This window comes from Ahaetulla prasina, chromosome 10 (genome assembly GCF_028640845.1).
Source record: "Ahaetulla prasina isolate Xishuangbanna chromosome 10, ASM2864084v1, whole genome shotgun sequence".
Lineage (NCBI taxonomy): Eukaryota > Metazoa > Chordata > Lepidosauria > Squamata > Colubridae > Ahaetulla > Ahaetulla prasina.
Window position 1 is genome coordinate 5,264,296 of NC_080548.1, and position 72,089 is coordinate 5,336,384.

Sequence of the window (72,089 nt, forward strand, 5' to 3'; positions counted from 1 at the left end):
GAAATTACAATCCAGAAAAAAAAATCTCTTTGGTGAAAAACTATGTAGCTAACTTCAAAAACTGCTACAAAAACCTATGCCAACAAATAAAGACTGAATGCACCAATTATCACATCAAGCAAGAAGAAAACCTTCTACGCAGAAAATCTACCCATGCCTTCTATAATTTTGTAAACAACAAAGACTCGAGATCCATCCCACCCTAAAAGGACCAAACAATAAAGACTGTATTGACAAAACCATTAAAACCAATTGTTAGGCCTGGAAACTATACTAGACTTTAAACCATACTAGACTAACATCTCTTTAACATGTTCTTTGGCTCAGTCTTTGTAAATAGCAGCAACACAAACCCAATATTTCCCAGCTGTACTATAGACAATTACGGTGATATACATATTGATTTTACAGAAGACAATGTTGAAAAGGTACTACGCAATCTAAAACCATCTCTATCAGTGTTGTGACTCGTCCTCCCTCCTCTCCTCAGCTGGGCCCTTCCTGTCTCCAACCGGGCCTCTTATCAGACTCTGAGTCTGATAATGAAGATGAATGGCCTGTCATGCCTCCAGCCCCCGGCCTTGGCCCCATGCCCAGAGACGATGCCAGGAGTGAACGAACAAGCCCGATAAACCTCACTCATACGGTGTGTGTTCCTTTGACTCAGCCGTCAGAGGAAGCCAGCCAGGCACTGGAATTACTGACAGCAGATTCAGCTGAAGACAATTCAGAGTGGGAGGACCCTCACTTCCGGAGATCTGAGAGGCCACGCCAGCAGAAGGAGGGGTGGGGCAGGCCTGGATAAATGCTGAGTCATGGAGTCACACCCCACAGCCTATATAAAGGACCTGCTTTTGGCATTCCAACCTTGAGTCAAGCAAAGTCTTAGCTAATTTGCTGATATCGGACTCTCTCACTGAAGTCACAACTTGGACTCCTGCCTGCCCTGATAAACCTTGAAGGAACTTGGCAAGCTGCAAAGGCTTCATTGCCAAGTCTGTTACGGACTTCCTTGACTCGTGCGTCGGAGTGGGAGTGGGACACGACAATCTATTGGACCTGATGGACTATATGCATACTTCTTAAAAAAAGCTTTCCACTGCAATTGCATAATTTTTGGAAAAATCTTTCAGTACTAGCACCTTGCCCTACCAATGATCACAAGCCAAGGTCATACCTATCTTTAAAAAGGGAGACCCTAGCTTAGTTGAAAAGTACAGACCAATCTCTTTATGTTGCATCACCTGCAAAGTCATAGAATCAGTCATTAGCCAATCTATTACCCTCCACCTAGAGACAAACAATCTACTTTCTATCAAACAATTTGGTTTCAGAAAAAAAAAATTGTAATCTACAACTAATACATTGCAAAAACTACACATGAACTACACATCTCAATCAAGGCAAAGCAATAGACGTGGTTTGCATAGACTTCTGCAAAGTTTTTGATTTGGTGATACATGACAAATTACTTCTAAAACTAAAATCCTATGGCATTTCTGGAGTCCTACATAGCTGCCTTCTTGTCAAACAGACAACAAGTGGTCAAAATAGGGAGCACTATCAAATCCTGTACATGTTAATAATGGTGTTCCCCAAGGCAGTATTTTAGGTCCAACACCCTTCATACTTTACATAAATGACCTTTGCGATCATATTAAAAGCAACTGTGTTCTCTTCGCTGATGATGTAAAATTATTCAACACCACCGACAATGCTGCTACCCTTCAAAAAGACCTTGACTATGTGTCAGATTGGTCTAACAAATGGCAACTTCAAATCTCAACCAACAAATGCTCTATCTTGCACATTGGCAAAAAAAAATCAAAACATAAAATACAAATTAGACGGACATGACCTTGTAGATGACCCTCACTCTGTCAAGGATCTTGGAGTACTCATTTCTAAAGATCTAAGTGCCAGAGCCCACTGTAACAACATTGCCAAAAAGGCACTAGGAGACGTTAACCTAATCTTGTGTAACTTTTTCTCTGGTAATATTGTACTACTAACTAGAGCCTACAAAACATTTGCTAGACCAATTCTTGAACACAGCTCATCTGTCTGGAACCCGCACTGCATATCGGACATAAATACAATCAAGAGAGTCCAGAGATATTTTACGAGAAGAGTCCCCTATTCTTCTACTAGCAATAAAATACCTTATGCCACCAGACTCCAAAGTTTGGGCTTAGACAACTTAGAACAATGCTGACTTCAATCTGACCTAAGCATAGTACATAAAATTATCTACCACAATGTCCTATCTGTCAGTGACTACTTCAGCTTCAACCACAACAATATAAGAGCAAATAATAGATAGAAACTCAAGGTAAACTACTCCAAACTTGATTGCAGAAAATATGACTTCAGTAACAGAGTGGTCAATGCCTGGAATGCACTACCTGACTCTGTAGTTTCTTCCCCAAACCCCCAAAACTTTAAGCTTAAACTGTCTAATGTTGACCTCACCCCATTCCTAAGGTGTTTGTAAGGGGCGTGCATAAGTGCACCTGCATGCCTACCATCCCTGTCCTAATATTTCTTTTTACTTATTTTTTTCAAGTATCCAAATTATGTTTATACTTTTACCTGTTATATATAATTGACAAAATAAATAAATAAAAATAAATAAATTTGTTTCAGGCTAGAATGTCTGACAGAGTGTTTTGACTCTTTCAGTGTGGCTTTTGGGAAGTTGGGAAGGAACTACGGCGACACAAGTGAGCAGAGCATATTCAACTGACATTTTTCTAGAACAAAGAACAAAATGAAAACCAATAATTTTGGATGGGAAGGCACTCAGCATCATCCTTTCTGAGTTTGCTTGACATTTCCTGCATCTTAGCTTCCACCCATTTCCTGCATCTTAGCTTCCACCCAGATATTCAATATTGGTGCCCTAAGAGGAAGTACAACGTAAGAAACAACAAAAATATGAGTTCTTTGTTATGCATGCTTCAAGAATATAATTCAGCATATTGGAGCTGTTGCTTGCAGATCTGCAATAACGATGGACCCCAATTTCCTCGTGATGGGATAGAAACACTTTAACATGTGAATTGTCTTTTATATCATCCCAAAATGGTTCTGCTGTCCTGAGATTTGGGACATTTGCTTCAAGTGATTTTCAAGAACCACATTTATTTCACCCTCTTATCACTTCACCAGAGGGAGGGGGAGAGAGGGAGAGAGGGAGGGAGAGAGAGAGAGAGAGAGAGAAAGAGGACTTAGTGCTTTTGGTATTAGAGAATTTATAACGGCAAAATGCTCGGGCTGTGGACAGGTCGTTAGGAAAAAACTACTGAAGGATGAGTTACATTTATCAAAGAATCTGCATACTTAGATTTTTATTGTTAAGGAAAATCATTTCAGGTCCTCACGGTTCACGTAAGAAAGTTTTCTACAGATGACGATTATATTTTCAAAAGTCTTAAATGGGAGCTCAACTACAAGGACATTGCCCAGGGAGGGTAAAAAAATTCAAGATGGTAGCTGCATTCATGCAATCAAGAGTCGTTGACAGTGAGATGGCCGGCATATAAATTTAATAATAAAATAAAATAATAAAATAAATAAAAATCAAAGCTCCTTTTTAAAATGTGTGGCATGTACAGACCACAAATGAAAATGGCAAGTTTTCAGTCAGGCAGCTAAAGCCACCTTCTTCAATTTTTGTATCTGTCTGTGTGCACTCCATCTCAGCTGTGATGGTTTCCTGTAATTGCACAAAATGTTATTTTGAAAAATAATAATTTACTAGTCCTCATGGTTTGGAAGAAAAGCTAAAAAATGTCGAAGTGGCTCATTGCAGTTAAACAAGAAAAACATTCATGGAGATTTTTCTTCTCGGCCAAATGAGAGCTCTCTAAGTCCACAGGCCAAGACAGACTCATCTTTAAGAATACCCATCAAGAACAAATCATTTTTGTCTTATTTACAGTGGTGACAGCCTCTCCCTAGATATGGCTTGTCGAACATCTCAGACAGATGGTCTTTCAGGCAGGTCTGTGAAGAAATGCCAGTTTGGCTTCAAGGCCTTCAGAGACTTGCCATCAACTGATTATTATAACAGAGTGACAGAAGCCCATGTCTGACCTGAATGGCAGAAGAGAGGAAAGGCCATAAATATGAAGTTAATGGGGCCTGGAAATCACAGCTTTTTCCTTGATGAATTTCCTGACAAAGAGGCTTAAATGCTCAATATTAGTTATGTCAACTCACAAATGTACAGTGGGGTGAAGGGTTTGACCCAACACTGATGAGTGCTGAAGTTGCTAGGGGTATCTATAGGGAGGGGAGAATAAAAAAAAAGTCAAAGTGGCAGGCTGTGATTTCATGATCAAAGGTCTGGAAGATGTGCTTTGGAGTGCCCCAGTTTGGTCACCTCCTTATTTCACGGATATTTTTTTAATGCAGCAACTTAGGGAAGATCAACACGATTCAGACATCATAAATTCATGGGAAAATGTTACAAGAGGCCACATGCAATACCTTATGCCACCAGACTTGAAATCCTGGTTTTAGAAAATTTAGAAGCACCCCCTACATCGCCAAATTCCGCCTGGTGAGCCAAGACATGGACTGGAACGACGCAGCACTGGCAGACGCGTTCCAGAGGGGCCTCTCGGAGGAACTCCAGGACGAGCTGGCCCAGGTGGAGGCACCATGAACCCTCGACAATCTGGTGCTTCTCTGCCTGCGTCTCGACACCCATCTCCAACGATGCCCGTCCCATCGCCCCACCACAGGACCCTCCAATGATGGCTGCATTCCCGCGTTCTATGCCAACCCTGTCCCGGGCTGCCCCATGCCTTGCGGGCATTGCAGAGGAGTCCATGGAGTTAGGAGTGGCCAGATCTCACCTGACAGCCCAGGAGCAGAGCTGACAGCACCAAGGGAGGTTGTGTTTGTACTGTGGGGAGCCTGGCCATTTCGCCGCCACGTGCCCCAGGAAGCGCGATGGGATGCGCACGCCCATCCCCGAATCCCGGCGTGACCAGTCGGGAAACAGGCCAGGCCCGGCCTTGGGGAAACCCTAGGTTGGGCACGTACCAAGCCCCCACCGGACGTGGCGGAAGTGGACCCTGGGCCCCCTCAGCACCTGATTTTGGACACCTGGGTGTGGTTGGGCAGCCGGGCGGAGGAGATTCCGACACACGCGGTGGTGGACTCGGAGGCCACGGCGAACTTTATGGACCGGGCCTTTGTGGACCACTTTGATGTCCCCTTGGTACCGGTGGACCTACAATGAGCATCGAAATGATCGACGGGAGGGAACTGGTGGCCAGTCCCATCAAATTTGCCACGCAGTCTTTGCGCCTCATCATTGGGGACCACGAGGAGGCGATCCAGTTTTATGTGGCGATGGACCTCCATTTCCCCTTGATCCTGGGTTTGGCCTGGCTGCAGGCTCACGACCCTCAGGTGGCCTGGTCGCGGAATGCCATCTCATTCCTGAGCCTGCAGTGCGTCGACCACATCCGTCACACTTGTGCCGGCCAGGACATCTTCACCCCGGCCATCTCTGTGCCTCCTGAGCTGACGGATTTCGCCGATGTGTTCAGCGAGAGGGAGGCGGACCAATTGCCCCCGCATCGGCCTTACGATTGCCCCTTGGACCTCCTGCCTAATGCCCCGCTGCCTGTGGGGCACCTGTACTCCATGTCGGAGCCTGAGTTGGCTGCCCTCAGGGACTTCCTGGACAAAAACCTGACCTGAGGGTTCATCCAGCCTTCGAAGTCCCCTCTATCGGCCCCGGTCCTCTTCATGAAGAAGAGGTTTGCGTTTGTGCTGCGATTACCGCCGGCTGAACGCCATCACAGTGCAGAATCGCTACCCCCTGCCGCTCATCCCGGAGCTGCTGGAGAGGTTACGGGAGGCCACGGTCTTCACCAAGCTCGATCTCCAGGGGGCCTACAACCTGGTGCGGATGCGTGAGTGGGACGAATGGAAGACAGTGTTCGGCATCCGGTACGGACACTACGAGTACACAGTCATGCTGTTCGGGCTGACCAATGCCCCCTCCATCTTCCAACACTTCATGAACGATGTGTTCTGGGACATGTTGGATCGGTTCATTGTGGTTTACCTGAACGACATCCTGATCTACTCCCAGTCCAGGGAAAGCCACCTTCAGCACATCCATCTGGTCCTGCAACACCTGCGGGAGCACCAACTCTATGCGAAGCTGGAGAAGTGCTTCTTCTTCTGGACTTCCATAGAGTTCCTTGGGCAAATCCTCTCGCCCAAGGGGATCGCCATGGACCCACGCAAAGTGGAGGCCTTGTGCAGCTGGGAAACCCCATGTCAGGTGAAGGATGTCCAGTGGCTGCTGGGCTTCGCCAATTACTTTCAGACCTTCATCCTGGGCTTCGCCACACTGACGGCTCCGCTCACCCAGCTCCTCCAGAAGAAAGTCCCATTCCAGTGGGGTCCCCCGCAGCAGGAGGCATTTGAGGCCCTCAAGAAGGTCTTTGTCACGGAACCCATCCTGAGGAACCCCAACCCGCAGCGGCCGTTCGTGGTGGAGATGGACGTGTCCAACATGGCCCTTGGAGCGGTGCTGCTGCAGGCCCCGGCGGATGGTGGCACTCTTTGTCCCTGCGCTTACTACTCCTGGAAACGCAATCCTTCTGAGCAGAACTACACCATCTGGGAAAAAGAGTTGCTGGCTATCAAGGCCACATTCGAGGCTTGGCGGCACCACCTGGAGGGGACCCGACATTAGGTGGAGGTCTGAACGGACCATCGGAACCTTGAGCACCTCACCACGGCTCGGAAGTTGAACCAGCGGCAGATCCGGTGGTCGCTATTTTTCACCCGGTTCAAGTTCCACATGACCTACATTCCCAACAGTCACAACCGGAGGGTGGACACCCTGTCCTGCAAGCCGGAATACCTTGGCCCCAAGGACCCTCTTCCTCCATGGAGGGCCCCAAGGACCCTTTTCCTCCACGGTGCTGCCAGCAGAAGCCCTGGCCGCAGCACGGGAGTCGGTGGACTTACGGGCCCAAGTGTGAGAAGCGCAGCGCCAAGATGTCTGGTCTCAGCAGCGGAGAGCGGAGGTGAGCCCACGTCTCCCTGGACCTTGGAGGACAACCTGCTCAAGTTCCGGGGTCGAGTGTACGTGCCCACGGGACCACTCCAAGCCCTCATCCTGGCCCAGTGCCACAACAACCCTGCAGCAGGACATTTCGGGTTCTTCAAAACCCTCAACTTGGTGACGCGGACCTTTTGGTCGCCCAGTGTGTGGCATGATGTGCATGCATACGTGATGTCCTGTGGGCCATGCTGGCAAGCCAAGGCCACCACGGGGGCCCCTTCCAGTCTCCTCCAGCCCCTGCCGACACCCGACAGACACTGGGGGACGATCTCCATGGACTTCCTGACAGACCTGCCGCCATCCTCGGGATTCATGACGGTGCTGGTGGTGGTGGACATGCTCACCAAGATGGCACACTTCATCCTGTGCCATGGGCTGCCCACAGCTGCCAAGACGGCCCGTCTCTTCTTGCAGCACGTCTTCTGCCTCCACGGTCTGCCGGACAGGGTGGTTTTGGACTATGGAGTTCAGTTCACGGCTCACTTTTGGAACAGCCTGATGGCCACGTTGGAGGTGCAGGTGTGCCTGTCATCATCGCACCATCCAGAGACCGATGGCAGGATGGAGAATGTCATCGGCATCCTGGAACAGTATCTCCGCTTTTTTGTCAACCAGCAGCAGGACAACTGAGCCGAGTACCTGTCCCTGGCGGAGTTCGCCTTTAATAACTCCCAGCACACCTCCACCCAGATGATCCCGTTCTTTGCCAAAATGGGGTACCATCCATGGCTTTTCTCTCTGGCTCTTCTGGACTCCCCTGTTCCCGAGACGCAGACCTTCCTGATGGAGCTGCACACGGTCCAGCAGTTGGTGCGTCGGCAGCTGAATCAGGCGAAGGAGGACTACAAACAGGTCACTGACCACTCCCGATGGGCAATGCCTCCGCTGGCGGTCAGAGACCGGGTGTGGATCTCCACAAAACACCTCCCGTCCGACCGTCCCATGAAGAAGCTGGACCATCCGTTTATCGGCCTGTTCCCCGTTGAGGCGGTCATCAACCCAGTAGCCTACTAGCTCACCCTGCCGCGATCCATGCGGATCCATCCCATCTTTCACCGGTCCCTTCTGGTCCCTGAGGCCCCGCCGTGTCCCCTCCGGTGCCCGTCGGCGCCCGTCACCGTCGCTGAGGATGGGTCGGTGGAATACGAGATGCACAGCATTCAAGACTCCCACTGGCTGAAGGGGCGCTTCCAGTACCTGATCATGTGAGAGGGGTACGGGACAGAGTTCATCTGGGTGGATGCCTCTGACATTCATGCCCCTGACCTGGTGTGGGCTTTCCATGAGTAGAACCTGGCCCGACCGCATCCTGACCCTCAGCCCCGGGGGAAGGGCCCTGTGGTGAGGGATAGTGTTGTGTCTGCGCCCCCCAAGCTGGGCCTCCTGCCAGAAAGTGACTTGGAAAGTGCGGGGGAAGGGTCTTCCCTGGCTCAGCTCCAGGAGCCAGAAGCAGGCCAGGTGGAAGAGATAACGAGGCCTCTGTCCCCTGATTCTTTCCCCACCCCCCCAGGCCACGCCTTCAGACCCAGCTGATAGCAATCAGGCTTGGTTGGATCCTAGGTTTCATAGAGACGTGAGGAGGGAACAACAGAAGCAGGGGTGGGGCAGGCCTAGGAAGTGCTGAGTCATGGAGCCACACTCCACAGGATATAAAGGCAGTGAGCACTGCTATGTCTCTTTGTAGCTGGCAAATCAACTGATTAAATAAGAGCTGAAGTGACTCACCAGCATCGAGGGAGATATCAAAGAACTTGGCAGATGTTCGCTCTTCTGCTGCCAGAGCTGATAGTGCCAGCTAATTAAGCCATCATTTGGACGGAGGTGAAGGAGAACAGAACAGCTTAATGTGAACCGCTCCAATCTTGATTGCAGAAAATATGACTTCAGTAACAGAATTGTTAATGCCTGGAATGCACTACCAGACTCTGTTGTCTCTTCTCAAAATCCCCAAAGCTTTAACCAAAAACTATCTACTATTGACCTCACCCCATTCCTAAGAGGTCTGTAAGGGGCGTGCATAAAAGCACCAGCATGCCTACCGTTCCTGTCCTAATGTTCCCTTTGATTGTATCCAATTTCATATAGTTATTATATACTTATGCTTATATTTATGCTTATATATCATATAGTTATTTCATGCTTATGCTTATATATATGGTTGTGATAAAGAAAGAAAGAAAGAAAGAAATGCAGGCAGAAGACAGAAGTTCCTAGCAAAGGATTGACATATAATCCCTAAAGCTAAACCAAAAGACACCAAAAGATAAGAGAAGAAGTGGTGGCAGCATTTAAGACTTTGGTTGAATACACGAAACAATTGGATGAAAAAGTGGAAGAGATGGATCAAGTTAATTCGAACTTAAAAAGCAAAATAAAGGAGCTTCAGACCAAGGCAGAAAATATAAAGCAGTTGGATGATAGAGTTGAAGAAATTAATCAAGTTAATTTGGACTTCCAGGGGCTTCCAGTGACGTCACCGCTCCTGTTGGGTGCTCGAACAGGGCGCTCCACATTAGAAGATCGTAAAAGTCAGTGAAACAGCATAAATCAGCTGTTCACTGGTCTTAGCATACCCCTTGGGCAAAAAGGGGTGTGCAGAGCTGCGGGGGAGTGGTAGATCTCCCCAGGGGGTTTGCTCTTAAGAGCGAATTCCTGGCTTTGAGGTCCCGCCGAGCCTTGCTGTACTCCGATTTCAAACACGTTCCTGTTTTGTCAGGAAAAGGGAGTAGGGGTCACTTCTGCTCAAAAGGACTTGTCAAATGGATTGATTTTCTAAGCAGACGGGGGATTTCACAAGCACTCGATCTTTGAAGTAGAAACAGCGCGCAAGTATCCTGACTTCCCATTTTGAAATTGGAAACACTTCTTTGTCTCTGCTTAATTGACTTGTTAAAATGGCGTCTGAAAACGAAAGTGTGAATTTTTCAGTACAACAAAGTAGCACTATTTGTGGATTGTTATAAACAGAGCTCTCCTATACTGAAAGGAGCAAAGGAAAGTTTTTAAGTTTAAATTCTTGACTCTATTGAAGATAGAAATGACTGCTAAGCCATCAAAGCCCTCTGGAAGAAGGGGATCTGAAGCAAATCTTGAGGATATACTTAAAGTACAATTAAAACTCTCTGAAGAGAGGCAAAAGGAGATGATGGAAAAATTTAATGGAGAAATGAGGGAACAGATGAAGGAGAATAATGAAAAAATAAGAGAAGATATTATGCTGGATTTTCAATGTTTGTCTAAAAAGGTTGAGAGATTGGAAGAAGAGGTGCAACAGATTTCTCACTCAAATAAGCACTTAGAAGATAAAATGGAAGGTATTCAGACAAAAGTGGATGAAAATAAAGATCAGGTTGTGATATTGCAGTACAAGCTTATGGAAGGAGCTCTTAGAATTTGCGGTTTGCAGGAACAGAGAGGAGAGGACCTAAGAAAAATCATATCAGACGCACTGGCTGAATTTATTGAAGTGGAACCCCAAGTGGTAGCTTATCAAATTGATAAAATATGTAGAGTTAATTCTTGGATCGCAAGACAGAAAACTACCTCGGGACATTGTGGTTTATTTTGTGAAAAGAACTATGAGAAATCAGATTTTGCAAGTTGCATATCAGAAAACTTTGAAAATTGGAGAACAGGAGTTGAAGGTCCTGAAAGAGATTCCTTCCAAGATATTAAGAGACAGGAAGGAGTTTGTCTTTTTTACACAAGAACTTAAAAAGCACCAGATTCAATTTAGATGGGAGGTGCCAGTTGGTCTGACAGTATTTTATCAAGGAAGGAGATGCAGAATTGACACTGTCTTAAAGGCAAAGGATTTTCTCTCTACAGTCTTGAAAGTGGAAATAGAAGTGATAGAAAAACTTCAAGAGATTCAAGATGGCGTGGTGAGCCAAGAGGCCTCATTGCTGCCAGCACCAGAGGAGCCACAAGAGCAAAGGGTGACAAGAGGAGCTCTTAAGCATAAGGAAGAGCAACAGCTTCAAAGTAAAAGTCAGGACCCCAGAATGGAAGCTGTGGGAGGAGCTAGACGGATGCCCTCGTGACGTCTCGCCTGGATTACTGCAATGCTCTCTACATGGGGCTCCCCTTGAGGGGCATCCGGAGGCTTCAGTTAGTCCAGAATGTGGCTGCACGGGTGATAGAGGGAGCCCCTCATGGCTCCCGTGTTACACCTATCCTGCGCAGACTGCACTGGCTACCTGTGGCCTTCCGGGTGCTCTTCAAGGTGCTGGTGACAATCTTTAAAGCGCTCCATGGCATAGGGCCGGGCTATTTACGGGACCGCCTACTGCTACCAAATACCTCCCACCGACCCGTGCGCTCTCACAGAGAGGGACTCCTCAGGGTGCCGTCAGCTAGGCAGTGCCGTCTGGTGACACCCAGGGGAAGGGCCTTCTCTGTGGGGGCTCCCACCCTCTGGAACGAATTCCCTCCAGGACTTTGTCAACTTCCGGACCTCCGAACCTTTCGTCGCGAGTTTAATACACACTTATTCATCTGCGCGGGACTGGATTAGATTTTAAAGTTATGGGTTTTAAGGGTTTTTTATTATTTATACTATTTTAAATTTGGGCAATAGAATAAGTTTTTTAATTGTTGTTTTTAATCTGTATTTATATGTATTTTAACTGCCTGTGAACCGCCCTGAGTCCTTAGGGAGATAGGGCGGTATATAAATTTGAAAAATAAAATAATAATAATAAATAATATCAAAAGCCGCTGAGGGGTCTAATAGGACCAGGGCAGAGGAACAACCCCTATCCCTGGCCCTCCAGAGATCATCCACCAACGCGACCAAAGCCGTCTCAGTGCTGTAACCGGGCCGGAAACCGGACTGGAACGGGTCTAGATAGACAGTTTCATCCAGGTGCAGGGGAAACTGATATGCCACCATACTCTCTACAACCTTTGCCGCGAAGCGAAGGTTGGAGACCGGACGATAATTACCTAAAACAGCCAGGTCCAGGGAAGGCTTCTTGAGGAGGGGCCTCACCACCGCCTCTTTCAAGGCAGCTGGAAAGACTCCCTCCAACAAGGAAGCGCTCGTAATCACCTGGAGCCAGCCTCGTGTCACCTCCTGAGTGGCCAGCACCAGCCAGGAGGGGCACGGGTCCAGTAAACACGTGGTGGCATTCAATCTACCCAGCAACCTGTCCATGTCCTCGGGAGCCACAGGGTCAAACTCATCCCAGACAATATCACCAAGACCGCCCTCAGACGCCCCGTCTGAATCGCTGCAATTTTGGTCCAGACCGTCCCGAAGCTGAACAATTTTATCGTATAAATAACCGTTAAACTCCTCAGCACGTCCCTGCAACGGGTCATCCCGCTCCCCCTGGTGAAGGAGGGAGCGGGTCACCCGAAACAGGGCGGCTGGGCGGTTACACCTTAACATATAAGCCAACCACCTCCCTGATTTATTGGCATTACAAAAAGTATTATGTTTAGCATATTGTATATTGGTTGCCACCTGATCTGCCATTAACATATTAAATTGACTCTGTAATATCTTTATCGCCTCATTAATTTTTAAATCATGTGGATTATATACCAGTAATTGTTGTTTTCTCTGAATTTCCTCTTCTAAATCCCGACGCTGTTTTTGTAATTTTTTCCTCTGTCTACTATTAATATATATCAAATTACCTCGCATAAAGGCCTTGCTAGCATCCCACACCATTTCAATCGAAGTTCCCTTATTCAAATTATAATCAAAAAATTCTTTATTTGTTTTTTACATTGATTTACATTATCCTCATATCTCAACAAATTTTCATTTATTCTCCATGATCTTCTTCCTCCTTCATATTGCAACTCCATCCATACCGGACTATGATCAGTTAAACACCTTGGAAATATCTTTGTTTTCTTAACCCTAGAAAGCAAGTCATTAGTAATTAATATAAAATCAATACGTGAAAAAGATTGATGCCTATCCGAAAAATAAGTATAGTCTCTATCATCAAAATTCTGCCTTCTCCATATATCTTTCAACTCAAAATCGTCCATCAAATCAAAAAAAGATTTAGGCAATTTTGCATGCATAGGAATTTTCTTAGAAAGAGTTCTTTTATCTTTTCTAATATCCATTACAACATTCCAATCCCCTAATATAATAAATGTTTTATAGTCCCAAAGAGTCATTTTTTCATGTAACAGTTTATAAAATTTTTCTTGTTGTTGATTAGGTGCATATATGCCAATCACAAGTGTCTTTTTTCTTTCTAAAATCAATTCAATAGCAATATATCTTCCTTGAATGTCCGTTTCAATTAATTTAGCTGATTTTTTTTTTCAAATATATAACTATACCATTTTTCTTATTCGGAGCAGAAGAAACAAAATGTTTACCTAATTTCGAATTAATCAGATATTTCTGATCTGATAATTTTATATGTGTCTCTTGCAAATATATCACATCGTTTTTAAATTGTTTCAAATAATGGAATATTTTTCTTCTTTTCTGTGCTGAATTCAAACCATTAACTTTCCATGTCAAAAATTTATTTGCCATCACTGGCCTCTTGAAGCTTCTGAGCAATTAACTGAAGACTCTCACTCTTCGTCTTGGCTCCTCCCACAGCTTCAGTAGTAGAATTCCATTCCTGTCTTTGAAGTCGTTCCTCTATCTCCTTATGCCTAATAGCTCCCCTTGTTACTCTTTTTTCTTGAGTTGTTCTTGAGGTACTGACATCACAGGTGCAGTTTCAACTTCCCCACTCTGTTTCTCTTGAAGACTTTTATCCACTGTTTCTACATCCACTTTCAATACATTAAAAAGAAAATCTTTTGCTTTCAACTCAGTATCAATTCGATATCTCCTGCCTTGAAAAAATACTGTTAAGCCAATTGGAATCTCCCATCTATATTGAATCTGATGCTTCTTAAGCTCTTATGTAAAAAACCTAAAGTCCCATCTATCCTTTAACATTTTAGCAGAGATCTCTTTCAAAACCAACACCTCCTGTTCTCCTATTTGCAAATTTTTTTGGTATGTAGCTTGCAAAATCTGATTTCTTATTGTAGAAATCAAAAAATAAATTACAATGTCTCTTGGGAGCTTTTTCTGCCTCGCTACCCAAGAATTAACCCTGTATGCCTTATCTATTTGAAAATCAACTTCTCGAGGGTCCATTCCTAACATTTCAGCTAAAGCTTCCGATATGACTTTTTAAACATCTTCTTCCTTCTGATCCTGGAGACCCCTAATTCTCAAAGCCTTCTCCAACGCTCTATATTGCAATACCACCACATGGTCCTCATTTTTATCCACTTTATTTAGGAGCTCTCTGACTTTATTATCTAAATACTGATTTGCTTGATTAATTACTTCCACTTTATCCTCCATTACTTCCAATTTTTTTGCCAAACCTTGAAAAGCCATCAATAAATCTTCTCTAATTTTTTTATTAGTCTCTTTAATTTCCTCCCTAAGTTGATCTTTCAAACCATGAATATTATTCATGAGTTCTTTAAATCTTTCTTCAGAAACTCTGTTCTGTTCCTTTAACATATCTTCTAAGTTACTTTCAGACCCCCTTCTCGTCATGGGAGCTTTTGGTGGTTTAAAAGCCATTTTAATTTAAGTAAAGTCTCTAATTAGAATTGTAAAATCTCAAAGTCTCAAAAAGTCTCAAATTAAAGTTGTAAAATAAAAACTTTCACCTTGCCTCCTATGGAGCTAAAATCCACAAAGACGAACTTCGCTTTCTCTCACAAGCAGCCTCCAATCCACTTCCTCTCAGACGCCATTTTTTCCTTCACTAAGTTAAAGTGAGAAAAAGTTCCCCCTTTTTTAAAAGAAGTAGAAGTCAGTTCTCTTCTTGCTTCCCCAGTAATTGATCACTTGTATTTGTCCCCGTCTGCTTCTAGTATTCAAAACGGAATCAATTGAGCAGAGGTGGACGTCTTCCTCTTGTCCTGCCTAATTAGCAGGATCGAGCCGAGTCTGGAGTAGGGCTGGGTTAGGCAGGCACCCCTCCGAGACTCTGCATACTAAAGCAGAGCCCCTGGGGCAATCTTCTGCTCTCCAGCCACTCTAGGCTATTCTCTTTCACCCAGAAAAAAGCTTTGAAGCTGTCTCACAGCTGTTCTCCACTGTTACACCAGCTTTTACAGGATCTCGGTTCGGGACGCCATTCCAGACGTCCTCCGGGGAAGACGGAAGCCACCGGAAGTCTCCTTCATACCATGTTATCTTGGTTCCAGCAAGCAGAGCTCAAACTCAAGCCCAACAAGTGCAGATTGGGAGTGCCACAGGTGGAGTTCTTGGGCTACCTCGTTGATGCTGCCGGCCTTCACCCAAGGCCTGCGAAGGTGCAAGTAATACAAAATGCCCCACAGCATACCGGTAGATCCAAACTACAATCTTTCCTGGGACTTTTGAACTTTTATAACATGTCAAGGCGACAGTTGCTGAGCCACTCCACCGCCTTCTTGATAAAATGACACCTTGGGCTTGGGAACGCAAGGAGGCTGACATTTTCCAAGCTGTCAAGAAACTACTCAGATCGACTCTGATTTAGTCCAGTATGACAGCGATCTTTATTTATTAAATTATTTTATTATTATTTATTAAATTTCTAGACCGCCCTTATCCCGAAGGACTCAGGGCGGTGTACAGCCAGGCTAAAAACATACACAATATACAATATTAAAAAACTAAATTAAAACACTTATTACACAATTGGCCGAAAAATTAAAATAATTAAAATCGAAAAAACCCCAATTTAAAATATAAATAGAATTTAAAATTTAAAAGCTAAACAGTTTAAAAACATTTAAGCTAGCCCCGCGCGAATAAACAAATATGTTTTCAATTCACGACGAAAGGTCCGAAGGTCAGGTATTTGACGTTATCCAGGGGGAAGTTCATTCCAAAGAGTAGGAGCCCCCACAGAGAAGGATCTTCCCCTGGGGGCTGCCAGCCAACATTGTTTGGCTGACGGCACCCTGAGAAGTCCCTCTCTGTGAGAGCGTACGGGACGGTGGGAGGCATGAGGTAACAGCAGGCGGTCCCGTAAGTACCCAGGTCCCAAGCCATGGAGCGCTTTAAAGGTGGTAACCAAAACCTTGAAATGCACCTGGAAGGCAACAGGTAGCCAGTGCAGTCTGCGCAGGAGAGGTGTTACATGGGAGTTACGTGGAACTCCCTCTATCACCCACGCAGCTGCATTCTGGACCAACTGAAGCCTCCGAGTGCATCTCAAGGGGAGCCCCATGTAGAGAGCATTGCAATAATCCAGGCGAGAGGTAACGAGAGCATGAGTGACCGTGCATAAGGCATCCCGGTCTAGAAAGGGGCGCAACTGGCGCACCAGGCGAACCTGGTGAAAGGCTCTCCTGGAGACGGCCGTCAAATGATCTTCAAATGACAGCCGTGCATCCAGGAGAACACCCAAGTTGTGCACCCTTTTCCTTGGGGCCAATAACTCGCCCCCAACAGCCAGCTGCGGCTGCAGCTGACTGTATCGGGGTGCCGGCATCCACAGCCACTCCGTCTTGGAGGGATTGAGCTTGAGCCTGTTCCTCCCCATCCAGACCCGTACGGCCTCCAAACACCGGGATAGCACTTCGACAGCTTCGTTGGGATGGCCCGGGGTGGAAAAGTACAGCTGAGTGTCATCAGCGTACTGCTATCTCACCCCGAAGCCACTGATGATCTCACCCAGCGGCTTCATATAGATGTTGAACAGAAGAGGCGAGAGAATCGACCCCTGCGGCACCCCTCATGTAAGGTGCCTCGCGGTCGACCTCTGCCCCCCTGTCAACACCGTCTGCGACCGGTCAGAGAAGTAGGAGGAGAACCACCGATAAACGGTGCCTCCCACTCCCAACCCCCCCAACCGGCGCAGCAGGATACCATGGTTGATGGTATCGAAAGCCGCCGAGAGATCTAACAGGACCAGAGCAGAGGAATAACCCCTGTCTCTGGCCCTCCAGAGATCATCCACCAATGCGACCAAAGCTGTCTCCGTGCTATATCCGGGTCGGAAGCCGGACTGGAACAAGTCTAGATAGACGGCTTCATCCAGGTACTGGGGTAGCTGCCATGCCACCGCACTCGCTTTATTGCGAAGGTTGGAGACCGGACGGTAATTTCCTAAAACAGCTGGGTCCAGGGACGGCTTCTTGAGGAGGGGTCTCACCACCGCCTCCTTCAAGGCAGCAGGGAAAACCCCTTCCAGCAAAGAAGCGTTAATAATCCCCTGGAGCCAGCCTCGTGTCACTTCCTGAGAGGCCAGCACCAGCCAGGAAGGGCACGGGTCCAGTAAACATGTCGTGGCATGCAGCCTCCCCAGCAACCTGTCTACGTCCTCGGGAGCCACAGGGTCAAACTCATCCCAAACAATCTCCACAAGACGCAACTCCGCTCTCTCATCCGGATCATCCCAATTTCAGTCCAAGCCATCCCGGAGCTGAACGATTTTATCGTATAGATAACCACTAAACTCCTTGGCACGTCCCTGTAATGGGTCATCCCGCACCTCCTGATGCAGGAGAGAGCGGGTCACCCGAAACAGGGCGGCCGGGCGGTTATCTGCCAACGCAATGAGGGTGGAAGCGTAAGAACGCTTCGCCTCCCTCATTGCCACTAGGTAGGTCCTAGAATAGGACCTAACTAGTGTTCGGTCAGCTTCGGAACGGCTGGACCTCCAAACACTCTCTAGGCGTCTTCTCCGGCGTTTCATCTCCCTCAGCCCCTCGGAGAACCAGGGGGCCGGTCGAGATTTACGCCGGGTCAGACGCCGCAAGTGCACGACACGGTCCAAAGCTCCAGCCGTGGCCTGTTCCCAGGCCGCAACTAGTTCTTCAGTCGTGCCGTGGGCCAGGTCCTCAGGAAACGGCCTAAGCTCCATCAGGAACCTCTCCGGGTCCATCAGGCGCCTGGGACGGAACCAGCGCTTTGGTTCCGTCTCCCTGCAGTGGTGGGTAGCGGTCTGAAAATCTAGGCGAAGGAGAAAATGATCTGACCACGCCACTGGTTCTGTTTCTAACTTATCTAGTTTCAGATCATTTAACCACTGTCCAGAGATATAAATTAAGTCCAGTGTGCCTCCCCCTATGTGCGTAGGACCTTCCCCTGACTTTGACCTGTGATGGGGGTGGGGTCATTTTGAGCCATCGTCTGCCTAATGGGACCGAAGCCCCCATTGCATACTTTTCAAGAACTCTATCTGCCGCTGAATGAAATTATGGGCACATCGACAAGGAGGCGCTGGCCATTGTGGCCCAGATGAAGGCTTTAGGCTACAGTTACCTATGGTGGCCCAAGTTAGATGAAACAATCTCACAAGACGCAACTCCGCCTCTCATCCGGATCATCCCAATTTCGGTCCAAGCCATCCCGGAGCTGAACGATTTTATCATATAGATAACCGCTAAACTCCTCGGCGCGTCCCTGTAACGGGTCATCCAGCACCTCCTGATGCAGGAGAGAGCGGGTCACCCGAAACAGGGCGGCCGGGCGGTTATCTGCCGACGCAATGAGGGTGGAAGCGTAAGAACGCTTCGCCTCCCTCATTGCCACTAGGTAGGTCCTAGAATAGGACCTAACTAGTGTTCGGTCAGATTCGGAACGGCTGGACCTCCAAATACTCTCTAGGCATCTTCTCCGGCGTTTCATCTCCCTCAGCCCCTCGGAGAACCAGGGGGCCGGTCTAGATTTACGCCGGGTCAGAGGCCGCAAGGGCACGACATGGTCCAAAGCTCCAGCCGCAGCCTGTTCCCAGGCCGCAACTAGTTCTTCAGTCGTGCCGTGGGTCAGGTCCTCAGGAAACGGCCCAAGCTCTGTCAGGAACCTCTCCGGGTCCATCAGGCACCTGGGACGGAACCAGCGTGTTGGTTCCGTCTCCCTGCAGTGGTGGGTAGCGGTCTGAAAATCTAGGCGAAGGAGAAAATGATCTGACCATGACACTGGTTCCGTTTCTAACTTATCTAGTTTCAGATCATTTAACCACTGTCCAGAGATATAAATTAAGTCCAGTGTGCCTCCCCCTATGTGCGTAGGACCTTCCCCTGACTTTGACCTGTGATGGGGGTGGGGTCATTTTGAGCCATCGTCTGCCTAATGGGACCGAAGCCCCCATTGCATACTTTTCAAGAACTCTATCTGCCGCTGAATGAAATTATGGGCACATCGACAAGGAGGCGCTGGCCATTGTGGCCCAGATGAAGGCTTTAGGCTACAGTTACCTATGGTGGCCCAAGTTAGATGAAACAATCAAACTGGGTCGCAGAGTGCCAGCAGTGCCAGCACACTAGCTCAGTCCCTCCTATAGCTCCAGTTAGGGAATGGGAGGTTCCGAAGGCCCCCTGGTCCCAAGTTCACTTGGATTTCGCAGGGTTGTTCCAAGGCCATACCTTTATGGTCACTGTGGACACCTATTCTAAGTGGGTTGAGATGGCAACAATGGCCTCAACCACAGCGGAAGCACTGAGAAAATTATTTGCAACCCACAGCCTACCTGACATCCTCAACTGACCTCAGCCACCTTCCAAATTTATTTAGGAAGACATGGCATTAGGCATGCTATGGTGGCTCCATTCCACCTGGTGGGAAATGGCCTTGCTGAAAGAGCAGTGCGATCAGCCAAGGAGGCCCTCGCCAAACTAGGGCCCAGGGACTGGCAAGCTAAATTAGCCAACTACTTTTTTTTTAATTGAAAAAGTTTTACAAATTTTTCCCCCCATACATCCCCCCTCCCCCCAACCCTAACCCTTTCCCTCCCTCCTCCCTCCTTCCCCCATCCCTTCCCCCCCCCGACTTCCCAGAGGAAATACAGGGTATCGTAGCTAACAATCATAAACTAAAATATGCTAATTAACATAAACTCCCATCCATCTTCTTGAGCCTCAACTCCCCTTTTCCATAAAAAAGAAGAAAAAGGAAAATGTTAATACTAATATAATTACATTCTATTCATTTAAAAGCTATTTAGTATTTTGTTATTTCAGTCCAATATTTTTTTAAAAAAAATCAAACCATCTCCATTATATATATCTTTCGAAAGTAGTCTTTCAAATACGCTGATAATTCTCTAAATCCATTAAAATCCAATTTTCTGTAATAAACAATATCCCATCTTCCAATGTTGTAATATCAAAAATTATTCCTTATAATCCATCAAATTTGTATGTCCATCATACATACTAATAAACATCATGTTTTAGCTTATATAAATTTAACATTTACCTCATATTCTTCCCCATATTCCCCACACTATAAATTTCTAAACACTTTTTTCTAGCTTACAAAAAAGTAGGTTGTGGTCTACTTTGTCGAATGCCTTGCTGAAGTCTAAATACATTATGTCTACATAATATATATGTAATGGACAGGCTCCATTACAGTCATAACTTGAGGACTACTTGTACTTGGTAGTTGCCAAACTATCATCCTTTTGTCATCTATAACATCTACTATAGGACAGCTGAAAATGTCTCTGAGACTGCAGTGATAATACAGGAGATTAAATATTACACTTTTGGGAGAGATGTTTTGACTGCTTCCAATTCTTCTGATGTTAATATGGTTGTGCCATAAAGTTATTTTTGATCCCTAGTGATCATGTAGAAAAAGATTCAGGTTCTGAATCATTTAAGGGGTTTGTTTATTTCAAGTGAGCAGGAGATTGTTTAAATTTCTTGAAGATAGTCTGAAGATGATCATGGTTCAAATACTTCCTGCTGAATGTAGCTTTGTCCTCCTAAAGTGCAGGGTGAAATCCAGCAGGTTCTGACAGGTTCTGGAGAACTGATAGCAGAAATTTTGAGCAGTTCGGAGAACCGGTAGTGGAAATTTTGAGGAGGATCAGCAAATACCACTGTCTGGTCCTAAAGTGGGGAGGGAATGGAGATTTTGCAGTATCCTTCCCCTGCCACGCCCATCAAGCCACACTGTCAGCCTCCACTCCAATCTTCGTATACTTTTGAATAATTTATATCAGTAGATAGAATGTGAAATGTTTATTTCTGTATTATAAATCAATTAAGGAAATGAGATGTATCATACCACCATACAGGGTAAGGGAAAGGAGCCTATTAAGAGTGTCGGCTGACATAACAGTGTGGGAGGGGTGATTAACGGCTGAGTGTTAAGAGCGCGGGCTTTTCCAACAGAAACTGCATTCCTAAGATGATTGACAACTAGAGACCTGTGGAAGAAGATTACCACGAGGGGCCGAGAAGGAGCTGGCATTGGACCAGACCAGCCTGACCTCCTGAAGGAGGAGGGACAATTGGGGGGATATGATATGTTAGCCATATTTTGTCTCAGATCCAACTTTACTAAGCTGCCATCAAGACTGTAACTAGTAAAAGTACTTTTCTTTATTCCAAATGAAGTCAAGGTGAATTCTTTCCTAGTTATAATCAGAGGTAGCCTGACACACACTCACCAAGCCACACCATGCCCACCAAGCCATGCCCACAGAACCGGTAGTAAAAAATTTGGATTTCACCACTGCTAAAGTGACATGAGGTATGTTTAATAGATATGGGAAATTTAACTGTCTATCTAGACCCGTTCCAGTCCGGCTTCCAGCCCGGATACAGTACGGAGACAGCTTTGGTCGCACTGGTGGATGATCTCTGGAGGGCCAGGGATAGGGGTTACTCCTCTGCCCTGGTCCTATTAGACCTCTCAGCGGCTTTTGATACCATCGACCATGGTATCCTGCTGCGCCGGTTGGAGGGGTTGGGAGTGGGAGGCACCGTTTATCGGTGGTTCTCCTCCTACCTCTCTGATCGGACGCAGACGGTGTTGACAGGGGGGCAGAGATCGACTCCAAGGTGCCTCATGTGTGGGGTGCCGCAGGGGTCGATTCTCTCACCCCTCCTGTTCAACATCTATATGAAGCCGCTGGGTGAGATCATCAGTGGCTTTGGGGTGAGATACCAACTGTACGCTGATGATACCCAGCTGTACTTTTCCACCCCGGGCCACCCCAGTGAAGCTGTCGAAGTGCTGTCCCGGTGTCTGGAAGCCGTACGGGTCTGGATGGGGAGGAACAGGCTCAAACTTAATCCCTCCAAGACGGAGTGGCTGTGGATGCCGGCACCTCGGTACAGTCAGCTGCAGATGCGGCTGTCTGTCGGGGGTGAATCATTGGCCCCGATGGAGAAGGTACGCAACTTGGGCGTGCTCCTGGATGGTCGGTTGTCCTTTAAAACCATTTGGCGACCGTCTCCAGGAGAGCATTTTATCAGGTTCGCCTGATCCGCCAGTTGCGTCCCTTCCTGGACCGGGATGCCTTATGCACAGTCACTCATGCTCTCGTTACCTCGCGCCTGGACTACTGCAATGCTCTCTACATGGGGCTCCCCTTGAAGAGCACCCGGAGACTTCAGCTAGTTCAGAACGCGGCTGCGCGGGTTATTGAGGGAGCGTCTCGGAGCTCCCACATAACACCTATCCTGCGCAGACTGCACTGGCTACCTGTTGTTTTCCGGGTGTGCTTCAAGGTATTGGTTACCACCTTTAAAGCGCTCCATGGCTTAGGACCGGGCTATCTACGGGACCGTCTACTGCCGGCTTCTATCTCCCATCGTCGATGCGTTCCCACAGAGAGGACTCCTCAGGGTGCCGTCAGCCAAACAATGTCGACTGGCGGCCCCAGGGGAGGGCCTTCTCTGTGGGAGCTCCGACCCTGTGGAACGAACTTCCCCTCGGACTTCGACAATTACCTGACTTTAGGACCTTTCGCCGCGAACTTAAAACTTATTTATTTCGTATGGCTGGACTAGCCTGATTTTTATTTTTATTGGATGGGTTTTTAAAATTTTGTGATTTTACGGGGGAGTATGTTTTTTAACATTTTGGGCATTTAAATTAGTTTTTTAAGGGATGTTTTTAATTATTGTGTGTATTTATATTTTATCTGCCTGTTCACCGCCCTGAGTCCTTCGGGAGAAGGGCGGTATACAAATTAAAATATTATTATTATTATTATTATTATTATTATTATTATTATTATTATTATTATTATTATTATTATTATTATTATTATTATTATTAACTGATCTGAAAGTTTTGATATGCAGCAATCCTTATCAAAAAAAATCCTTCTGGGTTTCTCTGAGTTATTTTTCCCTTAGAGGTATAGGTTGGGCAATTGCGGCAATTGATTTCCTTCCTATCTTTTTCATTTGGGGGTGGCATAGATTTCTGTGTCTCTTAAACAGAGATCAGCTGCCCCCATCAGTGGAGGCTCTGAGGGAAAGAAAAGGCTGTTTAAAAGCAATTCAAGGAAGCCAAAGTAATTTATGGGAAATTAGAGTTTTGTCACCTTCCAAGCATGGCAGGTTCTTCCCCTTGCTGCCTCATTTTCTTGTGACCAGAACCATAATAGCCAGCTCATTCTGCACTCTGGAGGTGTCTCGCAAGGTGATATTTTAAACAAATCTCTTGAGTCTGATAAGCAGAATCATTAATCCCTGATGAACGGGGCTGCGATTAAAGATGGGAGGAAAGGAGATGGACCGGGTGGGCAGAGGGACAGATTCCTTTTGTTCAAGCCCAATAGAGCTAGAAAACAATTTTAATGAAAAGTTTAAATAGATATCATTCACCTGCTGCCTGCCTGCCTGATTTGATTGGGGTTTTAATATTGAATTTGATTAGTGTGTCTGTGCCAGCCTCTGTGTATAAGAAGTTCAGACTTTCTTGAGCTCCTTTATATCTTCTAGTCTTCCTCTTTACTTTATTTTCATAGCACAAAAGGAAAAGCAGTGCATCATTGCTGGCTTGGAATTGGGGGAACTATTACTCCCAGCATTGGAAGGGATTCAGACTGGACTTGGCTCCGGTTCAGCATTTAACACCCAACATCAGTGCAACAGTGAGATAGGTGGCATATAAATCAGAGCACCCTGCAGTGGTCATTCCCTTCTGCGCCCAGCTGATCGTGGCTAAATCCTTGCTTCTTCCTACTCTGTTACCTATGTTAGCTATGAAGATTAAGGCTCTTACCATGGGCTTCAAATAGTCAATTAATAATAATAATAATAACAACAACAAAAAACAACAACAACAACAACAGAGTTGGAAGGGACCTTGGAGCCCTTCTAGTCCAACCCCCTGCCCAGGTAGGAGTCCCTACACCATTTCAGACAAATGGTTATCCAACATTTTCTTAAAAATTTCCAGTGTTGGAGCATTCACAACTTCTGCAGGCAAGTTGTTCCATTTATTGATTGTTCTAACTGTCAGGAAATTTCTCCTTAGTTCTAAGTTGCTTCTCTCCTTGATTAGTTTTTACCCATTGCTTCTTGTTCTACCCTCAGGTGCTTTGGAGAATAGTTTGACTCCCTCTTCTTTGTGACAACCCCTGAGATATTGGAACACTGCTATCATGTCTCCCCTAGTCCTTCTTTTCATTAAACTAGACATACCGAGTTCCTGCAACTGTTCTTCATGTTTTAGCCTCCAGTCCCCAAATCATCTTTGTTGCTCTTCTCTGCACTCTTTCTAGAGTCTCAACATCTTTTTTACATCGTGGCGACAAAACTGAATACAATATTCCAAGTGTGGCTTTACCAAGGCATTATAAAGTGGTATTAACACTTCACGTGATATTAATTCTATCCCTCTGTTTATGCAGCCCAGAACTGTGTTGTATTTTTTAGCAGCTGCTGCACACTGCTGGCTCATATCTAAATGGTTGTCCAAGATCCCTCTCACAGTTACTACTATTGAGCAAGGTACCACATATATGGTACCTGTGCATTTTGGGTTTTTTGTCTAAATGTAGAACCTTACTTTTTTCACTGTTGAATTTCATTTTGTTAGATAGCGCCTAATGTTCAAGTCTGTCAAGATCCTTCTGTATCTTGAGCCTATCTTCTGGAGTGTTGGCCATTCCTGCCAGCTTGGTGTCATCTGCAAATTTGATGAGTTCCACATCTATCCCCTTGTCCAAGTCATTGATGAAGATGTTGAAGTGTACTGGGCCTAAAACAGAGCCTTGGGGTACTCCACTGCATACATCCCTCCGGTTCCTTCCCTCAGGTTGTCTTCCACTTACAACCACATTTGGGACCAGAATTTCCATTGCTAAGTCAGTTGCACCCAATTTAATGACATTTTTTTTGCGACATTGTTAAGTGTATCATTGTAATTGTTAAATGAATAATATGTTATTAGGGAATCTGGCTTCCCTGGTTTTCGCGGGTGTTTGTATGTAGGTCTTTGGTTATTCGGGTTTTCTCCAACGTAAAATTGGAAGTGTCTTGGCAACGTTTCGACGAAGTCTCATTCGTCATCTTCAGGCTTCAGCTTCGTGCTTCTGGGAGCAAGCAATTGCTCCCAGAAGCACGAAGCTGAAGCCTGAAGATGACGAATAAGACTTCGTCGAAACGTCGCCAAGACACTTCTAATTTTACACGGGAGAAAACCCGAACAACCAAAGACCTACATACAAACACCCGTGAAAACCTCAGAAAACAAATATATATATATATATATGTATGTATGTATGTATGTATGTATGTATGTATGTATGTATGTATGTAAAGGTAAAGGTTCCCCTCGCACATACGTGCTAGTCATTGCCGACTCTAGGGGAGCGGTGCTCATCTCCGTTTCAAAAAGTGACTCCAAGAGTGAGGGGGAAGGGCCGGTAAGGCTTACCTCGGGACCACCGATTCCTTTGGCCCGGCTCCAGGAGCCAGAACCAGACCAGTCGGAGGACGTAATGAGGCTGTCATCCCCTGATTCCTCCCTTCCCCCGGCTACGCCTTCAGACCCAGCTGACAATAATAATAATCAAGCTTGGATCGACCCGCGCTTCAGAAGATTAGAGAGGCGGCATCATCAAAGGGAAGGGTGGGGCAGGAGCCCCACCCCCACAGGATATATAAGGAGCTTTGGGACTGCTCTCATTTCATGGGAAGCAAAAATTAGCTCAACCATTTCAAAGAGAGCTGAAAGTCTTACTCTGTGAGTCATTTGTTTGAACTTTGGCAGACAGCTGCAATTTCTCTGCCAGGACTGATAAGAGCCATGAATCCACTGCTGAAGGCCAGCTTGTTGCTCTGAAGTGGGGAAGGAGGCAGAACAGGTTGTAAGTCAAGGACTACCTTACTTCTATTAAATTCACAGAATCTGTTCCCTGGCTTAGCATTCCCTAACTTGGCCCCAGGGACAAGCGGTACATCCTCGAATCCTAGGGTGGGAAGGGACCACTGAATGCTTCCAGACCAATCTTCTGCTCAGGAATCTAAAAACAAAGATCTTACCCAGAGAGCTGTTTAGTGTCCTCCTAAATATGTGCAGAGAAGTATGACCCTATGATCTTGTTCAGCTGGATTACATTGTCAAACTGCTCGTCTAGTTGGGAAGTTTTTCTTGCATTTATCCTTTATTTTTTATTCACCCAGACCCAAAGAACCAAGAATGACATGTGGATTTACTTCTGAGTACCATATTTTTCGGAGTATAAAACACACCTCCCACCCACCCCAAAAGAAGGTGGAAATATTGGTGCATCTTATACATCAAATAGAGCCATTTTTGGCCTCCTGAAGCCTCACCCCACTCGTTCTATTTTTGTGAAAAACAGGCCCATTTTTCACTTGATTTTCACAAAAATGTGGGTATTTTTGCCCTCCCCCAGCCCCCAGGAGCACTCTGCAGGCCTCCCAAACTCTCTGTGCACCTCATTTTTTGAAAAAACGGGTGAAAAACAGCCCATTTTTCACCCATTTTTGCAAAAAAAAAGGGGCGCGCAGAAGGTTTGGAGGCTTGCAGAGTGTTCCTGTGGGCCAGGGAGGGCAAAAACTTTTTTTTCTTACTTACCTGTTCAAAATCTTGGTGTGTCTTATAGTCCAAAAAATACAGTAGTTTCTTTATTATTATTCACTTATAGACAGAAATCTTGCCAGATTAAAGCAATTAATTGCAATAACTATAATATACTTTGTCAATTGCTAGGGAGATCCTGGCCTTGTTCTTTTCTTTATCACCAGACATTCCAAACTCCACTGTCTCTTTGCCCTCAAGGTGACTTCGGACTACATTTTCCCACAGTAACAGGAAGCAGAACTTGTCTTCTTGTGCCTCTTTTCTTGTCCTTCAAAACTGCTCAGTTCCTGTCCCCTGTCTTCTGTCCTCAAGGCTAAATGAGTCCCATAATTCCATTTTTCTTGATATAACTCCTTAGTCCCCCCTCCCCTCCCTACCGTCAATCAAGTTCTTGTCCTTCTCCTAATTTCTTTTTTGAAATATAGGCATCGGAAATGGACAAACTACTTGAAGTGCTCTCTAACCAAGGACGTAGATAATATAATTATTATTTCACACAATTTGTAAGCTTTACAATTTGTAAGTATGGAAGGAGAAACCCTTCCATACTTCCACCTCTCACAATACTAGACAACACAGTATCAACAGTAGAAACCTTTAAATTTCTAGGTTCTATCATATCACAAGATCTAAAATGGACAGCTAACATCAAAAACATCATCAAAAAAGGACAACAAAGGATGTTCTTTCTGCGCCAATTCAGTAAGCTCAAATTGCCCAAGGAGCTGCTGATTCAGTTCTACAGAGGAATTATTGAGTCTGTCATTTGCACCTCTATAACTGTCTGGTTCGGTTCTGCAACCCAACAAGAAAAACACAGACTTCAGAAGATAATTAGAACTGCAGAAAAAATAATTGCTACCAACCTGCCTTCCATTGAGGACCTGTATACTGCACGAATCAAGAAGAGGGCCGTGAAAGTATTTACAGATCCCTCACATCCAGGACATAAACTGTTTCAACTCCTACCCTCAAAACGACGCTATAGAGCACTGCACAACAGAACAACTAGACACAAGAACAGTTTTTTCCCGAAGGCCATCACTCAAATAATTCCCTCAACACTGTCAAACTATTTACTAAATCTGCACTACTATTAATCTTCTCATAGCTCCCATCACCAATCTCTTTCCACTTATGACTGTATGACTGTAACTTTGCTGCTGGCAATCCTTATGATTTATACTGATATATTGACCATCAATTGTGTTGTAAATGTTGTACCTTGATGAACATATCTTTTCTTTTATGTACACTGAGAGCATATGCATCAAGACAAATTCCTTGTGTGTCCAATCACACTTGGCCAATAAAAAAAATATTCTATTCTATTCTATTCTATTCTATTCTATTCTATTCTATTCTATTCTATTCTATTCTATTCTATTCTATTCTATTCTACTCTACTCTACTCTACTCTACTCTACTCTACTCTACTCTATTCTATTCTATTCTATTCTATTCTATTCTATTCTATTCTATTCTATTCTTTATTTCTAAAGATGCAGCCTAACATGCTATTTGTTCTTTTTTTTTTAACAGCCATGGTGTCACACTGCTACCTCATATTCAGGTTGTGATCAGTGACAGTTCCAGTTCATTTTCAAGTTACTATGACCAGGACAAATCTCCCACATACTGCACATCCTATGCAATGGCTTCTTGTAATTTCCTGAGGGGAGATATATATCTCAACCTCATCAACTTTAAGATGTGTGGACTTCAACTTCCAGAATTCCCCTATCAGCATGTTTGCTTGAGGAATTCTGGGAATTGAAGTCCAAACATCTTAAAATTGCTAAAGTTGAGAATCAATGCTCTAACTTAAGAAAACAATTTAGAATTTTATTTCTGCTTACTAAATTGTTTATGTTTATGTCATTCATACATCTGATAAGAATTGTTTCCAGCTCTTCCCTCTGCTTCTAAATTGTTAATTGACATGATGATGAGCTTCAGCCTAAAACTAAACCTTGGGATGTCCAATCTAATTCTTCCCCCAGGATCAGTGGTGGGATTCTATTGGTTTGTACCGGTTCAGTAGTACTTATTAAGTAGTTAAGCAGTTTGGAGAATCATTCTTAGAAGAAATCTCTTTTTTCCACTTTACAGGGTTAATCCTGTAAGGAATTACAATTTTCTGCTGTTGTTTCCTAGCCTAATCTTTTTTACAGAAACTGTCTCTCCTTTAACCCTTATTACATTCTTGGCAGTATGCCTAGACTTACTGTCGCTTCCGGTTCCGGAGCTTCTCGGAGGTGTTTTTTTTTTCTTTGACTTTCTTAAAGGGAAAGGGTTATTTTAAGCTTTTTACACTGCTGTTGGGAGGAAATACTCCCCTGTTGGAGTACTTCCAGCCAGGATGCAATGATCAGCACTTTGAAGAAATAATTGAATAACAAAGCAGAAGCTTTTAATGACAAGGAACCAAGATGAGTGACATTCAGCAAGGCTTATTGGCTAGCTAGAAAGATTGACATTCAAACATGAATTTACATAATCTTTCTGACTTTTGGTCTAAAACTGGTTTTTGGTGAAGTTTAATCCTGTGTTTAATGATGAGATAATTTTCCCTATTCAGCTTTGTTTGGAAGGAAAAAAGTTAATCTCTGTTCCTGAAAAGAAGCAGTTTCGGAAATCTGACTATTTCCTGTGTCTATTTGTGCTGGTATTGGTTTAACAAGCAACAGATACTCTGCTCCTTTGCTTTATTCTGGAGAGTTTAAATGACCTCTCTGCTAAAGGGTTTCACTTTATGAGCAAGAGTTGGCTGCTGATAGTTATCATTGCATTTTAACTATTTTAATTCCTCAAGGTGCTCTGGCACCCTGCTTGATTTGTAACTCCAGTTTGCAGGTATTTCTAATCTAATGATTGGTATTTAGGGCAGCTTTTTGCAAGCAAAGAAGCTTTTTGTATTTTTGTACAGGTAATCCTTGATTTACAACAGTTACAATGGCACTGAAAAAAGTGACTTATGACCGTTTTTCACACTTAGGACCGTTGCATCAAACTGTCATTAGGTGAAAGAAGTGATGTCACATGACCACCTGGCCACGCCCACCCAGACACATGAAGCACTGCAGTCGTGAAATGAGTGACATATGACACCTATCCTGTGCAGACTGCACTGGCTACCTGTGGCCTTCCGGGTGCGCTTCAAGGTTTTGGTAACCACCTTTAAAGCGCTCCATGGCATAGGGCCGGGTTACTTACGGGACCGTCTACTGCTACCGAATACCTCTCACCGGCCCGTGCGCTCTCACAGAGAGGGACTCCTCAGGGTGCCGTCAGCTAGGCAGTGTCGTCTGGCGACGCCCCGGGAAAGGGCCTTCTCTGTGGGGGCCCCCACCCTCTGGAACGAACTCCCCCCAGGACTCCGTCAACTTCCGGACCTCCGAACCTTCCGTCGCGAGCTTAAAACACACCTATTTATTTGCGCAGGACTGGACTAGTTTTTAAATTTTATAGGGGTTTTAAATTGGTTTTAATATTTATACTATTTTTAATAATTTGGCTGTTAGAATAAGTTTTTTAATGGTTTTCTTAATTTGTATATATATGTTTTTACTTGCCTGTGAACCGCCCTGAGTCCTTTGGGAGATAGGGCGGTATACAAATGTGAATAATAAATAATAATAAGCACAAGGACTGTCAGAAATCACATTTTTCAGCCCTCTGTGTAGTCCCTATGTGCACAGGAACTACTCAGGGGGCTGAAAAAGTTATTTCTGACCAGTCCTTGCACTTTTGACCAGTCCTTGCACTTATGACTGTCCTCACATTTTACGTTTTGTGCCCTATCTTGTAACTGTGGTGAAGAGAAGCAGTTGTGAAATGGTGACACGGTTGTTAAGAATGCTGCAATGGGCATAAATGTGAGGATGGTCATAAGTGCGGGGATCGGTCAGAAATGACTTTTTTCAGCCCTCTGAGTAGTCCCTATGCACATAGCTATGGCCACCCAGTCACATGAACCAGCTAGCCAAGCCCATCCAGTCACATGACCACCAAGCCACGCCGCAAAATAAACCACACCTACAGAACCGGTTGTTAAAAAATTTGAATCCTACCACTGCCCAGGATGATAAGGATTTTTTTTTAAAGCCAGTAAGCAAACACATTTAGAGAAGAAAGGGGTTTGACAAAACCAGCCCTAAGTCCTCTCATGCCTATCTCTTGTTTTATGAATGAGACCATTATCCCTGCCTAGGAAATCAGTTAATCTTATCAATATTCTCAGATCTTCCCTCCAAACCCCCTCCAGATGGTGCATTCACAAAGGACTTTCTGAGTTCACCTTGAAATTCACATTAGATAAAAGAGACTGGCAGTCAGAGCCAGAATGTGAAGATCACATGCAAATTTTAAAGCTCTTTATCCAGGGTGCATAAAAATGAAGCATAACTATGAAGATCAATGAGGGGAGGGATGATGGTGGGAAGGAGAGAGGGAGAGAAAGAGAGAAAGAAGCCCAAATCCTCAGCTACATTGTTTGATTAGGATCAAGTAAAATACTGCATTAAACAGTATTTCTTAACCTTGGCAATGTTAAGTTGGGTGGACTTCAACTCTCAGAATTCTGGCTGGGGAATTCTGGGAGTTGAAGTCCACCTATCTTAACCCTGCTATGGTTGAGACATACAACATTAGAGAGTCTACACTTTTTCTTTAGGCAGGATTTCTAAGAAAATATCCTCCCCTACTTTGTGTGAATATCTTTCTAAATGAAGGCTTCTTGGAAACTTACATTTGCAACCTCTTTTGTTCTGTTTTTAGTTGTTCCTAAAAAGGGATGTGTCAGACTGTGGATTCCGGGTAAATTTTTTATTTTATTTATTTTATTTTATTTTATTTATTTGTCACAACATTATATATAAACACATATAATGAAAGAGACAATAGGACAGGAACGGTAGGCATTTTTGTGCACTTATGCCCGCCCCTTATAGTCCTCTTAGGAATGGGGTGAGGTCAATGGTAGACAGTTTTTGGTTAAAGCTTTTGGGAGTTTGAGAAGAGACCACAGAGTCAGGTAGTGTGTTCCAAGCATTAACAACTCTGTTACAAAAGTCATATTTTCTGCAATCAAGACTGAAGCGGTTAACATTAAGTTTGAATCTATTGTTTGCTCTTGTATTATTGTGATTGAAGCTGAAGTAATCTTTAACAGGAAGGACATTGCAATAGATGATTCTCTGTGTTAAACACAGGTCATGTCTGAGTCGGCGGAGTTCTAAGTTTTCTAATCCCAAGATTTCAAGTCTGGAGGTATAAGGTATTTTGTTGTTTACAGAGGAGCGGAGGACTCTTCTTGTAAAATATTTCTGGACTCGTTCAATTGTATTAATGTCAGAGATGTGGTATGGGTTCCAGACCGGTGAGCTGTATTCAAGAATAGGTCTTGCAAATGTTTTGTATGCTCTGGTTAGTAGTGTAGTGTTTTTGGAAAAGAAGCTACGCAAAATTAGGTTTACAACTCTTAGAGCTTTTTTTTGCTATGTAGTTGCAATGGGCTTTGACACTTAGATCATTTGATATGAAAATTCCAAGATCTTTTACAGGGTGGGGGTCAAAGAGCAAACAATGTAAGACGGAGCATTTGCTGGTTGAGATTTGGAGTTGCCAAGTTTTAGACTAATCGGATACAATGTCAAGGTAGTAGTATTGTTGGTGGTGTTAAATGGTTTAACATCGTCAGCAAAGTCTTTCTTTTAATTCTATTTCTTATAAGTCAATCTTTTCCAGTAATACCAAATTTATTTGCTCCCTGGGGTCATAGCCTTTCCTCAATTGGAGAACCCCATATTTGAACCTGCTTTTCTGTCTAACAGACAACAAGTGGTCAAAATTGGCAATGCTCTATCAAATCTGTTCCTGTCAAGAGTGGCGTTCCTCAAGGTAGGGTTCTTGGACCAAGGCTCTTCATACTATACATAAATGATATTTGTGACCATATCTCAAGTAATTGTGTTCTCTTTGCTGACAATGTCAAACTATTTAACACCACCGACAATACATCTACCATTCAAAAAGACCTTGATCTTCTAACCGCTTGGACTAAAACTTGGCAACTCCAAATCTCAACCAGCAAATGCTCAGTCTTACATATTGGAAAAAAGAACCCAAACACTAAGTACATACTTGATGGACATTACCTTACAGATGACCCCCACCCTGTTAAAGACCTTGGAGTTTTCAGATCAAATGATCTAAGTGCCAAAGCCCACTGCAACTACATAGCAAAAAAGGCTCTAAGAGTTGTAAACCTAATCTTGCTTAGCTTCTTTTCCAAAAACACTACACTACTAACCGGAGCATATAAAACATTTGCTAGACCAATTCTAGAATACAGCTCACCTGTCTGGAACCTTCACCACATTTTTGACATCAATACAATTGAACGTGTCCAGAAATATTTTACAAGAGTTCTTCATTCCTCTGAAAACAACAAAATACCAGTCACCAGACTTGAAATCCTAGGCTTAGAAAACTTAGAACTCCGTTCTAAGAGTTTAACTCATAGAATTGTAATGTCCTTCCTGTTAAGGACTACTTCAGCTTTAATTGCAATAATACAAGAGCAAACAATAGATTTAAACTTAATGTTAACCGCTTTAATCTAGATTGCAGAAAATATGACTTCTGTAACAGAATCATCAGTGCTTGGAACACTTTACCTGACTCTGTGGTCTCTTCCCATAATCCCAAAAGCTTTAACCAAAAACTTTCTACTATTGACCTCACCCCATTCCTAAGAGGACCATAAGGGGCATGCATAAGAGCACAAACGTGCCTACCGTTCCTGTCCTATTGTTTTTCTTTTTTTCTTCTTCATGTTTTTCTTTCTTTTCTTCTTTGATACCATCGACCATGGTATCTTGCTGCAGCGGTTGGGGAGCCTGGGAGTGGGGGACACATTTTTCGGTGGTTCTCCGCTTATCTCTCCGACCGCTTGCAGACAGTGTTGGCGGGGGGGCAGAGATCGACCGCGAGGCACCTCACATGTGGGGTGTTGCAGGAGTCAGTTTTCTCACCCCTCCTGTTCAACATCTATATGAAACTGTTGGGGGAGATCATCCGTGGTTTTGGGGTGAGTTGCCAGCTGTAAGCTGATGACACTCAACTGTACATTTCCACCCCGGATCACCCCAACGAAGCTGTCGATGCGATGTCCCGGTGCCTTGAAGCCGTTCGGGTCTGGATGGGGACAAACAGACTTTGACTCAACCCATCCAAGACGGAGTGGCTGTGGATGCCGGTGTCCCGGTACAGTCAGCTAGTTCCGTCGCTGTCTGTGGGGGGGCGAGTCACTGGCCCCCAGGGAGTTGGTTCGCAGCTTAGGCGTTCTCCTGGATGCACGGCTGTCGTTGGAAGAACACTTGACAGCCGTTGCCAGGGGAGCTTTTTATCAGGTTCGCCTGATCCGCCAACTGCGTCCCTTCCTGGACCGGGATTCGTTATGCACGGTCACTCATGCCCTCGTTACCTCCCACCTCGACTACTGCAATGCTCTCTACATGGGGCTTCCCTTGAAGAGCACCGGGAGACTTCAACTGGTACAGAATGCGGCTGCGCGGGGGATAGAGGGAGTGTCTCGGAGCTTCCATATAACACCTCTCCTACGCAAGCTGCACTGGTTGCCGGTGGTCTTCCGCGTGCAATTCAAGGTGTTGGTGATCACCTTTAAAGCGCTCCATGGCATAGGACCAGGTTACTTACGGGACCGCCTACTGCCGCCAATAGCCTCCCATCGACCTGTGTGCTCCCACAAGGAGGGTCTCCTCGGGGTGCCGTCAGCTAAACAATGTTGGCTGGCAGCCCCCAGGGGAAGAGCCTTCTCTGTTGGGGCACCTACCCTATGGAACGAACTGCCTCTGGGGCTACACCTTCTTCCCGACCTCCGGGCCTTTAAGCGCGAGCTCAAGACTTTTTTGTTTCAACGAGCAGGGTTGGACTAAGAGTAATTTTTAATTGAGTGGTTTTATTTCTTGTTATTTTAATATTCGGCCTTATGGTTTCAGATTTTTAAATTTCAAATATTGTGTTTTAATTTTTGTATATGTCTTTTTAACTTGGCTGTAAACCGCCCTGAGTCTTCGGAGAAGGGCGATATAGAAATGTAAATTATATATATATATATATATACATACATACATACATATATATATATACATACATATACATACATACATACATATATATATATGTGTGTGTGTGTGTGTGTGTGTGTGTCTTTGGTTATTCGGGTTTTCTCCCGCGTAAAATTGGAAGTGTCTTGGCGACGTTTCGACGAAGTCTCATTCGTCATCTTCAGGCTTCAGCTTCGTGCTTCTGGGAGCAATGTGTGATTGCAGCTGGAAGAAACAACCAAAGACCTACATACAAACACCCGTGAAAACCTCAGAAAACATATATATATATATACACACACACACACACACACACACATATACACACACACACACACACACACACACACACTTATACTTCCTTATATTTCCTCATATATATGTTTATATACTATATAATTTTTTTGTGTGATGCTTATATATATTGTTGTGACAAATAAATAAATAAATAAAAGTAAAATAAATAAATAAAAGTAAAAAAGACTCATCACCAATAAACTATGATCTCTTTGGGCAAGTAACTTGCAAGTCATTCCTGAAGTGTGAACTTCTGATGAAATTCAGGGATCTATTCTTCAGGCCAAGATCTGAAAGAACTTGGGGCCCAAGAGCTCATGGATGTAGCTTTAGTAGGACAATATATAGAGCAACTTTAGGCTTCTTCTTCCCTTTCTGAAGTTGCTTTCTCTGTGCTGTGTGCTAACAGGACTTTGGAGTCCTCTCTCAGTGGTGGTTGCCTGACTTGCATCTAAGAATTGCCTGGTTGTGTTTGTGCTTGAGTATGTGCCTGTTTGACTTGTGCTTTGTCAGTCTGTGCATATTGCCCCCGCCCCCCCCCCCCGGTGGAAGTAGAGGCCCTTTTAATCATTTGCGCTTCACAAAAAGAGTGGGGATACGAGGTGATCAGTGGAATGAGAGCTCCTTTTGAAAGTCACAAGCACTGGGTCTTGGCAAGGGAATTAATAAAGCTGTTGAATTATGGATGGACTTTGAGAAAGTAAACACATCCAAAGCCAGATGGGTTTGGCAATACAATATGGTGTTCCAGTGCTTTGGCCTCTCTTTCTCTCAGCATGCTCCACTGTCTTCCATTCATAGTAAGCTCTGGGTAGCTTAGCAGGGCAGCTCAGAGCATTAGGGAGAGCAGAGGATAGTGGCGGCGTTCACATAGAAATAATTTGAAACTGCAAGTGCATTTCTGCTTTCTTGATTTGGCCCACATCTGAAAATCAAAGAGAGGGAGAGAGAAGTCTCTTGTTTATTCATATTTTATGATGAAGTGAGCAACTGGAGAAGGGGAGCAAAAGCACTGTGTTTTCCCAAGGAGGAGGCAGAATTTCCCAAAGAGGGTCCTCAGGCAAGAGGCTGTGCAGTCCTGATGAATGGGAAAGGGAGGAAGAGGTTCAGTTAGCCACACCATAGAATCTCCCAGGGCCTATCTATTATGTTAGATGGTTATAGATTTAGTCTGGCAAGAATCTGTCTATTAGGTGTAAGTAAATGAGCACAGTAAATAAATAATGTCAAGCTTTGGGCTTGACATATTTGGACAACATTACAGGTCCTCCCCCCTTCTTTAATTTCAAGAGAGAGAAAAGCAGGAGCATTTGCAGTGCTTTGGGGGTGAAAACATTTCAACATCTCAGCCATTAGGGTACAATCAAAGCCCAGTCTTTATTTTATATAAAAAATGCAGGTCTTCAATCTCACAGTTGTGGCTGCTGTCTTGATTTTTTTTAAAAACTCCCTCCCCTTTCTGGGCATCCCTGTGAAAGGCATGTCTGCAGTTTTCCTGGCTCTCTTCCCATTCTGGTCTGACAGATCCCCACTGCTTGGCTCATTCCAGAAGGCAATTCTGATAAAAAAAGGAAAGATCATTTAGCCTTCTAGCCCTTAAGTGTGTGAACTCACTGAATTATGTTAATACCATTCTTTTCAATGGTTACCTTATCAGCTTGTTTTGAAGATGCATGATGGCACTGCAGCCAATTTGTGCCATGGAAAGTGTACCAGAATTACTTAACTGGAATCTTTCTGACCCTAGTAAGTCATCGCTGACACATGGGTTCTGACCAAATGACACTATAGAACTTCTTAAATACATTCCAGTTCCATGTTCAGCTTGTGAGCTTTTGGATTTCTATTTTTTGTTCCAGCTGCATCTGGATATGTAGGCAAACAAACATTTTTTTTTATTTGAATTTATATCCCGCCCTTCTCCGAAGACTCAGGGTGGCTTACATTTTCCCCAAGATCCTGGGTAGTTGCTGAATACTACCAAGTCTGCCCATCTTGTGCCCCAAATTAGCGAACAACTCCACTTGAGGAACAACTCCAGCCAAAGTTTATTCCAACCCTTCTTGGTGAAGTCAGGATTGGTTGAAACTTGTTAGTTACAGTGGAGAAGGAAAATACATTGGCTGCGTTGGAAAATGATTGTGGGTTATTTCTAGTTTAGTTGCACACTCCTGGTCAATTCCCAGTTCCAGATCAAAGCAAGCCTACACCATTCAGTGGAGCTACCAAAAAGTCTAGCCTGATGTTCATTTATTAAACATTAGCCAATATCGAAATCAGTTAACTGGCAAAACAGGATACAAGGCAGAGAAAAGCAAGAAGAGTGTAAATATGAGTAACAGGCAAGAATGTACATTATATCGGTCTATGAGTATTTATTAAAAGGAGACAGAACTTTATCAAGCTGCTTGAAAGATTTGTGTGTGTAGAGGAGGCTTCTGATTGATGTTGCGATGACACAGACGCAGGGAACATGTCCCCTGCACTGATTTTTCCTGTTTGTGGGCTCCAAGAGGAGCCAAAGCCACCCTGAAAGGGTGGTGAAGCAAAAAGGGGCAGCTTGAGAGGTCAAGGAGAGTCGCAGCTCTCCTGTCGGCCCCGGGGTTCCATCTCCCTCTCAGCCATGGCAAGAAGAAGAGGCAGCCTAAAGATGGCCACCACAAAGCTGGGACAGCCAATGACCATCTAGGACTGGTGCTGGAGTGAAGTAGGTCAACAGTGAGTAGAACTCGGGGAGAGGATTTTTCTTTTACCTTAAATTCAAGGAGCAATTCAGAATTATCTGCTCAAAATCATCTGTTAAAGCAGCAGCTAGGCATTCAGAGAAACTACCAGTCTACTAGATCGGAAGTGAAGGGTGCAGGAGTGGAAATAATAAACTTTGAAACTTTGAAATATATAGAAAATTGAACCCTTAAGCTGGGAAGATGTGGTACTGGGAAGGCATTTTAAAATGCTGGAATCATTTCTTTGCAAAACTTATTCTGTTTTTATAATTCTTTTATAACTAAAAGAACACTGGAAACATGGTTATATTGAAATCTAAGATGAGAGTGCCACCTGCTGACGAAAGAGAAAACTACAAGTCTGGAAATAAGTCTATATTACAAGCCTGGAAATATCTAAATGAAATTGTGTGAAATTTTTTATTGGATTACTTTTAGTCGCCCTATGACTATTGGATTATTGGAGACTCAAATATTACCTCTGAACTACTTAAATGGAACTGATTGTTAATTGGACTTAAACAATTGGGACTAGTGCACTCCTTGAAAGGCAACTTAGAGATTGAATAAATGTTGGACTGTTGGATAAAATTTGAATTTTTTAAAACAAAACAAGGTACCTAATAAAGGAGAGATGAGTGGAATTATACAAGATATGGATTTACTTTTTCAAAATATAAAAGACATTATGGAGAAAGTATTTAAGGAGATTATGGAAAAAATGGAAGATACCATACAAGCAGGGGTGAAATACTCCCAGATCGGACTGGACTGCGTGATCCAGTAGTAATTGTGGCCGGTAGTTCAGCAATCCGGTAGCAATGGTGGAGCAAAGCTCTGTCCACATACCAGGGGCATTATTACTTCCTGGTTTTAACAAGGAAGTAATGTTTTTTTTTACCTTCTGCACATGCACAGAAATTTCTGCACACGCGGAGAAAGTCTGTATGTGACGGGTGTGCACTTCTGAACTGGTAAGGAAGGTAAGTAGATTTCACCCCTGCATACAAGAAATGATGAGTAAAGACCAAGACACCCAGGAACAGGAGGAGTCAACAGAAGAAATGAAGAAGGAGGAAGACAAATAGGAGGCAACAGTGGAAATAATAATAATGATTAATGAATTAAACAAGTGGGAGAATATATTAGAGGGGGAAGATCAGGGGTGAAATGCTCCCGGATCGGACCGGTTCGTGCGATCTGGTAGCGATGGTGGCTGCTGGTTCGGAGGACCGCTAGCAAAAATCCCTGGCCCCATCCCCCCTGCTGAGCCACACCATCTGCAGAGGTTTTTTTTAACTTTTAAAAGTCAGTTTTGCTTCAGCTGAAACATGCCTTTAAAAGTAAAAAAAAGCCTTTGAGGATCCCGCCCCTCAGCTGAGATCGGCAGAGACTTTAAACTTAAAAAAAAAAATTAAAGTCTCCTCTGGCGATCTCACCTGAGTTCCTCATCAGCAGAACCTTACTTGTACTCTTACTTGTAGAAAACATGTTTTCTACAAGTAAGAGTAGAGATTCTAAGGCACTTACCTGATTACTGATGAACGCATGGCTCTTTTTCCAGCCTGAAAGCAGTTTCACTTTTAGCCAGATAGAATCAGTCGCTTAGCTAATCTATTTCCTCGGTGATCAACTGGCTGGCTTTGCTGGCTGAGGATCTCTGGGATTTGAAGTCCACAATAAAATAAAATAAAATAATAAAATAAAATATTTGTGCAGCTTTCTGAGATTTGGTGTGTTTCTGTAGTGTTTCACTCTAACTACACAAACACACAAAATCTCACAAAGCTGTATGTGGCATTTTGTGTGTGGGTGGGGGGTCAGTTGTATGTGTGTAAAGTGTGAAAGTTGGTTTTTGAGCTTTTTGTGGCTGTGTGAAGTGTGAAGTGCAGCTGCTTTTACACTGTGGGTGAGTCAGTTGTGTTGTGTTGTGTGTGTGTAAAGTGTGAAAGTTGGTTTTTGGTACCTCTTATTGTTTTTTATACTTTGTTAATTATTTTTATTATTTATTATTATTGGCCAAGCCCACCCAGTCATCTGACCACCAAGCCACACCCACCAATTAAGCCTCACCCACAGAACCGGTAGGGAAAATTTTTAGATTTCACCCCTGGGGAAGATAGGTTTGAAAGTAAGATAGGGGCCTGGGTAGAAATGTTAGAAATTAGGCAGTGGAAGAGGGTAGAGGTGGGAGGAATACCTAGATTAAACATCCAAGAACTAGGTAAAGATTTAAGAGAGGAATTTGGGAGGCAAGTCAAAAAAAAAAAGCATAGCATTTAAAGTATTGAAGTGGGCAAGGGACGATAGATAGATGATTTCTTTGTTTTTACATACAATGTAAAAGCAGCTGCACTTCACCCAAAATGGCCCCTGCAACAAGCAGGAACCTCACACAGCCACAAAAAACCCAAAAACCAACTTTCACACTTTACACACACACAACACAACTGACTCACACACACACAAAATGCCACATACAGCTTTGTGAGATTTTGTGTGTTTGTGTAGTTAGAGTGAAACACTACAGAAACACACCAAATCTCAGAAAGCTGCACAAATATTTTATTTTATTATTTTATTTATATTTTTAGATAAAAGCAGCTAAATTTAAAACATCCTTAACTTTAAAACTTCCTTTACTTTAAATTGCTATGTCTAAAAATAAAAAAAAACTCCTTAAAAAACTCCAATTAACTATTTTTTTTAAAGCTTCCCCCCCACCTTACTTACCCAATTCAGAGGAAAAGGCAGGCAGATTGAGTTGCTCACCGATGAGATGGATTGCAGGCAGACAGATTCAGTTGCTAGCTGATGCAAGAAAAGTGAGTGAGACCAAAAGAAGCAGTAAAGCTGCCAAGGAAAAGCGAGCAAGACCAAAAGAAGCAGGAAGCTGCCAAATAGGCAAGTGGGGACCCTAGGAACTCCTTCCAGGAATGGGAGGTGAACTGAACCCCCCTGTCTGAGATTCTGGAACCCCATGTAATCTATACACATGTTGGACAAACAGTTTAGCCAGGGTTTTAGCTGAAGGGATTTTTGGACAAGGTATATAATGCACTTGTTTGGAGAACAAATCAGTAACCACCCAAATAACTATATTTCCCCCACTTTTGGGCAGTTCAACAATAAAATCCATGGATATTTCCCTCCATGGAGCTTCCAGCCTGGCAACACTCTGAAATAACCCAGAGGGCTTCCCCAGAGGTTTCTTTGCTGATGCACACACAGGCAGCTTGCCACATAGGCTTCTATGTCTTTCTTTAGAGCCAGCCACCAGAATTGTCATTTAACTAGGTGCAATGTCTTTACGAATCCAAAATGACCAGCAGCTTTAGCATCATGGCTGTGTTGCAATATTGCCCCTCTCAGGCTTGCGGGGACGTACAGCTTCATGCTCACCCAGGGGAGACCCTCCCGCACTGTGCACTCATTGGAGTGGGCTAAAAACCAGTCACCAGTTTTTAATGCTTCTTTTAGCTGCTCAGTCAGGTCTCTGGATATGGGTTGGTCTGCTTTCGCTTGGCCCCGGGTGACTGCTGGGGTTGATTCAAGGGAACAATTGGATGAATCACTTCCGTCTGAGCACTATTGTATTGAGGTAACCTTGAGAGGGCATCTCCTAGAAAGTTCTTCCCCCAGGGATATAGCGCAAAGAGAAGTTAAAATGGTTAAAGTGTTGGGCCCAGCTGTTGTGACTCAGAGAGTGAGCGGGAAGAGCCGACAGGGCTTCCCTCTGCAGGACCTTCCTCTCTGGCTCCGCTCCAGGTTCCAGAGGCAGGCCAGGTGGAAGAGATGACGAGGCCTCTTTTCCCCCCACCTTCACCCTCCCAGGCAACGTCTCAAGACCCAGCTGCTGACAATCAGTCCTGGTTAAATCCCAGGCATTGCAGAAAGGAGAGGTGGGAACAACAAAAGAAGGGGTGGGGCAGGCCTAGAGAATGCTGAGTCATGGAGCCACACCCCACAGGGTATAAAAGCAGGAGGAGCTACTCTATATCTTCTTGTGATGGACAAAAACTGACTCTTGGAAACTTTGGCTGCAATATTTCGAGACTAAGAATTTGGCTTCTGGATTTCTGTTTATTTCTGAAGTCTTGGTTGCTCCAGCAACAAACTGCAGTTACGCTGGCTTCTGAGGAGATAAGAGAACTTGGCAGACAATCGCAGGTCGTTGCCAGAACTGATATCTGTCATAGGAATAAATTGCTGGCAGTTATAGTCAGCTCGCGTAACTTCTTGGTTGTGGTTGGGGGGGGGCAGAACACCAGCGGGCTTGCTTTAATGACAGTATTCAAGGTGTTTTTAGGGCTTCTAAATTTTTGTGATCAGTCCACACCTTAAAAGGGTGTTTCACCCCTTCCAGAAACTGCCTCCACCTTAACAGCACCCAGTAAACTGCAAAAGCCTCCTTCTCCCAGATGGCCCATCATCTCTGTTTGTCAGACAATTTACGGGAGGTATATGCACAGGGTTGCAACTTCCCCTCGGCATTGGCTTGAAGTAACACTGCTCCAAAGACCACATCGCTGGCATCTGACAAACGGGGCCTCCATGTCAGGATGTTTAAGGACTGGCTCAGCAGCAAACAGACGTTTCAGTTTCTCAAAAGCTGCCTGACATTCCATAGTCCATTTGAGAGGCTGAGACGGTTTTGGCTTTGCCTCTCCCTTTGTTTTCAGAAGGTTTGTAATTGGTAAGGCAACCTTTGCAAATGAGGAGATGAATTGTTGATAGAAGTTAGCAAAACCCAAGAAGCTTTGTAGTTGTTTGCGGGTACATGGAAGTATCCATTCCAGTATTGCCCGGACTTTCTCCGGATCCATTTCTAACCCCTCGTGTGATATGCGGTGCCCCAGATAGTCGATTTTGGCCTGGTGGAATTCACATTTGGACAACTTAGTGTACAATTCAGCGGCCCTGAGTTTTTTCAGAACAGCCCTCACTAGTTTCACGTGGTCATCCATGGTTTCAGTGTAAATAAGAATGTCACTCAGGTAGACCATAACCCCTTTGTACAGATGATCATGCAGTACTTCGTTGATTAGCTGCATAAATATGGCAGGGGGCCCTTGTAGTCTGAAAAAGAGCACTCTGAACTGGAAACATCCCAGGGGGCAGTTGAATGCAGTTTTCCATTCATCCCCTTCCTTAATCCGCACTCTATAATTAGCTTCCCACAAGTCCAACTTAGTAAAAATCTTTCCTTTGGCCAGGTGGGCTAGCATGTCTTTCATGAGAGGTAGTAGGTAGACATTTTCCACACACATGGCATTTAATAGAATAGAATAGAATAGAATAGAATTTTATTGGCCAAGTGTGATTGGACACACAAGGAATTTGTCTTGGTGCATATGCTCTCAGTGTTACATAAAAGAAAAGATACGTTCATCAAGGTAAGTTTTTATAGTCCACCACCAGACGAAAAGACCCATCCATCTTTTCCTGGAACATCACCAGGGCAGCCACTCATGGCCTAGCTGGTTGGATAAAGCCGCATTTTAGGTTTTTATCAATAATAATAATAATAATAATAATAATAATAATAATAATAATAATAATAATAATAATAATAATAATAATAATAATAATAATAATAATAATAATAATAATAATAATAATAATTTAATTTTTATACCGCCCTTCTCCCGAAGGACTCAGAGAGGTTAACAGCCAGATAAAATAACAATACAATACAATACAATAAAACCAAAATTAAAAAACTTATTCAATATAGCCAATAATTTAAATAAAATACATTATAAAACCCCATTTAAAACCCAATTTAAAACCCGTTTTATGCCAGTCCTGCGCGGAAGAATAAATACGTCTTCAGCTCGCGGCAAAAGGTCCTAAGGTCAGGAAGTTGACAAAATCCAGGAGGAAACTCATTCCAGAGGGTAGGTGCCCCCACAGAGAAGGCTCTCCCCCTGGGGGTCGCCAGCCGACACTGTTTGGCTGATGGCACCCTGAGAAGACCCTCTCTATGGGAGCACACCGGTCGGTGGGAGGCAAATGGTAACAGAAGGCGGTCCCGTAAATATCCCGGTCCTAAGCCATGGAGCGCTTTAAAGGTGGTAACCAGCACCTTGAAGTGCACCCGGAAGACCACAGGCAGCCAGTGCAGCTTGCGCAGGAGAGGTGTTATATGAGAGCCACAAGTGGCTCCCTCTATCACCCGCGCAGCTGCATTCTGGACCAACTGGAGCCTCTGGGTGCTCTTCAAGGGAAGCCCCATGTAGAGAGCATTGCAGTAGTCCAGGCGAGAAGTGACGAGGGCATGAGTGACTGTGCATAGGAAATCACGGTCTAGAAAGGGGCGCAACTGGCGAACCAGGTGTACCTGGTAAAAAGCTCTCCTGGAGACGGTCGTCAAATGGTCTTCGAAAGACACCCGCCCATCCAGGAGAACGCCTAGATTGCGCACCCTCTCCATTGGGGCCAGTGATTCACCCCCGACAGTCAGCAGCGGTTGCAGCTGACTGTACCAGGATGCCAGCATCCACAGCCACTCAGTCTTGGAGCGGTTGAGTTTGAGCCTCTTTCTCCCCATCCAGACCCGCACAGCCTCCAGACACCGAGACAACACTTCGATAGCTTCATTGGGGTGGTCAGGGGTGGAAATGTACAGCTGAGTATCATCAGCGTACAGTTGGTATTTCACCCCAAAACCACTGATGACCTCACCCAGCGGCTTCATATAGATGTTGAACAGGAGAGGCGAGAGAACCGACCCCTGTGGCACCCCACCCATGAGGCGCCTTGCGGTCAATCTCTGCCCCCCTGCCAACACCGTCTGTGATCGGTCGGAGAGATAGGATGAGAACCACCAAAAAACAGTGCCTCCCACTCCTAAACTCCCCAACCGTCGCAGCAGGATACCATGGTTGATGGTATCAAAAGCCGCTGAGAGATCTAGGAGGACCAGGGCAGAGGAATAATCCCTGTCCCGAGCCCTCCAGAGATCATCCACCAACGCGACCAAAGCCGTCTCCGTGCTGTACCCGGGCCGGAAACCGGACTGGAACGGGTCTAGATAGACAGATTTATCCAGGTACTGGGGTAACTGATATGCCACCACACTCTCAACAACCTTTGCCACAAAGCGAAGGTTGGAGACTGGACGGTAATTTCCCAAAACAGCTGGGTCCAGGGAGGGCTTCTTGAGGAGGGGCCTCACCACCGCCTCTTTCAAGGTGGTGGGAACAACACCTTCCCTCAAGGAAGCGTTAACAATTCCCTGGAGCCAGCCTCGTGTAACCTCCTGAGTGGCCAGCACCAACCAGGAGGGACACGGGTCCAATAAACATGTAGTGGCATTCAGCCGTCCCAGCAACCTGTCCATGTCCTCAGGAGCCACAGGATCAAACTCATCCCAGATGGTCTCAACAAGACTAGCCTCCGTCATCTCACCTGAATCTACCCAATTGTGGTCCAAACCGCCCCGGAGCTGAGCGATTTTATCGTATAGATACTTACTAAAATCCTCAGCACACCCCTGTAAGGGATCATCACGTACCTCCTGATGAAGGAGAGAGCGAGTCACCCTAAACAGGGAGGCCGGGCGGTTATCTGCTGATGCAATGAGGGTGGAAACGTAGACACGCTTAGCCTCCCTCAATGCCACTAGGTAGGTCTGAATATAAGACCTAACTAGTGTTTGTGTTCTGTTTCCCTTCCCCCAATACTCCCAGCAAAGAGTCCGTCAGAGGCCTTCCTTTTTTCCTTTTATTTACATAGATACATGTCCTGGCCACGTCTACCCACGGGCCTGCCAAGTTTCTGGAGATAACGAGGAAATTATAGATAAGGCCAGAATTACTCACGAATATATTCTTCCCTCCATTGAAACAGTTAGCTCGCGCCAATTCATTACTTTGTCCAAGACAAAAAACCAGGAAGTCCCGCCTCCTATTTATAGTCTCTGCAGATGTCACTGCATGACAATTATGACTTGGCTTTGTCCCAACTCTTCCGCTGCTGCGCACGGCGATCACGTCTACGTAACCTTGCATCACTCCAAAACTGTTCTTGGGGCGTTGCCAAATCAGAAGGAGGCTCCATGGAATCAGGCTGTGCCGGCCCCTCCTCCTCCCTTTGAGTGGGTGCCAGGGAGGGAAAGGGCTCAAGAGAAGCAGGGCTGGCCAGGTCTTCTCCCTCACTTTCTGAATCATCCGAGTCCAGGAGTCCGGGTCCAGGAACCTGGGTCACAACACTATCCCTCACTGCAGGGCCCTACCCCCGGGGCTGACGATCGGGATGCGGTCGGGCTGGGTTCTGCTCATGGAAGGCCTGCACCAGGTCAGGGGCATGAACGTCGGAGGCATCTACCCAGGAGAAATCAGTCCCGTATCCCTTCCACGCGATCAAATATTGGAAACGACCTTCAGCCAGCGGGAGTCTCAGACGCTGTGGACTTCAGATTCCTCCGATCCGCCCTCGGCGACAGTGACGGGTGCTGTTGGGCACCAAGGGGACTCGTGTGGCCTCAGGAACCAGAAGGGACCGTGAAAACGGGTGGATCCGCATGGATCGTGGCAGGGTCAGTCGGTAGGCTACCGGGTTGATGACTGCCTCGACAGGAACGGGCCGATGAATCGGTGGTCCAACTTTACCGGGCGGTCGGACGGGAGGTGTTTGGTGGAGAGCCACACCGGTCTCCAACTGCCAGCGGGGCGTTGCCCGTCGGGAGCGGTCGGCGACCGCTTGTAGTCCTCCTTGCCCGATTCAGCTGCTGATGTACCAACTGTTGGACCGCATGCAATTCCGTCAGGAAGGTCTGCGTTTGGGAACAGGAGAGTCCGTGGTGCCAGAGGAAGAGCGCGGATGGTACCCCACATTGGCAAAGAACGGGTCATCTGAGTAGAGGTGTGCTGAGAGTTGTTAAAAGCAAACTCCGCCAGGGACAGGTAGTCGGCCCAGTTGTCCTGTTGCTGGTTGATGAAGCAACGGAGATACTGTTCCAGTATACCGATGACCTTCTCTGTACCCCGTCGGTCTCCGGATGGTGCGATGACGACAGACACACCTGCACCTCCAACGCGCCATCAGGCTCTTCCAGAAGCGGGCTGTGAACTGAACTCCGGTCCGAAACCACCCTGTCCGTAGACCATGGAGGCGGAAGATGTGCTGCAGAAAGAGACGGGCCGTTTTTGGGCAGTCCGCGGCATGGGATGAAGTGTGCCATCTTGGTGAGCATGTCCACCACCACCAGCACCGTGGTGGACCCAGAGGACGGCGGCAGGGCTGTCAGGAAGTCCATAGAGATCGCCCAGGGTCTGTCGGGTGTCGGCAAGGGCTGGAGGAGCCCGGAGGGGCCCCGTGGCGGTCTTGGCTTGCCGGCACGGTACGCAGGATGTCACGTAGGCATGTATATCATGCCGCACTCGGGGCCACCAAAAGGTCCGTGTCACCAGGTGGAGGGTCTTGAAGAACCCAAAATGTCCTGCTGCAGGGTTGTCGTGGCACTGGGTCATGACGAGGGCTCGGAGTGGTCCTGTGGGCACATATAATCGCCTCAAACTTGAGTAAGTCCTCCTCCAAGGTCCAAGGAGACGTGGGGCCCACCTCCACTCTCCTTTGCTGCGACCAGGCGCCCTGGCGCTGCGCCTCGCACCTGGGCCCGCAAGTCCACTGGCTCCGTGCTGCGGCCAAGGCTTCTGCCGCAGCACTGTCCGTGGAGGAAGGGGGTCCTGACGCAGAGGTACTCTGGCTTGCGGACAGGGCATCCGCCCGTTGTGACCGCTGGGAATGTAGGTCACGCGGAAGTTGAACCGGCAAAACAACGACCACCGGATCTGCCGCTGGTTCAACTTCCGAGCTGTGGTGAGGTGCTCGAGATTCCGATGGTCCGCTCGACCTCCACCTGATGTCGGGCCCTCCAGATGGTGTCGCCAAGCCTCGAATGCAGCCTTGATAGCCAGCAACTCTTTTCCCAGATAGTGTATTTGCGCTCGGAAGGATTGAGTTTCCGGGAGTAGTAAGCGAGGGAAAAGTGTGCCACCATTCGCCGGAGCCTGTAGCAGCACCGCCTCCCAGAGCCACATTGACGCGTCCGTTTCCACCACAAAAGGCCGGAGCGGGTCGGGATGCCTCAGGACGGGTTCCGTGACGAAGGCTTTCTTGAGGGCTGTGAATGCTTCTTGCTGCGGGGGACCCCACCGGAATGCAACCTTCTTCCTGAGGAGCTGGGTAAGTGGAGCCGTCAGTGTGGCGAAGCCCGGGATGAAGGTCCGGTAGTAGTTGGCGAAGCCCAGCAGGCGCTGAACATCCTTCACCCGACGAGGGGCTTCCCAGCTACACAAAGCTTCTACTTTACATGGGTCCATGGCTATGCCCTTGGGCGAGATGATATGCCCGAGGAATTCTATGGAAGTCCGGAAGAAGACGCATTTCTCCAGCTTCGCATTGAGTTGTTGCTCCCGCAAGCGTTGCAGAACCAGACCGACGTGTCGAAGGTGGCTTTCCCTGGACCGGGAGTAAATCAGGATGTCGTGCAGGTAGATAACCACGAACCGATCCAACATGTCTCGGAACACGTCGTTCATGAAGTGCTGGAAAACGGCGGGAGCGTTGGTCAACCCAAATGGCATGACAGTGTATTCGTAGTGTCCGTATCGGGTGCCGAATGCCGTCTTCCATTCGTCTCCTTCTCGCATCCGCACCAGGTTGTAGGCCCCCCGGAGATCGAGCTTGGTGAAGATCGTGGCCTCCCGCAACCTTTCCAGTAGCTCCGGGATGAGCGGCAGGGGGTAGCGATTCCGCACCGTAATGGCGTTTAGCCGGCGGTAATCACAGCATAGGCGCAAGTCCCCTGTCTTCTTCTTCACGAAGAGGACCGGGGCCGAGAGAGGGGACTTTGAAGGCCGGATGAACCCTCGGGCCAGGTTTTTGTCCAGGAAGTCCCTGAGGGCGGCCAACTCAGGCTCCGACATGGAATACAGGCGTCCCACAGGCAGTGGTGCGTTGGGCAGAAGGTCCACGGGGCAATCGTAGGGCCGATGCGGGGGTAGTCGGTCCGCCTCCTTCTCGCTGAACACGCGAAGTCCGCCAGCTCAGGAGGCAAGGTGATGGCAGCGGTGGGGCGTTCTGGCCGGCACAGGTGTGGCGGATGTGATCGACGCACTGCAGACTCGGGAAAGAGATGGCGTTCGCGACCAGGCCACCTGAGGATCGTGGGTCCGGCCAGGCCAACCAAGGACCAAGGGAAAATGAAGGTCCGCCGTGACATAAAACTGGATCGCCTCCTCATGGTCCCCAATAGCCAGGCGCAAAGGCTGGGTGGCGAATTTAATGGGGCCGGACACCAGTTCTCGCCCATCAATTGTCTCTACCGCATCGGAGGGTCCACGGAACCACGGGACCGCAAACTGGGTCACAAAGGCCTGGTCCATAAAGTTTGTTGTGGCCCCTGAGTCCACCAGCGCATGCGCCTGGAGCCCGTCCGACTGGTTCCCCAACCATATCCGTGTGTCCAGAATCAGATGCCGAGGGGCCCAGAGTCTACTTCCGCAACGCCCAGTGGGGCTTAGTACGTGCCCGACCTAGGGTTTCCCGAGGTCGGGCCTGCTCCGCTTCGATTGGTCACGCTGTGATTCAGGGACGGCGTGCGTGCCCCACCGCTTTCTGGGGCAAGAAGCGGCGTGGCCGGGCTCCCACAGTACAGGCACAATCCCCTTGGCGCCTCGGTTCCGCTCCTGGGCTGTTAGGCGAGGTCTGGCCGCTCCCAACTCCATGGGCTCTTCCGCAGCGGTTACAAAACGTGGGGCGACCCTGGGTGCTGGTGGTGCAGGAAGTGGGGTGCAGATGTCGACGGGAGGTCCCGGGGTGTGACGGGACGGTCGCCATTGCAGACGGGCATCGAGGCGGAGACAAAGGCACCAAGTTGTCGAGGGTCCGCGCGCCCACGCGGGCCAGCTCGTCTTGCAATTCCTCTGAGAGTCCCTCCTGGAACCAGCGCTGCATCATTCCAGTCAGAGTCCTGGCACAAAAGACGAAATTCGGCGATGTACTCCTGCAGGGGGCGTTTCCCTTGACGGAGTTCCTTAAGGCGCCTGGTTGCCGTCAGCATTCGAACGGGGTCCTCATACATGGTGCGCAGGTGCTGCCAAAAACGCTGTTGGTCCGCCAGCAGGGGGCTGTCCTGGAGCAAGAGGGGCGTGGCCCATCGAGCAGCCGAGCCGGAAAGAAGGTTAATCACGAAGGCCACCTTAGCCCGGTCGTCTGGGAAATCCTCTGGCCTCATAGCCATGTAGAGCTGGCACTGTCCCAAGAAGGTCGGGAACATCTCAGGCTGCCCAGAAAACTTATCCGGCACGGTTATCGGGCACTTGCGACGAGGAGGAGGAGTGGGAGGATGGGGGGGGGCTGCAGGCACATTCCTGGCAGCAAGTTGGCCTGCCAAGTGAGCCACTTGCTGCTGGAGCTGTTGATTAGCCGCTTGTAGCTGCTCTAACTGCTGCTGTACCTGCTGCTGATCCATCTTTGGTGGAAGATGTTTTAGTCAGGTCTTGGACAAAATGTTCTGTTTCCCTTCCCCCAATACTCCCAGCAAAGAGTCCGTCAGAGGCCTTCCTTTTTTCCTTTTATTTACATAGATACATGTCCTGGCCACGTCTACCCACGGGCCTGCCAAGTTTCTGGAGATAACGAGGAAATTATAGATAAGGCCAGAATTACTCACGAATATATTCTTCCCTCCATTGAAACAGTTAGCTCGCGCCAATTCATTACTTTGTCCAAGACAAAAAACCAGGAAGTCCCGCCTCCTATTTATAGTCTCTGCAGATGTCACTGCATGACAATTATGACTTGGCTTTGTCCCAACTCTTCCGCTGCTGCGCACGGCGATCACGTCTACGTAACCTTGCATCACTCCAAAACTGTTCTTGGGGCGTTGCCAAATCAGAAGGAGGCTCCATGGAATCAGGCTGTGCCGGCCCCTCCTCCTCCCTTTGAGTGGGTGCCAGGGAGGGAAAGGGCTCAAGAGAAGCAGGGCTGGCCAGGTCTTCTCCCTCACTTTCTGAATCATCCGAGTCCAGGAGTCCGGGTCCAGGAACCTGGGTCACAACAGTTCGGCTGGCCCTCCAGATACTCTCTAGGCGTCTTTTCCGGCGTTTCATCTCCCTCAGCTCCTCGGAAAACCAGGGAGCCAGTTGAAACCTACGCCGGGTCAGAGGCCGCAAAGGCACGACACAGTCTGTTGTGTCTTGCCCGCTCTCACAGCAGCCGGGGCCTTCTTATCTGCTCCCGAACACGGAGGAATGTAATACCTCCCGGCCCCAGTCCTGGCTCCATGCCCAAGCAGGCTGCAGAGGAGGGAGCACCCCCCGGCCCCAGCCCTGGCTCCATGCCCAGGCAAACAGAGCAGCTAGACCCCTCCCCCTCCTCCACAGCATGTGAGCCTGAGGAAAGTTTATTTCCAACAGCTGCTGATTGGAGTGACCCTCGCATCAGAAGACTGGATAGGCGGAGGCAACAGAAGGAAGGGAGGGGCAGGCCTTAATGAGTGCTGAGTCATGGAGCCACACCCCATGGCCTATATAAAGGATCTGCTTTCTGGCAGTCTCTGAGTCAGGCAAAGTCGAACTTATCTTGCTGAAGTCACTTTCTGGTCTCCTGCCTGCTCTGAGGACTTTGCTAGGACTTTGGGCAGAGCTGCAGAGGCAAGCCTGATTCAGATTTCCCTGACCCGGCTGTCAGCGGAGGAGTGGGACACGACACGGTCCAAAGCGCCCGCCGCAGCCTGTTCCCAGGTCGCGACAAGCTCTTTGGCCAAGCCGTGGGTCAAATCACCAGGGAATGGCCCAAGCTCCATCAGGAACCTCTCTGGGTCCATCAGTCTCCTGGGACGGAACCAACGCATTGGCCCCATCTCCCTGCGGTGTTGAGTGGCGGTCCAAAAATCTAGATGAAGGAGAGAATGATCTGACCATGACAAAGGTTCAATAACTAATTCTCCTATTTCCAGATCATTCAGCCACTGTCCAGAGACAAAAATCAGATCCAGTGTGCTTCCCCCAACGTGGGTGGGGCCGTCAACTAATTGGGTCAGATCCATGGCCATCATGGAGGCCATGAACTCCCGGGCTGCCGTTGATGACACACCGGCCGATGGCAAGTTGAAGTCCCCCATGACCATAAGCCTAGGGGTATCAACTGCCATCCCAGCTGTCACCTCAAGCAGCTCGGGCAGGGCTGTTGTCACGCAGCAAGGAGCCAGGTACATGATCAACAAGCCCATTTGCATCCTACGCCCCCACTTCACGTAAAGGGATTCACAACCGGCTATCTGAGGTACAGTAGCCTCCCTTGGCTCTAGACTCTCCTTAATAACAACCGCCACCCCCCACTCCTACCTTGGGCCCTCGGCTGATGAAATGCTTGGAAACCCAGTGGGCACATATCTACAAGGGGAACCCCCCCCTTCAGTGCCCAACCAAGTTCCGTAGTTCCTCAGCTCCTGGGGGGTCATGGAGTAGATCTTTGGTTTAGGAAGTTTTACCCCTGGAAGGATTTCTATGCTACAATCTGTAGACTGATGGGGTGGCAGCACATCTGATGCCTTCTCACTAAACACCTCCCGAAGGTCCCAATATTCTTTTGGGATTCTTTCCTACCCTTCTAGGTGTTTTGTTGTGGTCACCGCCAATTCGCTCACCACTTGGGCCCTGCAATAGGGGCTCCCCCTCTCCTCCCTTTGGTGGTTAGAACGGATGTGCAACATGCCCATCTTCCAATTTATTTGCGGGTTCCATTTTCAGAGCCATGGCAGTCTTAGCAGGAGGGTCGTTCCATGCCAGGGGCCCAATAAAGCTCAGAGTCTCTTGGTAAACTCCCATGCTCATTTCAACTGGCTCGGGTATAAAATGGGCAGGGGACACCCCTGCCCCCGCTACTGACCTGTCTAACTGGCAAAATGCGATGGGCCTGTTTAACGATCTTAGCCTTAGACCCATCTTTTCCATGATCTCAGGGCTGATGACACATCTTGTGCACCCCGAATCCAGAAGGGCCAGCATCTTCCCATGGGCCCTGGTAGATGGGACCTTTAGCTCCACAGGGATGGTCATGGGTCCCCCCCCTCAGACTTACCAGGAGGTCCTCATTGGAATCAGTTTCGGAATCGCTGTCATCAGTGGCGGTTGGAGTTCCCAACTCACCCTGGTTTTGGGGAGCGAACTCAACGACTTCCACCCCTTTTAGGGTGACTTCACAGCTTTTAGCAGGCAGTTGGTTGGCTCTCTTCCCTCCACCAGGGGTCACCTTGGGTCCAAGCTTAGCAAAGCACTCAGCTGCTTGGTGCCCCTCCTTTCCACATCAGAAACACAAGGTGGACCGTGGCTTCAAGCTAGCGGGTCCCCCAGTGGCCTTGGGGCTCCCTTGTAAGGTGAGGTGGGTGGTTTGTTCCAGGTGCGTACCACTGTGGTAGCGATCTCTGGCCAAATCAATCTCCACATCAGCAGCCAGCACATACCAGCTTTGCAGATTGCGAGGGGCCTCACGGGAGCAGCAATCCTTGTAGAAATCCTCATTGAGGCCATCCTTATAGCTTTCCAGCAGAGCTACTTCTGACCACCCTCTCATGTAGTGCACCAGCTCACAGAACTCCTGGGTGTACTCTGCCATCGATCTCCTTTCCTGATAAATGGACTTCATCCTGATTCTCGCCCTTCGCTCAGCCAAGGGGTCCTCAAAGCGTGCTCTGTGGGCTCCCATAAACTGGTCATAATTTCTCAACAATGGGGAATTTTCATTGTGGAGTTCCACCATCCACTCAGCCATCCCCCCCACTCTAGGGCTCGGGTAACACATCTCACACGAGTTGCATCTGATGGAAAGTCCTCCCCCCAGTCTTGCATGTGGTTCCACACTTGAGTTAAGAAAAATCTCAGTCCTTTGGGATTCTCCCCACCCCATATTTTCCAGATAGCAAGGGGATTTTGGGCTTTTTCTGCCTTTGTGGCAATGCCTGCCCAGCAGGGGGGGCCTGGATTGCAGCGGATGCTTGGGTTCCCAAGGTCTGGGCTGCATCTTCCTGGGCTCCAACTGTTTCTTCTAAGCAAGCAGAAGCTTCAGCTTCCCCTCGGGCATGTTCATCTCCTCCCCCAGTAGGCAACCCCTGGGCAGGCAATCCATATCTTTCACGTGTTCTCTGACTCTCACAAGCTTCTCTCAGTAGTTGTACCACTTGGGCAATCAGGAGGTCTTCTTTCTGTTCTTCCTGCCAGGCAAGCACTCCCCCTCAGCACCTGGTAGTTGTCACTCCGGGGGAGGTCTCCTCTGGCTCCAGTAACTTCCCCACTCCAAGCGACCTTTTGGCTTTCTCCGTCTTTTCTTCAATCTGTAATTTAGCCAACCATTCCAAAGCATTCAGCTGGGTTGTGACTGGGGGATAGTGGATCCAGCAGCCCCATATCTTCCTGATCACTGCCTTGGTCAGACATCCTTTTCTCAGCCCCCATGGTATTTTCCAGGATGGCTGATTGCTTGAGATCTTGCTTAATGGCAGGTGTGCCTCCTTTCAGTGCTCAAGAAAGAAAAACGCCGACTCCATTTTCATAGAGAAATAAGTATGAACTGAATGCAACCAAAGTAAAGCAAGATCTGAGACATTAGGCGCGAGATTCACATATAGAAAATATCCCCAGAGCCCTCTTCCCTTAGTTCCGATCAGTATTGTCCAATCCACGTTCCTTCAGATGGACACGTCTGAATCAATTGGCTCCATCCCTCTGGTATGCATGGACGGTTGGCCTAGTCCGTTATCAGCACGTCTCTCAACTGCTGAGACAGGCAGAGGGAAACTTCTAATCCTCTGCTCCACCAACATGCTTCCCCCCCTTGCTACCCATAGCCAGGACAACTCCTCCCACCCCCTTTCCATGACAGCTGTAGCAAGCAGAGCAATAAATGCATAAATCAGTTGAGAGTAAACAGAGTAATAAAATAGTAGCAAGCTGAGGCTGACAGCTTCTTTCTGTGTTTTTCAATCATTCTGATCACAGTCCTGACACATTTGGATTCTGGGTTTCTGGGAGACAGAACAAACACAAGTGATCGATCATTGGGATTGCAAGTATTGAACCTGACTTCTACCCTTTAAGAAAAGAAACTTTCTATCATTTTAATTAAGATTGCTGAAAATGGCGTATGAGAGGAAGTGAAAGTTGGAAGTTGTTTGTGTAATCAGGTGGAGAGTGTATTTGTGGTTTGTAATAAAGTGGAGGCTCTCCTACATTGAAAGGAAGATAGAAGATAGAAAAAGTTTTTTTTAATTTTACATCTTTGATTCTGACTTTATAACTGAAATTTAATTTGGAATTTGAAATGGCTTCTAAACCACCTAAACCTACAACAAGAAGGGGATCTGAAGTGGGTATGGAAGATATGTTTAAAGAACAGACAAAAATATTTGAAGAAAGGTATAAAGAAGTTATGAATCATATTGAACTGACTAGAGAGGAAATGAAAGAAAATAATAAAAAAATAAGAGATGATATTTTGATGGCTTTTCAAGGTTTGGAAAAGAATTTGGAGGTTTTGGAAAAGAAAGTTGAAGAAATTAATCAATCTAATCAGCATTTGGAAAATAAAGTGGGACAATTGCAAATAAAAGTGGATAAAAATGAAGATCAGGTGGTGGTGTTACAATACAGGGTGATGGAGGGGGCTTTGAGAATCAGAGGCTTGCAGGAAGTAAAGGATGAGGACCTTAAGAAAATTCTATCAGAAGCTTTGGCTGAAAGGTTAGGATTTGATCCACAAGAGGTTGCTTTTCAAATTGACAAAGTATATAGGGTTAATTCATGGATTGCTAGACAAAAAAAATTGCCAAGAGACATTGTGGTTTATTTCTTGACAAGAACAATGAGAAATCAAATTCTGCAAGCCACGTATCAGAAAAAGTTGCAAATAGGAGAACAAGAGGTGATGGTTCTGAAAGAGATTCCCCCCTAAGATGTTAAAAAACAGGAAAGAGTTTATATTTTTTACACAAGAGCTCAAGAAACATCATCTTCAATTTAGATGGGAGGTTCCAGCTGGTCTCACAGTGTTTTTTCAAGGAAGGAGATATCGTGTTGAAACTGTGTTGAAAGCAAAAGATTTCCTTTTTAATGTGCTGAAAGTTGATCCCGAAGCAACAGATAAAAGCCCACAAGAGAGGCAAATGAGTATGGAAGCTGACGTGGCCCCTTCGATGTTATTATCCCAAGAACAGCCACCAGGATGACAAGGACAGTTACTAAGCGTAAAGAAAAGGAGGATCAACTTCAAAGTAAAAGTCAGGATTCTACTGCAGAAGCAGAAGCAGTGGGAGGAATGAGGCCGAAGATAAAGGGGAATGAGGATCTTCAGCTGATTGCTCAAAAGCTTCGTAAGGCCAGTGATGGCAAATAAATTCCTGACCTGGAATGTTAATGGCTTGAATTCAGCACAGAAAAGAAGAAAAATATTCCATTATTTGAGACAATTTAAAAATGATGTGATTTGTTTACAAGAGACACATATTAAACTATCAGATCAAAAATACCTAATAAACTCAAAACTAGGTAAACACTTTGTTGCTTCAGCTTTGGATAAGAAAAATGGTATAGTGGTATATTTGAGAAAAGATATACCAGCTAAATTAATTGAAGCAGATCTCCAAGGGAGATATATCACTATTGAAGTTGTACTAGAAGGAAAAAAGACACTCTTGATTGGTATATATGCACCTAACCAGCAACAAGAAAAATTCTATAGAATGTTGAATGATAAACTGACTCTTTGGGATTATAAACCATTTATTATACTAGGGGATTGGAATGGTGTAATAGATACCCGAAAGAATAAGAGAATTCTCTCTAAGAAAATCCCTACACAAGCAAAGCTGCCCAAAACTTTTTTTGAGATGATGGAAGATTTTGAGTTGAGAGATGTATGGAGAATGTGGAATCTTGAAGATAGAGATTATACTTTCTTTTCTGATAGGCATCAATTTTTTTCACGTATTGACTTTATATTAATCACTAATGATTTGCTTTTTAGGGTGAAGAAAACAAAGATATTTCCAAGGTGCTTATCTGACCATAGTCCAGTATGGTTGGAATTGCAACAAGAGAAAGGTGATAGAAGAACATGGAGAATAAATGAAAATTTGTTTAGATATGAAGATAATATAAATCAATGCAAAAAACAAATGAAAGAATTTTTTGATGATAATTTGAATAGGGGAACATCAATAGAAATGGTTTGGGACACGAGTAAGGCTTTTATGAGAGGAGTTTTAATATATATGAATAATAAACAGAGAAGTAAACAACAAAAACAGTGTAGGTATTTAGAAGAGGAAATCCAAAAGAAACAACAATTATTAAAACATAGTCCACATGATCAAAAACTTAAAGATGCAATAAAGATATTACAGAGTCAATTTAATATGATAATGGCAGACCAGGTGACAACAAATATACAGTATGCTAAACATAATACTTTTTGTAATGCAAATAGACCTGGTAGGTGATTAGCATATATGTTAAGGAAAAAACAAAAAGCACGTATTATAGAAAAAATAGAATATTTTTTCTATTTTAGAGATATCAACAGGATAAAATTAAAGAAGTTTTTTTAAAATATTATAAAAATTTATATGCTAAAGATACAATCTTGAACGTGGATATTGATAAATATTTGAAAGAGTACACGGCTAAAGGTTTAACCTTAGAACAAAGGGAAGAATTGAATCGGCCTATAACTTCTGAAGAAATTATTTTGACAATAAAACAATTAAAAATGGGAAAAAAACCAGGTACGGATGGACTTACAGCAATTTATTATAAAAATTTGCAGAATGAGATAGTAGGTCCACTTAAGGAATTATTTAATCAGATACAATTAGGAGGGGGAATACCCCCATCATGGAGAACTACTTTTATCTCATTGATACCAAAAGAAGAACAGGATTGCTCTAAAGCTGGGAATTATAGGTCGATTTCACTTTTGAATAATGATTATAAAATTTTTGCTAAAATAATAGCAAATAGATTAATGTTAGTTCTGCAACAAAGAATTCATACTGATCAATCGGGATTTATAAAGGGGAGGCAGATGAGGAATAATGTTAGACAGATTGTAAATTTATTAGAATATTTAGAAAAGAACAATCAGATTTCAGCAGCATTTATTTTTTTGGATGCAGAGAAAGCCTTTGATCGACTGCACTGGGAATTTTTATTTAAATTAATAGACAAAATGCAATTTGGAGATTGTTTTATGAGAATAATTAGAACGATTTATGGAGAGCAAACAGCCCAGATAATAGTTAATGGTAGCTTGACAGAAGTTTTTAAGATTGTGAAAGGAACAAGACAGGGGTGCCCCTTATCACCATTATTGTTTATTTTAACTTTGGAGCCATTACTGGATAAAATAAGAGAGGTAAAGGAGATAGAGGGAATTAAAATTAGACAACATGAGTATAAAGTGAGAGAGTTTGCTGATGATTTGGTGATTATTTTGTCAAACCCTATAAAGTCAAGTGTATGTTTGTTGGAAATAATTGATCAATATGGAAAAGTTTCAGGGTTTAAATAAATCAGAATAAAACAAAAGTGATAACAAAAAATATGACTAGACAACAGAAAGAAAAATTAGAGGAAACAACAGGATTTGAAATTGTAAAAAAGGTTAAATACCTAGGGGTTTATATTACTTCTTCAAATGTGAAATTGTATAAGAATAACTTTGAGGTATTATGGCAACAAGTTCAGAAGGAAATGTTCAGTTGGAAAAAATTACAATTATCATTATTGGAGAGAATAGCAGCCATTAAAATGAATGTTTTACCTAGATTTTTATTTTTGTTTCAGATGATAATAATTAAGAAAGATAAAAATTTGGAAGAATGGCAGATTGGAATTAATAAATTTATATGGGAAGGTAAAAAAGCGAGAGTTAAAATGAAAACAATTCAAGACATACGGAAAAGAGGAGGTTTAAAAAATGCCCAATTTTAAATTATATTATGAAGCAGCTGCTCTTTCAGTAATAAGTGATTGGTTTAATTTAATGGAGGAAAGGATTTTGAATATAGAAGGTTATGATTTATTATATGGATGGCATGGGATGGCAAACTCCCCATAGCTCCGGGTCTTTTCCCCCAACCCAGCAGGGAGGAATGCAGTGCAGTTCATCATGGCAGCTGCACCAAAGCCGTGGCAGCTACAAGAGCGGGCAGGAGGAAGAAGCATCAAGAAACAAATTGCTGAAGTCAGATAAGTGATGATCTCACGAAGAAAAAATAAGAATTTAAAATAGGCACAAGCCTTGGGGAGAACTTGTAGATTGGCGGCTAATTGAATAACAAATGAAAGTGAAAGTCAATTTGGAGAATACACATTCAGAAAGTGAAAGAGAAAAGATAGGGCTTGGAATGGAAGCAGAGCCCCATTTAAATAAAGAAAAGAAAAATAAATGTTTTCCAACTAAACAATGGTTTGGAGATTCTTTGAAGTCTTAACGGATTATATTGGAAACTACAGAAATAGGAGAAAAAAGTAAAAGAAGCTATTGAACTGTTTTTTATGCGAATAATCTCAAATCCCTCTGTTTTAAATTTATGGAATATTAAAAATATCAATAGGACATAAGAATCTGGAAGATAAATAAATACAATTAAGGGAAAATCTTGGGAAATTGACCTCCACGTACCAAAGCATTTGAGAACAAAGGAACTTTGTCACCAAAATGGCTACTTATTATTTGTGAGCTGTAACTGTTTTAAAAGGAGACATCTAGAGGCAGAGGAAGATAGCTAGAGGATTGGTGTTGCTGGGACTACACAACAGCTTTAGAAGAGAGTTTCAGATGGCATGTCTTTGAACTATAGAAATTGAATTCCCTCTTTAAACAAGAACCCAGAGGCAAAGAAAGTAAGCAAGAATGGAATAGCAGACTATTCTCCATGGAGAAAGTTCTGTGGGTGTGGGCACACGACATTTTGAAAGGAACTTATGGCTGTCTTTATAATTAAAGGCAGAGGAAAATAGCAAGAGTCGAATAGCTTTCTTGTGACTGTTCCCATGAGGATTGATGTCATTGCGACCACACAACAGTTTTAGAAGAGATTTCTAAATGGTATGTCTTTGGATTATTGATTTAAGTGGAAAATTCCTTATTTAAGAAGAACTCAGAGGCAAAGAAAGAAAGTAAGAATGGAATAGTGGATTATTCCCATGGAGAAGGCGCTGCTGATGTAGACACACGACTTTTTTTTGAAAGGAATTAATGGCTGCTTTTAGAGTTATGTTAAATTTATTTTAGAAAATGTTAATATCAATATTAAAATATGAGTGACAACTATGATAAAAATAATTGAGGTTTTGGGAAATGTAGGGAAAAATACTAGAAGAAATTGGGATAAGAGGAAAATGAGTGTTGTTATACTGAGGAAAAATTTTCTTTTTTCGTTCTTACAAATAAGTAAGGTAATGAAAGGATTTGATAAAACTTCTAAGGAAAAAGTTAATATTTTTGGGAAATAACTGGGGGAAATAATTAGTGATTACCCTTGCAAATGTTAAATTTTTTGTTTGATACTTAAATGGATTAGATGGAAAACTTTAAATATATGTTATTGATTTAGAGGCAGAGGAAGACGAAGGGAAGAATGAAATTGTCTATGTGATCTCTGGGCAGTTTTAAGAAAGAGATTTTAGATAGGATGACCTCTGATTAGTAATGTAGATATAAAGCTGAGAGTGGTGAAATTTTAAAACGTAAATAGAATTTATTAATGATGTTCAAGGGAATTAAGCACGGGGACTAGACTTCATCTAAATATTTTCCTGAATGGGTTGAATTGGATTTATTTCTATAATCAGATTGTGTGCAAATAAGTAATTGAATTTAAAGAAGAAGAATGAAAATACATTGTATTAGACTATAACTTAGGTGAAACTTGATATGTTTAAAGATGTACCTGACCAATCTTTTTTATTATGTTTATAAAAAAATAATAATTGGCAACCCCCCCCACTAAATATTAATCATCAAACCCTAAACCCTAAACCAGGGGTCCCCAATTCCTGGGACATGACCCGGTACTGGGCCGCAGCCCGTTTGGAACCAGGCTGCACCTGTGGTGGGTGAGTATGCACACACGGCTCCCTTTACATGAGGAGTGGGCACTTGCACAAATGGAGCTTCAGACGCATGCATGAGTACATGCACCATCCCCTGCCAGTCCACAAAACTGGCAAGGTTGGGGACAACTGCATTTCCTATGATTTGTAAGGATGCTGATTTACAAGTGTGTAGTTCCCATTTTTTTCTGTCCTGGAAAGATAAAGAAAGTAGAGTTAAAATGATTTATGAGATTCTTTCAGCAATTCTTTGGAAGATTACATTGCTCTCAGGAAGGAGTGTCTGTGGGGGGAGGGGGGTAAGAAAAACCAAGATGGAGCCACAACTAGGCAATCAAAGCCCCATGCTGATGCATATAAAGGGGGCAGGGCCTTCATAACATGGTAGTATCCGCCATCTTAACTTTCTTAATCCTGTGCAGACATCTGTAATTGGGGTGGGGGGTAAAAAGCTTTGTGCTTCTTCTTGTGAGCAATGGCAACTGTCTACCTGTCTTTTATAGATTTAGATGCAGCTTTAAAATAGATATGGTTGGTACCGTCCCAGGCGCCTGATGGACCCGGAGAGGTTCCGGACGGAGCTTGGGCCATTTCCTGAGGGTCTGGCTCACGGCACGGTAGAGGAACTAGCCGCAGCCTGGGAACGGGCTGCGGCTGGGGCTTTAGACCGTGTCGTGCCTCTGCGGCCTCTGACCCGGCGCAGATCCCAACCGGCTCCTTGGTTCTCCGAGGAGCTGAGGGGGATGAAACGCCGGAGAAGACGCCTAGAGAGTTCCTGGAGGTCCAGCCGTTCAGAGGCTGATCAGACACTAGTTAGGTCCTATACTAGGACCTACCTAGTGGCACTGAGGGAAGCGAGGCATTGCTACGCCTCCTCCCTCATTGCGTCGGCAGATAACTGCCCAGCCGCCCTGTTTCGGGTGACCCGTTCCCTCCTTCACCAGGGGGAGCGGGATGACCCGTTGCAGGGACGTGCTGAGGAGTTTAACGGTTATCTATACGATAAAATCGTTCAGCTTCGGGACGGTCTGGACCAAAATTGCGGCGATTCAGACGGGGCGTCTGAGGGCGGTCTTGGTGATATTGTCTGGGATGAGTTTGACCCTGTGGCTCCCGAGGACATGGACAGGCTGTTGGGTAGATTGAATGCCACCACGTGTTAACTGGACGCGTGCCCCTCCTGGTTGGTGCTGGCCACTCAGGAGGTGACACGAGGCTGGCTCCAGGCGATTATGAGCGCTTCCTTGTTGGAGGGAGTCTTTCCGGCCGCCTTGAAAGAGGCGGTGGTGAGGCCCCTCCTCAAGAAGCCTTCCCTGGACCCGGCTGTTTTGGGTAATTATCGTCCGGTCTCCAACCCGCCATGGCGAAGGTTGTAGAGAGTATGGTGGCATATCAGTTTCCCCTGCACCTGGATGAAACTGTCTATCTAGACCCGTTCCAGTCCGGTTTCCGGCCCGGTTACAGCACTGAGACGGCTTTGGTCGCATTGGTGGATGATCTCTGGAGGGCCAGGGATAGGGGTTGTTCCTCTGCCCTGGTCCTATTAGACCTCTCAGCGGCTTTTGATACCATCGACCATGGTATCCTGCTGCACCGGTTGGAGGGATTGGGAGTGAGAGGCACCGTTTATCGGTGGTTCTCCTCCTATCTCTCCGACCGGTCGCAGATGGTGTTGATGGGGGGGCAGAGGTCGACCCCGAGGCGCCTCACTTGTGGGGTGCCACAGGGGTCGATTCTCTCGCCCCTTCTGTTCAACATCTATATGAAGCCGCTGGGTGAGATCATCAGTGGTTTCGGTGTGAGGTACCAGCTGTACGCGGATGACACCCAGCTGTACTTTTCCACACCGGGCCACCCCAACGAAGCCATTGAAGTGCTGTCCCGGTGTTTGGAAGCCGTACGGGTCTGGATGGGGAGAAACAGGCTCAAGCTCAATCCCTCCAAGACAGAATGGCTGTGGATGCCGGCATCCCGGTACAGTCAGCTGAGTCCACGGCTGACTGTTGGGAGCGAGTCATTGGCCCCGATGGAGAGGGTGCGCAACTTGGGCGTTCTCCTGGATGAACGGTTGTCTTTTGAAGATCACTTGACGGCCGTCTCCAGGAGAGCTTTCCACCAGGTTCGCCTGGTGCGCCAGTTGAGCCCCTTTCTAGACCGGGATGCCTTATGCACAGTCACTCACACCCTCGTGACATCTCATCTGGATTACTGCAATGCTCTCTACATGGGGCTCCCCTTGAGGGGCATCCGGAGGCTTCAGTTAGTCCAGAATGCGGCTGCGCGGGTGATAGAGGGAGCCCCTCGTGGCTCCCGTGTGACACCTATCCTGCGCAGACTGCACTGGCTACCTGTGGCCTTCCGGGTGCGCTTCAAGGTTTTGGTGACCATCTTCAAAGCGCTCCATGGCATAGGGCCGGGCTATTTACGGGACCGCCTACTGCTACCGAATACCTCTCACCGACCTGTGCGCTCTCACAGAGAGGGACTCCTCAGGGTGCCGTCAGCAAGACAGTGTCGTCTGGCGACACCCAGAGGAAGGGCCTTCTCTGTGGGGGCTCCCGCCCTCTGGAACGAACTCCTTCCAGGACTTCGTCAACTTCCGGACCTCCGAACCTTCCGTCGCGAGCTTAAAACACACTTATTCATCTGCACAGGACTGGATTAGATTTTAAATTTGTTGGTTTTTAATGGGTTTTTATCATTTATATTGTTTTTAATAATTTGGCTTATTAGAATAAGTTTTTAAATTGTTATTTTAGTCTGTATTTATATGTTTTACTTGCCTGTAAACCGCCCTGAGTCCCTAGGGAGATAGGGCGGTATATAAATATGAAAAATAAATAAATAAATAAATAAATATTTACTTGAACTTTACAATCAGTGCAAGTAAGAAATTCTCAGTCCTGCTCAGAGGATGAAACTTTTATAAAATAACTTTCTATGTTGACTGAGCTGTGGTGGCTCAGTCAAGAGCCATAGTGGCTCAATGGTTAGAATGCACTATTGCAGGCTAACTCTGCTGACTGCCAGCAATTCGATTCTCGCTGGCTCAAGGTTGATTCAGCCTTCCATCCTTCTGAGGCCGATAAAATGAGGACCCAGATTGTTGGAGGCAAGAGGCTGACTCTGTCAGCCACTTAGAGAGGGCTGTAAAGCACTATGAAGAAGTATATAAGTCTAAGTGCTATTACTAATCTTTCCTGTAGTTTGGAATTACAGATAGTCAGTTTTTCTAAAATGAAACCTATATTTAAATCGGGGCACTAATTTGCCACTGAAGGGGAATCTTCATCCAGTTAATTATTTCATTTCCAGAAACCTCTTGAGTACAAAAGGGCTGAACAACCATCCTGTAACCGGGGAATCTAATCAATCGATCAACTTCCAATGAGAAGAGGTGACAATGATGCAGATGAAAGGACAGAGTGAGATCAATTGATGTTTTATATATATGGGTTATATGCATCTTCTCTCTTTCTCGGGAAAATAAATGCATTATTTCTCCATCCTTATTGCATCCACAGAGTGTAGCCCAGTGGCCCTGTTTGGGACCATCTGGTTCCTCCCAAGACAGGAGGGCTCAAGTGATCATCTTCAAGGCCATGCAGAGGAATCTGTGAAATACCTGATGGACAAAGTCACTCAGATTCATTCCAGCTGGAATTCACAGATGGTGCAGATATATTAGAGATGCCTGGGGAAAGGTCTTATCCAGTTAACTGGGAACAGTGTGATCCTCTTGGACCTGATGATGTGAACAGAGCCCTTGATGTTGTCAATACCTATCAATTAGAGGCACCTGAACACAACTCTTATATTGACTACTTCAAAAAAAAAAAAGGAGCAAAATATGCTATACAATTAAAAACTGGTAATTTGGGTGGCTCATTACAATAATGACATAAGATAATAGAAAGGGTTTGCTGGAGGGATCATATAAAGCAACAGGTAGCCCTTCCCTGTGGACAAATGTGTGTGTTCGTGTGTTTGTGTCTTTGAATGTCATGGATATATAAAAGATTGATGAAGTGAATGCATCTCCAGATTCCTAAGTGCTCATTTATATTTTTTTATGATTGATATTCTATTCTTCTGCCTGCGGGCACTAAGGCAGCTAACAATAATTTTTTTGGGAAAAAGGATACAGATGACAGTATAAAGCCAGGAGATTGATTTATTCATGGATAGTGCACAAGAAGAGTGAACAACCTTTGGTGAGGAGCAGCTGCTTTTCCTGTCTGTTTTAACATCCTATTTGTGTTGCTATTGTTGACCATGCTGGCATTTTAAATACCTCCTATATTATTTAAAGATTTCCAAATGGGCTGCAGGTATATTTAATATAATTGGTCTTTCTTGTCACATTGTCATTTGGAGGACAAACAGCAAAAGCTTAATTAACTTCTCTTGGAGCGAAAACTCTTTAATATTCTCTGCAATCAGAGAATGATGAGCTTTGGAGATGGGAGGTGAGGAGGATCAGGTGAAAAGTGCATCTTCTGCATTGTCTGAAAATGCACATAAAAGGCTCCCTGGTCATGGAAGATTACATTATACTAGGAGGCTCTTCACTCTAGGGGAATAAAAGTATCATTTCCATAACAGTTTCTGCATCCAGCTATGGACTGTGTTTGCTGATGAAGCTGAAGTTTGAAAAAAGGATAAAGTTGTGCAGATCAACCCAAATCAGAATCATAAATTTTGATTCAGGAATTTAAACCAATTCTGAAAATCAAGTTGATTCAATATTTCCATTCAAAACACTAAATACGATTGATTCAATTTTCTAGATCAATGTGCATAACTGACCGTCAAATTAACTCAGGAGCCCTTGCTTAATTCAACAATTTGATCTGATTTCCCCAATTTGACTCAGCAAACTAATTCCATTTGGAGATTCAGCTGAAACCACTTCACGTTGAGGCTCTCCAATTAAACTGTGAATGCTTCCAAAGGAGATTTGCTGAGGCCAGATACACTGGCACCCCTTCTCATTCTCTTCCCCAAATTCTGTTTAGCAGCAAATATCTTTGACCAGAGCTGGCAATTGTTTATAAACCTTTTTGCACCCATTGCAAACTAAGGTCTGTGGTCTGGGACCAGTTCATTTGTTGATTTATTTATTTATTTATTTATTTATTTATTTATTTATTTATTTATTTATTTATTTTATTTGATTTTTATACCGCCCTTCTCCCGAAGGACTCAGGGCGGTGTACAGGCATAATAAAAACCGACAATACAATATACAGGTTTAAAATACGATTTAAAAAAAACTTATTAAATTTGCCCAGCAATTAAAATTTACCATACTAAAAAACCCCGTTTAAAATTAATAAATTCAACATTTAAAAACCCAATTTAAGCCAGCCCTGCGCGAATAAAAAGATGAGTCTTGAGTTCACATAAATGTCCAAGGTCAGGTATTTGGCGAAACCCGGGGAAGCCTGCTCCAGAGTGGAGCCCCACAGAGAAGGCCCTTCCTGGGGCCGCCAGCCGACATTGTTTGGCGGACGGCACCCTGAGAAGTCCCTCTCTATGGGAGCGCACGGGTCGGTGGGAGGCATGTGGTAACAGCAGGCGGTCCCGTAAGTACCCAGGTCCCAAGCCATGGAGCGCTTTAAAGGTCATAACTAACACTTAAAGTGCACCCGAAGGCCACAGGCAGCCAGTGCAGTCTGCGAGGAGCGGTGTTACATGGGAGCTACGCGTAGCTCCTCTATAACCCGCGCAGCTGCATTCTGACTAACTGAAGCCTCCGAGCGCACTTCAAGGGGAGCCCCATGTAGAGAGCATTACAGTAATCCAAGCGAGAGGTAACGAGCGCATGAGTGACTGTGCATAAGGCATCCCGATCAAGGAAGGCGAACTGCCGAACCAGGCGAACCTGGTGGAAGGCCCTCCTGAGACGGCCGTCAAATGATCTTCAAACGACAGCCGATCATCCAGGAGGACACCCAAGTTGCGCACCCTATCCTTTGGGGCCAGTAACTGCCTCCAACAGCCAGCCGCGGCTGCAGCTGACTGAATCGGGTGCCGCATCCACAGCCACTCCGCCTTGGAGGGATTAAGCTTGAGCCTGTTTCTCCCATCCAGACCCGTACAGCTTCCAAACACCGGGACAGCACTTCAACAACTTCATTGGGGTGGTCCGGGTGGAAAAGTACAGCTGAGTGTCATCAGCGCACTGCTGGTATCTCACCCCGAAACCACTGATGATCTCACCCAACGGCTTCATGTAGATGTTGAACAGCAGGGCGAGAGAATCGACCCTGTGGGACCCCACAAGTGAGGCCCCTCGCGCCCACCTCTGCCCCTGTCAACACCGCTCATGCATCGTCGGAGAGATAGGAGGAGAACCACCGATATACGGTGCCTCCCACTCCCAATCCTCCAACCGCGCAGCAGGATACCATGATCGATGGTATCGAAGCCGCTGAGAGGTCTAATAGGACCAGGGCAGAGGAATATCCCTGTCCCTGGCCCTCCAGAGATCATCCACCAATGCGACCAAAGCTGTCTCCGTGCTGTATCCGGTCGGAAACCGGACTGGAACGGGTCTAGATAGACATCTTCATCCAGGTGTTGGGGCAGCTGTCGCGCCACGGCATTTTCTACAACCTTCGCAACAAAGCGAAGGTTGAGACTGGACGATAATTACCCAAAATAGCTGGGTCCAAAGAGGGCTTCTTAAGGAGGGTCTCACCACCGCCTCTTTCAAGGCGGCAGGAAAACCCTTCCAACAAAGAAGCGTTGATAATCCTCTGAGCCAGCCTCGTGTCACCGCCTGAGTGGCCAGTACCAGCCAGGAAGGGCACGGGTCCAGTAAACATGTCGTGCCGTGAAGCCTCCCCAACAACCTGTCCACGCCCTCGGAGCCACAGGGTCAAACTCATCCCAAATGTGCTCAACAAGACGTGCCTCCTCTCCTCGCTTGATCATCCCAAATTCGGTCCAGACCGCCCTCAGCTGAGCGATTTTATCGATAGATAACCACTAAACTCCTCGGCTCGCCCCTGCAAGGGTCATCCCGCACCTCCTGATGTAGGAGAGAGCGGGTCACCAAAAAAGGGCGGCCGGGCGGTTTTCTGCAGACGCAATGAGGGTGGAGGCGAGGAGCGCCGCTTCTCATTGCCACTAGGTAGGTCCTAGAATAGGTCCCAACTAGTGTCCGATCAGCTCGGAGCGACTGACCTCCAGGTGCTCTCTAGGCGCCTTCTCCGCGCTTCATCTCCCTCAGCCCCTCGGAGAACCAAGGGCCGGACGAGATCTACGCCGGGTCAGAGGCCGCAAAGGCGCGACACGGTCCAGGGCCCCGCCGCGCCTGTTCCCAGGCCACGACCAGTTCCTCAGTCGTGCCGTGGGCCAGATCCTCAGGGAATGGCCCAAGCTCCGACAGGAACCTATCAGGGTCCATCAGGCGCCTGGGACGGAACCACCGATAGGTTCCGCCTCCCGCGGTGGTGAATGGCGGTTCGGAAGTCTAGGCGAAGGAGAAATGATCCGACCATGACATTGGTTCTGTTACTAAATCATCTAATACCAGATCATTTAACCACTGTCCAGAGATATAAATCAGATCCAGCATGCCTCCCCTGTGTGCGAGGGGCCATCATTTACTCGAATCAGGTCCAAGGTCATGGAAGTTTGAACTCCCGAGCTGCCGTCGATGACAAGCCAACTGATGGCAAGTTGAAATCCCCCATGACTATGAGTTTGGGGGTCTCAACCGCCACAGCAGCCAGTACCTCCAACATCTCGGGCAGGGCTGTGGTCACGCAGCAAGGAGCCAGGTACGCGATCACCAAGCCCAACTGATTCCTATAGCTCCAACGCACACAAGAGGGATTCGCAGCTGGCAATCTGAGGAACAGTGGTCTCCCTCAGCTCTAGATCTTCCTTAATAACAACCGCCACCCCCCCCTACCTTGGACCCTCGGCTGATGAAATGCTCGGAAGCCTGGAGGGCACATCTCAACAAGGGGGACCCCCACCTCAGGGCCCAACCAGGTCTCCGTAATGCCCATGAGGTCCGCGGACCCCCCCTGAATAAGATCACAAATCAGGGGAGCCTTATTAACCACGGACCGGGCATTACATAACATCAGCCGAAGATCCAAGCTCTGAGGATCATGGCCACCCGAGGAACGGGTAGGGACTGAGGCCGGAGCACGTGATCGCCTCAGACATCGAACACGTGCCCCCATAACTCGACACGGCCCTCCCCCGCCATATCTGCCTCTCCCACTTACCGCATAGATCGAACAACCCTCTAAACCTGGAACGCCTCCCCTGCCTTCAGACAAGATGGCGAAAGTCGCGAACTAGCACAGGGCTGGATCCTCCCGACGGGTCCTCCCCCACCCACAAATCCCTCCCCTTAAAAACCCTTATTTAAAAACTATTTAAAACCCCACAAATTCTTCTTGGTCAGATGCCACCTCTCTGGGTCCCAAGACCTTCATAAGGTAAGCCTCGATAGCTTGAGGGCCATTCCTGCGAGGCGGGGAACCTCGCAGTCGTAATAGTTCGGCAAATGAATATCTCATGGAGAAGTTGTCCATACAATTGCGGAAAAGTGTCCATCCTTAGCCGGAGATGTTATCGTCGCATCCAAAAAATCGCCGACCCACCCTTAGATAGATAACCATGTGGGTCCTAGTCCGAGGAGTCCGTGGGACCACAAGCTGAAAAGGTCTCCCTCGCATTCCCGGTTATGCGTCCTTAAATTGAAAACGACTCCGCCGGTGCCCTCATGCCGTCCCTGCCTCCCCCACTAGGCCGTCAGATCAAACCTCCGTGGGGGAAACGCGATGTTCCAGTCTATGCAGGGAGGGGGCGATGTTCCTACCCCCATTTTGACAAGCCAAGGCAAAAGTCAGCAATGGGGAGACGCGATGTTCCAGTCCAAGCAGGAGGGAGGGAGGGGGCGATGTTCCTGCCCTCCAAGTTCTTACCCCTCCAAATTCCGTCCCAGCAAGCACAATTCGGAGCAATCCGAAACACCCGGTATCCAGCATACCACCTTCCATGCCCTCCGTCGATGTTCGGAATGCTCCTTCGGTGATTTCCTTCCACGGCCCGAACGGCCGGAAAATCAGCTGAATCATGCCGGGCGTGTCTCCAAAACCCCCCCAACAAGGCCGCCGCCATTCGCTGCTCCAAACCTCTCCGTTCTGCACTGCAGCCGAGAGTTCAATGAGGCCCCAGGCCCTCACTCGGCGGCCGAGATGATCGTAAATGCGGGACCAGAGCGCAGGCAGCTAGGCAAGCGGCTGAACGGCATCGCGGCCCAAGGACTTCCCGACCGCCGCCTCCATGAGATTCAAAACGCCGCCATAACGCGCATGCGCAGAAGAGAAGAATTTAACATATTATTATATCGTAATTAAACACACTAATGTTATATTGCACTGTTAAATGTTAGACATATTTCTATGCCACTGAATTAAGACAACTCGTGGAAGTTTACAAAGAAAAACAACAACCCCAAAATAAAAACATAAGAACACTACAACCAAACTGTCAGACCTGCCACAGTCTGATTTCCTAGGGAAGTAAAACTCTTGACTCCATTTGGTTGAAGTGAAAGGCACTTTTATCAGGATTAGAAAACAACCTTCCTTTCACAGGAAAGCCACTGCACAATATCACAGCTGCAAGAGAAAAGCAATGCTTCCTCACCTCGATCCCCAAATATCACCAAGGTGCACCACATTTTCTCTCTGATAGAGCTAATTATTTAGGCTGAAACTGGCTACAAAGGATGATCCTGAAGGTATCTGAGTGCCAGGCCATGAAAGATTTTACAAGTTGAAACCTGAAATTGGAGCCAATGGCAACCCATGCTGAGGCTGTGAAGCATCATATCCTCTCAAGATCAGGAGCCAAAAGTATATGGACCTCTGCACTTTGAACCAACTGCAGTGTTTGAATATTCAGCCCCAAGTAGGGTGCATTGCAGCCCTCTAGTTGGGTGGGCATGAATTCCACTACTATTGACTTATCACATGCTTTGCCATCTTCAGCTCCTGTCCATTCCACTATCATCCCCTCATAGTCAAGGTGGAGGCAAAAAGTAGGAATACAAAAAGACTATCCTACAGGTGTAGGGTATGAATCAAGAGAGAGCCTGGAGATCATGAGGGATGTAAACCCATTTTGGGACTTCTCCATTTCTTATCTGCTCTGATGACATCCTTGGTATTCCCTGAGCTTGGTTGTTTTCTTGAAGATATTTCTTATAATCTGCTGTGATACATGTATGTACATAGACAGTAATATCCACTCCTGTATGCATATTTTCAGTGATACATGCTTCCCAACCCTACTAATGCACTAAGCGTTTGAAAATAATGCACTTGAATATATTGCATTTCTATATCTTTTAAAATCATATCCATTCCTTGTTTGATGGCATTTTTAAAATGGTGGAACTGCACTGCAGATTCTGGGGAATTGGACATTTAGAATGAGAGCTCAGTTTTAGTCTGTATCACTTTCAGGAACATAGTTGCTGATCTCACCTATGGGCTCATACAGATACATACCGTATATACTCGAGTATAAGCCGAGTTTTTCAGCACGTTTTTTGTGCTGAAAAACGTCCCCTCGGCTTATACTCGAGTATATACGGCTTATACTCGAGGGTTTTTTTTTCTTCTTTTTTTCACATTATACCGGATGGCGCAAACTTGGCGGGCTTTTGCATTAGCGCGGGGAAGCCCTGCCGGTGCAGTGAGAGGGCGGGGCGGGGGAGCCGCCAGCCTTCTCGGCTGAGGGAGGGAGGGTTTCCCCGACCGGTAGCTGCCTCATTTCCCACCCTCGGCTTATACTCGAGTCCCCAGTTTACCCCAGTTTTTTGGGGTAAAATTGGGGACCTCGGCTTATACTCGGATCGGC